General features: G+C 34.7%; 4 protein-coding genes, 4 non-coding genes and 2 pseudogenes across 8 annotated transcripts; 8 read left to right on the forward strand and 2 right to left on the reverse strand.

Moving 5' to 3' along the window:
• Positions 1-8324: 8324 nt before the first annotated feature.
• Positions 8325-9089, forward strand: LOC133859608 (uncharacterized). The gene has a single exon (XM_062295063.1). It carries the CDS (start codon positions 8325-8327, stop codon positions 9087-9089), a length of 765 nt encoding a protein of 254 aa, XP_062151047.1.
• A 2287-nt stretch (positions 9090-11376) lies between these two features.
• Positions 11377-11892, forward strand: LOC133859615 (uncharacterized mitochondrial protein AtMg00810-like). Its single transcript, XM_062295080.1, has one exon. It carries the CDS (start codon positions 11377-11379, stop codon positions 11890-11892), a length of 516 nt encoding a protein of 171 aa, XP_062151064.1.
• A 1533-nt stretch (positions 11893-13425) lies between these two features.
• LOC133860709 (senescence-specific cysteine protease SAG39-like) lies at positions 13426-15033 on the reverse strand. Its single transcript, XM_062296288.1, is given in 3 exon segments — positions 13426-13790; positions 13792-14150; positions 14725-15033. Coding segments are annotated over 3 exon segments (900 nt in total). The 5' UTR covers positions 15032-15033; the 3' UTR covers positions 13426-13556.
• Positions 15034-21611: 6578 nt separating this feature from the next.
• LOC133859617 (uncharacterized) lies at positions 21612-22365 on the forward strand (annotated as a pseudogene).
• A 54-nt stretch (positions 22366-22419) lies between these two features.
• LOC133859621 (uncharacterized) lies at positions 22420-24010 on the forward strand (annotated as a pseudogene).
• A 5411-nt stretch (positions 24011-29421) lies between these two features.
• LOC133860708 (senescence-specific cysteine protease SAG39-like) lies at positions 29422-31280 on the reverse strand. The gene is made up of 2 exons (XM_062296287.1): positions 30784-31280; positions 29422-30213 (listed from the first exon to the last, which is right to left on the reverse strand). Exons 1-2 carry the CDS (start codon positions 31220-31222, stop codon positions 29621-29623), a joined length of 1032 nt encoding a protein of 343 aa, XP_062152271.1. The 5' UTR covers positions 31223-31280; the 3' UTR covers positions 29422-29620.
• Positions 31281-39423: 8143 nt separating this feature from the next.
• LOC133862137 (small nucleolar RNA Z157/R69/R10) lies at positions 39424-39521 on the forward strand. Its single transcript, XR_009899158.1, has one exon. It is a non-coding gene; the product is annotated as a small nucleolar RNA Z157/R69/R10 (small nucleolar RNA).
• A 277-nt stretch (positions 39522-39798) lies between these two features.
• Positions 39799-39887, forward strand: LOC133862139 (small nucleolar RNA R11/Z151). Its single transcript, XR_009899160.1, has one exon. It is a non-coding gene; the product is annotated as a small nucleolar RNA R11/Z151 (small nucleolar RNA).
• A 64-nt stretch (positions 39888-39951) lies between these two features.
• LOC133862140 (small nucleolar RNA Z152/R70/R12) lies at positions 39952-40062 on the forward strand. The gene has a single exon (XR_009899161.1). It is a non-coding gene; the product is annotated as a small nucleolar RNA Z152/R70/R12 (small nucleolar RNA).
• Positions 40063-40205: 143 nt separating this feature from the next.
• Positions 40206-40329, forward strand: LOC133862146 (small nucleolar RNA snoR80). Its single transcript, XR_009899167.1, has one exon. It is a non-coding gene; the product is annotated as a small nucleolar RNA snoR80 (small nucleolar RNA).
• Positions 40330-72089: the final 31760 nt, after the last annotated feature.

Below are 72089 nucleotides of genomic sequence, written 5' to 3' on the forward strand. Positions count from 1 at the left end.
GTGCTTCGTTTTGGATCGACTTGGAACGTCTTGTAGTCACCATCGCAGATTTGTTTTTCGTAAGAACGATTAACGTTCCCACAGACGGCGCCAAACTGTTGATACAGTTTCTGGTATGGTGACGTGTCGCCTGGTGATTTGCTACTGGATCCTGATCAACTACTCCAATCCTGCAAAAATAACAAACAACTCGTCGGGGGTGCCGACTACGCCCACTCCGATGCCTAAGTCAGTTCAAATCAATTTTCTGAAGAATATCTCAATCTCAAGAACTCAGAGAATGCGTGATTTCATACCTGGTGTAGTGGTCTTTATTTATAGGCTGGGCTCGTGGTCTCACCAGACTTGCAACCCTACTAGAATTCTTGACACCTAGTTGGATTAGGAGTTTGAATCCTAGCTTAGTTGAATCTTATCTTCAGAGAATTTGAATGAGATTGTAGAATCCGCAGTTTGATTGCGCTTGTATCTCTTTAAATTTGATTTCAGATAAATAACTACCTTATCCCATTAATCATGGAATTGCGGTTTTTTCCCTGATCTTATGGAATTCTATCCTTATCGTATTCTGAGACATCCGCGGCAAACTTTCAACTAAACTCCGAGGTGATGATATCCGAGATATGTTCGCTCCGCCTTGGAGATCTCGGGATATCGCCGCACCATAACAGGGTTGTGAAAGGCCGAGACGTTATTATACCGACTTGATGTCACCTCCGAGGCGATGTTACTACGAGACCCAAATACCCGAGATATGTTCGCTCCATTCAGACTAGGAGATCTCGGGATGTTCTATATACCGTAACCTGGAGTGTTAAGACCGAGACGTCGTTATGCCTCCGAGATGTATTTGCACCGAGACGTCGTTATACCTCCGAGATATATTTATACCTAGGAAATCTTTTCTTTGCTGGCCGGAATAAATGTCCGAGGCATAACTCCGAGATGTTTCTGAATCCACGTGTCTCTAGGGTTAATTTTATCCCTAACAAAAAGTAAAGTTAATTTTTTATTTATTTTTATTTTTTAACTTTTTTGATCTATAATGAGGCTTTTCTTTTTTAAATGCTTTTTTAGGATTTTTCTATAAACAAAATCTCTATTTCCTAACGCCATTAGAGAAGAAAATGAAGCAGTGGGTTTTATTTTTATTTTTTTAGGTTTTATTTTTAAAACTTATTTTTTAGATTTTAACTTTGAATAAAATCACAAATATATATATATATATATATATAGGGGTAATTACCTTTTTCCCCCATGAACAACCAAAAAATGCGCAATGCCCCCATGAACTACCAACTCGACCAAAATAGAGCATTCAACTACCAAAGACAACCATTTTTCCCCCTTCCGTCAGTCAAAGGGGTTAAAATAAACAGTCAACGGGTCATGTGCCGTTTTATATGGGGGCATGTTGAAAGATGATGGTAGTTCATGGGGGAAAAGAGGAAGATGGTGGTAGTTCATAGGGGGAAAAGAGGAAGAAAATGAGGGTAAAACGGCGTGTGACTGACGGAAGGGGGGAAAGTGGTTATCTTTGGTAGTTGAATGCTTTATTTTGGTCGAGTTGGTAGTTCATGGGAGCATCGCGCATTTTTTGGTAGTTCATGGGGGGAAAAGGTAATTACCCCATATATATATATATATTTTTTTTAAAAAAAATGTTGACTTGGCATTAACAGTTTATAGTAAACTTAGATGTCAAACTCACGGAATGATTTATTGCAAATAATCGAAAACTCAAGCATCTAATTTTCAAAATTAAAATGTGAGAGAGCGAATTCAAATCACGCGTTTATTCAAGGATTTATCATACATTTACCCTTAACTTTTTGTACGCAATTTATTTATTTATTTTTTTGTATATTTGAAAAAGATGAGTGATGCTTCACGCCACTTCTTGGACCAAGAGGCTTAGGTTTATTTTTTCCTATTAGTTTAAGTTTTTGAGATAAGTGGTGATTTAACATGGTATCAGAACGAAGATCCTGAGTTCAAACATTATCTTCATCATTCACCTCATTTCAATTAAAATTTCCATGTATTATAAAAATATTGAGTTCCATGTTGGATAGATATGATGTTACAAAAGTAAATATATGGCTAATATAACACGGTTCAAACTCATAGGCTTCAAGAAAATTAGAACAAAAATAGGAAGGTCAATTGCGATCAATGATCATCATCATTGAATTGAAGCCTTCCTAAATACCCAAAGTAGGGTTATGTTAGCTTAATTAGTTAAATTACAAGGCCATTCACAACCCTTCTTCATTGCTTGGTTGGCAATGACATGCCCTCGCTGGGAAGGCAAGTCACATGGGGACATGTTGGCATGGTGGTTGTTTATGCAAATACTCCAGAGCTAGCTAGCATCTAAGGGTCCTCATTCCCCACCCTACTGATGAGTGCAAAATATTGTATAATTGGACCCCTTAATTTATATTTGTTAAACCCTTAGTTTTGTTATATTCTAATACTTTTAGTATATTCTAATACTTTTAGTGTTTTGCAGATCTTTGAAAAATAATGTCAAGTCATTTTTGTGGAATTGACATAAAGATGCAAGGAAGGTCCAAATCAATTTTATCTCTAGACTTGTGGAGACCAAATCAAGCACATATCTCCCTCCATAATGGGCAGCAACTCTACACGTTATTGGCAAAAAGGTTTTGGAAGAAAATCCTTCAAATTCCAAGATTTTAATGAAGTGGCAAAATCCTTTATTTATGGAAAGAATCCAGATTGAGCATGTCACTTTATTTTCATCATAACTTTCATCTCAAGAATCTGATTGCATTGAATTTGGTGGCGTTGGACAGATAATGAAAAATGCAACAAATAAGTTAGAAATATGTTTTTCCTATTTCGGACTTTTACTATGCCCAAATTGCCCCGCAATAAAAGAGCGCAAATCTGTGCGAATATGGAGTCTTTTTCCTACTTGGATTGGAATTTCAAAGGATGTGTATGAGTAGGAGACCATATCATGCAGATTTTCTTTCCAAAGCAGATGCCTTTCATGCACAAGTTGATTTTCTTTCCATATACTCCTGGTGATGGACGTGTGGAGCACAAATCAGATTGACATGTCATGATTTCTTTCCATAATTTTTACCAAGACACATGGATTCAAGATCTGATTTATTTCCATCCTTAGGTTGCTGTGCAATTAATGCAAGATGTGATTCTTTCCTTAGCTAGACCATCAAGAAAGTACCAAAAAGACTTTGCAAGCTCTTTAAATACCATGCTTAAGAACAATGTTTTCACACCATTTAGCATGAAGTTATAAATTTGACAACTTGTGTATGATTCTTTACAAAATGCTGATTTCAAGATCTATCACTCTCACAATATAGTCATCCCTACATGTTAAGACCAAGATATTCGTTCAATATCTTGACAAAGATTCATACATCATTTTGTAGGAATGGTATTTGTAGCACTGATACTAGTCATTATCTACAATATTTGGATCTTGTTAATTTGGTTATCATTGACTACCAATAGCCTTAACTACCTGCATGTTCATGCCGAGAAATGTAGTGATGCCTTATCTTTTGTTTGGAAGTGCATTAAGAAATGTTAGCTTTTTCTCGATATTTGAAATTGCATTAAGAAATTTAAAAAATAAAATTCAAAGTATATTTTTTGTTTTTTTGTTTGAACTTTTTAGATTCATAACAATGCTTTTTCTAAAATGCTCTTTTAGGATGCTCGAGAAATGTAGTGATGGCTTATCTTTTGTTTGGAAGTGCATTAAGAAATGTTGTACATTTTCCCTCGCTGTTTGAAATTGCATTAAGTAATTTAAAAAGTAAAGTTAATTTTTTTTTTTTATTTTTATTTTTTAACTTTTTTGATCTATAATGAGGCTTTTCTTTTTCTTTTTCTTTTTTAAATGCTTTTTTAGGATTTTTCTATAAACAAAATCTCTATTTCCTAACGCCATTAGAGAGGAAAATGAAGCAGTGGGTTTTATTTTTATTTTTTTAGGTTTTATTTTTAAAACTTATTTTTTAGATTTTAACTTTGAATAAAATCACAAATACATACATATATGTATATATATATATATATATATGTATATATATATATGTATATATATATATATGTATATATATATATATGTATATATATATACATATATATATATATATATGTATATATATATATATGTATATATATATATATGTATATATATATATATGTATATATATATATGTATATATATATATATATATATATATATATATATATACATATATATATATATTTTTTTTTTAAAAAAATGTTGACTTGGCTTTAACAGTTTATAGTAAACTTAGATGTCAAACTCACGAAATGATTTATTGCAAATAATCGAAAACTCAAGCATCTAATTTTCAAAATTAAAATGTGAGAGAGCGAATTCAAATCACGCGTTTATTCAAGGATTTATCATACATTTACCCTTAACTTTTTGTACGCAATTTATTTATTTATTTTTTTGTATATTTGAAAAAGATGAGTGACACTTCACGCCACTTCTTGGACCAAGAGACTTAGGTCTATTTTTTTCTATTAGTTTAAGTTTTTGAGATAAGTGGTGATTTAACATGGTATCATAACGAAGATCCTGAGTTCAAACATTATCTTCATCATTCACCCCATTTCAATTAAAATTTCCATGTATTATAAAAATATTGAGTTCCATGTTGGATAGATATGATGTTACAAAAGTAAATATATGGCTAATATAACACGGTCCAAACTCTTAGGCTTCAACTTTAGGGTTGACTAATCAACATGAAGGAAAATCAAAATGTTTTCCTATCAAAATCAGAACAAAAATAGGAAGGTCAATTGCGATCAATGATCATCATCATTGAATTGAAGCCTTCCTAATTACCCAAAGTAGGGTTATCTTAGCTTAATTAGTTAAATTACAAGGCCATTCACAACCCTTCTTCATTGCTTGGTTGGCAATGACATGCCCTCGTTGGGAAGGCAAGTCACACGGGGACATGTTGGCATGGTGGTTGTTTATGCAAATACTCCAGAGCTAGCTAGCATCTAAGGGTCCTCATTTCCCATCCTACTGATGAGTGCAAAATATTATATAATTGGGCCCCTTAATTTATATTTGTTAAACCCTTAGTTTTGTTATATTCTAATACTTTTTGTTAGTTTTGGTATTTTAGTGTTTTGCAGGTCTTTGAGAAACAATGTTGTTATTTTTGTGGAATTGACATAAAGATGCAAGGAAGGTCCAAATCAATTTTATCTCTAGACTTGTGGAGACCAAATCAAGCACATTTCTCCCTCCATAATGGGCAGCAACTCTACACGTTATTGGCAAAAAGGTTTTGGAAGAAAATCCTTCAAATTCCAAGATTTTAATGAAGTGGCAAAATCCTTTATTTATGGAAAGAATTCAGATTGAGCACGTCACTTTATTTTCATCATAACTTTCGGCTCAAGAATCGGATTGCATTGAATTTAGTGGTGTTGGAAAGCTAATGAAAAATGCAACAAATAAGTCAGAAATATGTTTTTCCTATTTCTGAATTTTACTATGCCCAAATTGCCCCGAAATAAAAGAGCCCAAATTTGTGCGGATATGGAGTCTTTTTCCTACTTGGATTGGAATTTCAAAAGATGTGTAAGAGTAGGGGACCATATCATGCAGATTTTCTTTCCAAAGCAAATGCCTTTCATGCACAAGTTGATTTTCTTTCCATATACTCCTGGTGATGGACGTGTGGAGAACAAATCAGATTGACATGTCATGATTTCTTTCCATAATTTTTACCAAGACACATGGATTCAAGATCTGATTTATTTTCATCCTTGGACTGCTGTGCAATTAATGCAAGATGTGATTCTTTCCTTAGCTAGACCATCAAGAAAGTACCAAAAAGACTTTGCAAGCTCTTTAAATACCATGCTTTGTTCTTCCGAAAAAGAGGAGAGGAGCGAAGGAGCACAGAAGAGCATAGAGACGCCAAGTTGGAATTTTATTTTCTTTGTTTTTAATTTATGTTTAGTACTTTGATTATGGAATTTATTTTCATAAACATGAGTGCCTAAACCTCTAGCTAGGGTTAGAGGTGAAGCCTAGTATTTTATTATGTGTTCTTGAGACCATGTTGTTTGTTCTTCATAGATGAATGATTAAATTTTGGGGATGATTTTTTATTTGAGAGTAATTTAATGGGACAAGTTTATTTTGGTTCCTAATGATTTTTGTTTATATCAAATGCTTACTTTGTTTGATTTGATATGATTTAAAAATATATGGAATGCTTAATTTATTGTTTCATGTTTTTGAAATCAAATTCTCAATCAACCCATGCTTAATCTATTTTATATATTTTTTTTATGTCTCATGAATATATAATAAAATACTAGGTGGATCCTTGAAACCCTAGTCTTTTCCAATATTATCTTCAAAATCAAATTTATTTATTTTAGTTTTATAGTTTACTTTTTAATTTAAATTATATTCCTCTGCTCCACTTTCGAGTGGAAACCAAAAACAAAAATTCCTATTTTTTTTATTTATTTTTCTTTTCTGCAAAATAGTAAGAATTATTCTCTCGTGTCTAATATATCATTCCTTGTGGATCGACCTCGGACTTACCGTGATTTATTACTTGCGAAAACCTACACTTGGGTTTGCACCCTTTGTGGTCCAACACCTACTTTTTATTTATTATTTTTTTTTTAATTTTTAAATTTAAATTTTTTTTAAGCAAATGCAAACAGGGGAAAAGGAAGCTAATCTAAATAGGGGGATCTTTCCAACCTTCCCAACCCTATTTCATTCATTGCTTGGTTGGCAATGACAGGTTATCATGGGGACATGTTTGTGATTGTTTTGGAGAAATATACTTCATTTACAACACGCCAAAGGCTGAAGCAATGTCAAGCATACTACCGTTAATGATTGTGGGCCATATAATTTCCTAGAAACTGAAATCAAACCTGATAAGCATCTGTTTTTAAATCCTGAAATTCTCATAAACAGCTTCAAATTTATCTTCAAAGCTTAATAAGAAAACTGCCATAGTATCTTTAAACAAGTTGCCTCCCACTTGGGCTTTGGTAGCCGGTTGTATGGACTAAAATTGCAGTCCGGTTTTGTTAGAATAATAATTAAATACTTAAATTTATAGTTTCTTATTAGTTTAAGCTATGATAATTGACGACTAAACATGGAATCAGGGCAAACGTCCTAAATTCTTGTCGCACATATGCGTGCCTGCAAGGGTGGACGTAGGTAGAGGGTGCCGGGGGGGGGGGGGGGGGGGACGAATGTCCCCCCAAATTTTTTTAATAATTTTATTTAGATAGCATTTTGACATGGAAGGTTTGCAATATTTATGTATTCGTCCCCCCTTCATAGGGAACACTGGAACAGACTGAAAGACAGGCTTTTGGGAAGGAAAAAAAACAAAAGACGTCCTATCCTTTTTCATTTTGAACTGAAAACATGGGCGTGGTTTGATTTTTTTCAAGGCAGAGTGTTAAATAGTTAAAATGAAATGTAAGTTCATTACAAGTGAAAGGGTGGGACTTGTAATTTGATTTGGGATTTCACACCTTTTTTTTTTTTTTTTTTTTTTTTTTTTCACACCAAAGGGCGTGGCTATGACATTTATTTTCCAATTTTCCTCTTTTACTTTTCAAATCTTAAACTTTCTATCTAAACCCATCTCACAATCTCTCTAAGTCTCCATCTCAAAGAACCAAACGAGCGAGAAACGGTGTGAGAGAGAGAACGATGAACGACAATTCACCATGAACCTCTTGCACTACGGTTAACTTGTGAGCACATCCCCCACCTTTACGGTTGAACCAGCTCCCCACGCGGCCATGCCCCAACCGGACTTGAATTACACTGATGAAGCTGAAACGTCAATCGTTTGTGCCTCATTCTCTTTGTTAAGATCATAGTACCGTCCCCCCACACAACAAAACCTAGTTTCGCCCCTGCATGCCTGGTGTAAGCACGTTTATGTGTTTGTGTTTGAGTGTGTGTGTGTGTGTGTGTGAGAGAGAGAGAGAGAGAGAGAGAGAGAGAGAGAGAGAGAAGTTTTGCTGCTAATTTTGCAAGTGGATTCTGCATGAAATCAGGGTGATGGCAAACAATAATGCTATCAGAATGAATTTAACATACAAATCATGGGAAACACTCATTCTTCTGACATGACTCTAAAAGTTAAAAGTCCCTTCATATAGAGATAACTTTCCCTAAAACAGTCTAGTCTTAGTTTTTCTTTCCTTTGTGATTCCCACAGACATAGTAATTAAGTAGGCTTCATCTCAGTGACATAATGAAGGTAATCATTGTTACAGGAACACGCAAATTTGTCATAGAAGTGGGTCTCCAAGAGCCAGTTCTTGATATCAAAAGAAAGATAGAACAACTCTTTGGTATCCCTGTGGCTTCACAAACTCTCTCAGTGTCTGGATGGGAGTTGGTGGATGGACTTGACATGGAAGACTATCCAATTGTCACTGAAGGTACAAACATTGACCTCACTATCAAATCCATCCTTATGTTACCTCCATTAAACCATCGTAGAAGAATCCAAATTACTGTGAAATTTTTAGGCAGGCAGTTTAACATGGAGGTAGACACAGCAGAAACTGTGCGTAGCCTAAAAGAGAAAATTCATATAGTGGATGGTACACCCATCAAAAGAATGTCACTTTTCTGTTCTGGGATAGAGTTAGAAGAAGACTTTCGCCATCTAACCGAGTACGGAATGTACGAATTTTCTGAAATAATCGTGTTCCTCAAGACGATGAATCGTCTAAGGGATGAGCCTTCATCAAGTTGGCTGAGTCTAGTGGTGCAAACTTCTTCTAGCTTGCTTAATGCAGCCAGCATTCCTTTGGAAATGAAGGACTCATGCACTGTTAATGACTTGAGGCAGTTGTTATTGAGCAGAAAAATAATTCCCATTGATGATTATTTGTTCATACACAAGCAGAGGATCATGCGTGACAATTGCAGCCTCCGAGGGCATGGTGTTGAAAATGGGGACCCTCTCTATGTGTTTAAAGGGACTATTAGTCGAAGTGGAAATATTTGAGATGTAAACCAGGATAAAGACTAATTAAGGAGTATCAATAATCAAGAATAAAAGATGGAAATAGGTCTTGTATTATATTTTTATTAAATTACAATTAAGTAGGAGATTGAAAGAGAGATAATTAGTAACACAAACAGAATCACAGTGAACCAGAATTCTCTGCAATTAAGAGAAGCCTTTGATAGGTCTATCCGTTCAAGCAAGTGAGCCTCGCACCTTCAGTTGCCTAGGTAGGTAGGCCCTATCGAGGGTCTTTCTCATTTGATGCTCATACAGGCTGTAATTCGGTCAACAAATAGCAGTGAATCCCGATCTAATCCTAGTATTCTATGTTAGGGGAAAAAAATAAAAATAAAGAAAGAAACCGGTCATTTTAACAAGTCTTTTTTAGCTTATATGTTCTTGTAACTAATGGTTCTATTACACTCCACTCTCTTCGTACTGACAAGCCATTGCTATCCATATAATCAAGATTTTTTTTTTATTATTTTAAAAAAAAAAAGAAAAAAAAAAGGAGAAGAAGCAAACAAATTAGGCAATTTCCATTTCCTTCTTCCATTTTTGTTTGGTAAGGGAAGTGGGTCTACCCGGAGAGAGAATCAAGCGGAGTGAAGACGAAATGATGGGAGGACCCATCATCAAGGGGATTGAAAAAGAGGTAAATATGGGACCCATCTTGGACCCCACAATCCATCAGTGAAACCCCATCTCCACCATCAGTCATCAGAGGGCTAAGACGATCCTTGTCAAGGATGAGGATCAGACGGTCAAAAGGGAGCTTTTGCTGGGCCTCGATTTCCCTCTTTAGATCAGCGAGCGTGGCATCATTTCCCACCTGGATGTAGAAGAGAGTTCCTGTCAAGTTCTCCACCACCACCTTCATCTTCAAAGACATGATTGGCTTGATTTGCCTTTGCCCATTTTCCACTCTCAGAGTACTATAAGGAGAAAGAGAGAGCTTTTAGGCTTTAACACGTAGAATTTGAACAACATTTGAATTGTTCACGTATGCTGCATTCTCGCTAGTTAGTTCGCTAGCATGCATGAGAGATGGGGGGGAGTACTGGTTGATAGCGAATGCAAATGAAATATGCGCTTGATTGGCCTTAAAACAATAAGATATATATATATATATATATATATATATATATATTCCTCAAACCACATGCCATAATTTAGTGGCCTGCCAAGATTGACATGTTACTAAAAAGTGACGTGTCAAATTTGACACCTCACTAAATGTTAAGTTGAAATAATTTTTTTGAAAAAAGATATTTGTAATTTAAATTTTTAGTGACGTTTCTAATTTGACATGGCACTAAATTAGTGAGGTGTCAAATTTGACACGTTACTAAATATTAAGTTGATATAAAATTTTTTTTAAACTAATATCTGAAATTTAAATTTTTAGTGACGTTTCAAATTTGACACGTCACTAAATTAGTGAGGTGTCAAATTTGACACGCCTCTAAATTGCGGCGTGTCAATATGACACACCACTAAATTGTGGCGTGTTAATGAGACATGTCACTAATTTAGTGACTGTCAAATGTGACACATCACTAAATCTCCTCAAGAATACACACACCAGTTGCATCCCATTTTTTTCTTTCTTCTTCTTCTTCTTTTTTTTTCCCCCTATTTACTTTCCTTTTCCCCCCATTTTTTCCTCCTCCCCCGCCCCTTTTCTTCTTCTCTTCTAATCCCTTTGCCATTTTGTTATTAATATTGTTAGGTACCTAGAGGTTAAGAGAAGGAAGAAGCGTTTTTGTTTTCAGGTGCATGTACGCATGGCTTCAGAGTTTTTTCTTCTTTTCTTTTCTTCTTCTCTTCTTTGTTAAAATGCTTGATCTATGATTCTTCTAGTAGAATTGTGCCTTTTCTAGTTTATCTCTGTTTAATCTGTTTGGATTCATTGCATATTTTGGTTGATAGTGTTAGAATACTCTGATTTTATGCTTACTTTGATTTGATTCTTTGTATTTATTGTCTTTCCATTATTGTTTGGCCTCCTTCGAATATAAATATGCCCTCTATTGTACAATTTAGACACATAGAAATATACAGAATTTCTCTCCACATTTTTTTTCTTCATGGTATCAGAACCAAAGGTCCTAAGTTCTAACTTTGACTCCGTCATTTACCTCCCATTTTAATTAAATATTCCACATAGTGGGCCATACCTATTAAAATGAAGTCTGAGTCCACACGTGAGTGGAAGTGTTAAAGTATTGATTAAGTGATTAAATTTACTTCTTCCTATCAGCTTAGGATTTTAGGACAAGTGATGGTTTTATGCTTATACTTTCTTGGTCTTGAGGTTACTTCAGGTTCAGATGGATATTATCTCTCTCAGGCTAAATATTCGTCTAACTTGCTTTATAAAGCAGGCTTGACTGATAGCAAAACATGCACTTCTCCACTTGAACCTAATATTCGGCTTCTTATTACTGATGGTGAATCTCTTCTAGATGCTACTCTGTATAGACAACTGGTCGGTAGTCTCATTTATCTCACTGCTAGCCACCCAGACATTTCCTATGCGGTTCACTTGGTTAGCCAGTTTATGAGTGCACCTCGCTCTACTCACTATGCTGCAGTTCTTCATATCTTATGCTATGTCAAGGGGACTTTGTTTCATGGCCTTCACTTTTCTTCGTGCTCATCTCTTGAGCTCCGCTCTTATTCTGATGCTGATTGTGCCAGTGATCCTATCGACCGTTACTCCACCACGGGTTATTGTTTCTTACTTGGCACCTCTCTCATTTCTTGGCGTAGTAATAAGCAGACTGTTGTTGCCTGATCTAGTACTGAGGATGAGTACCGTGCCCTTGCCAATACTACATCTGAACTTTTGTGGTTACGATGGCTTTTGACAGATATGGGTGCTCCTCAGACAACTAGTTCCCCTCTTTATTGTGATAATCAAAGCGCTATCCAGATTGCTCATAATGATGTCTTCCATAAGCGCACCAAGCATTTTGAAATTGATTGTCACTTCATTCGGCACCACTTTCAGCAAGGCACCCTACATCTCCAATCTGTCTCCTCTAACGATCAACTTGCCTATATTTTCACGAAGTTTCATCCCCTGGTCGACTATGTGATTTTGTTTCCAAACTCAAGTTGACTTCATTATCTTGAGTTTGAGGGGGATCTTAGAATACTCTAATTTTATGCTTATTTTGATTTGATTTTTTGTATATATTATCTTTCCATTATTGTTTGGCCTCCTTCGCATATAAATAGGCCCTCTATTGTACAGTTTAGACACATAAAAATATACTGAATTTCTCTCCACAATTTATTTCTTCAGATAGCATGTAAGAATACCATTTCTTTATTTTTAATAAATTTTATCTGCTCCGAACTGCCCTGCTGCTATTGCATCTTTGGGTGGCTTTCAATTTTCGAGCGAAGTGGGTATTGGTGAATTTATGGTTTTTTGATGAATAAAGCTGAAATTTGATTTCTTTGTTTGATTGTATATCTCACGATGGTGCTTGATTGGTGGCAGTGAAGACAAGCCTTTTAGGTGCCGGTAATATGCAAATAAGTGTTGGTAATCCCAAAAATAGGAGCCCACCATCTCTGATCCGGCTTTTTTTTTGTTTTTTTTTTAATATACAATTGATGAAGCTACGAAAAGTAATTGGACTGGATGAACTTTAACAATTTAATAGCTAAGGTCTTTTATTTTTCTAAGAACCTTGAAAAATTTTGAGTTGATCCACCCACTTCAAACTTGTTCTTCAACTTGGTGAGCCTAGACACTTAAAGCATTTACAATGGATTTCTAGTCTTTCTATTTTAGATAATGACTTTCAATAGATTTATTTATTTTTTATTATTATCGACACGTGTCACCATCTTATATACGCTGATGTGGCGAATAACGGAATCTGTTAAATTTTTTTACGGAATTTGACTCCAAAGAGCGATTTGTAAATGAAGCCAACCACAAGAATTTCTAAATTAATTTTGATACTAGAGAGAGCGATTTATAAATTAGGCTAACCATAAGGATCAATGGTGTAATTTTTCCTTAATTAATTAACAAAAGTAGAATGCTTCCTTATTTTGCCTGCTTGCCTCTTAGAAGTTAGTACTCCAATTTGCCCCATTTTCACCATGGAAAATCAGAGGTTGTTCTCATGGTTACTCATGCTAAGAAAAAGGCCAAGAAAGACAAGCATGCTCGACAGATGAAGAAGAAGAAGAAGAATGCATTGCTACTTTACATTGTTTTTTGGTAAGGACTAAGGAGAGTTTCTTGCATTAATTGCTAGTTTCCATTGTTTTTTGGTCATGGATGCAGCTTGGATAATAACATGACTAATATTTTAACATTCTCAATAATATTTCTGGTATAATATATATATATATATTTTACATTCTCAAGCAGACACATGCATATTATATTACATATTAAATGTGACAATTTGTTCTGATTAATTCAAATTCACTTCATGCAGTGGGGTAAGAAGCTTCCATAGCTATGCCACAGAGGCCTTCATTTGCATCAACATCTCTTTGCATCCGTATGTACCCTTCTTCGCCCCATTGTGTGCCCCACGAGTTCTTCACTAGCCAATATTTAGTCCCATCGTCGCTAGTCCCGTACCCAACAGCAGTAACTCCATGGTCCAATTGCGTGCCACAGGCACCGATAAAGACACCCTTTGAATAGAATTGAAAGTCAGACCCCCCCGGCATCAATGGCAACAGAAACCGGCTGGTGAGCGACAGCGTTGAGAAGGGCCTCTTCATTGTTGGCAGGCACATCTTCAAAGCCGTTTATCTCGGCCGCATGGATGACTTGTTTTTTAGTGTTGCAGGTTCCGTCAACACCCTTGTAAGGATAGTTAGCTTCTGAAGCGAGGTCGTGATTATGTTGGATGAATGTGAAGGCGTTGTCCATCAAACCTCCTTCACAGCCTTGGTCCACGCCACTGGTGTCACAGTCAACCAGCTCTTGCTCGGATAAAGAGATTAATTCACCAGTTGTTAGCTTGGTAATACCTTCTGTTGCTGCTACTGCTGAAAATGCCCAGCAACAACCTACAGTGTTTGACAAATAATAATTATATAGAGTTAGATCTAGATCACATTTGTCGATCTAGCTAGTGTAAGATTTTATCTTTTAAATATGGCCTATATCCCACATGTATATATGATTTATTATATTTAATAATAAATAGCAAATACGGTGTACGGTATGGCAATTTAATTGTATTAAATTACCTAATGGAATTAAATCAAATTAATTGGCATTGGCATTAATTTGTAAATTGATATCAAATCAATTTAATTAATTAATTATTTCTTGATGGGAGGAACAATTAGGGTATATACCAATTTTAAAGGTTCCTGACCTAACTTATAAATAAAAAAATATGTGTATTCTATCAGTATGACATTCAGTAGGCATAGGTCGGAAGCTTTGACCTATTATTATTTTGTTTTTTAAAGGTAGTTGAAAATGCTTGAACAAAGATGAATGGAAGTAACACTTAATTCTTTCTTTTATTTTTTGCTGCGTATTTGTTTAGCATAATAAGTTTGTTTATGCTAACAGCTAGTAGCTAGTGTTTGCTAATTAATTAAAAAGAAATATTGATATATATGTACTTACCACATTGTCCTTGGTCCTTGACAGGTGTCACGGCTCCTTTAATTCTCCAGTCCATAGTAGACGGCATTGCGAAGACATTTCCATATTTGAAAGAAGAGGACTTTGTGGAACAAATATGGCCCTTGAATCTATTCCGTGAAGCTTTGACCTCTTCATTTGTGAGATCTGCAAATTGGTTAACACTCAGCTTGTAAGGCTTGTTTGGATTTCCGTTAGAAGATTCAATAAGCGCTACATTTTCCTCGAATATCTTGTAGCGTTTCTGCTTCTCGTTAACGTCCTTATACACACGTCCATGGCTCGCCATCCACTCTGTTAAATCTTAAAGTGTATTTTCTAGAATCCACAGTTATTAATTTTCTTGTTTTGAGTGATGTAGTGAGGAATTAATGTAATTTTAAATGAGGGGGGACTCACTTGCACATGATGGATGACACATGTCATTCTCTCCTTCTTAACCTTTCCACCCTACCATCTTCTACCTTGGTCATCTAACCATCACTACCCTCATTCAACCCATTTCATCTTTCAATACAATCTTATACCTTCCCAAGGAACTTTATTATCATTTCATGTACAAATTCGTTGTTCTTCCTTGGTCACATGAAAAGTCATGCTTATCTTCTCAAGTTAAGTGTAAGAATACTCTAGAACCCTTCCCTAACCCTTATATATACCCTAGGCATGCTTCCAAGTCTCTCATTCCATCCTATCTCACCAAAACCTTCTTCTATCTTGTGCAAGTGTTGTCCAACCCAAGTTTTTTCTATTGTTGTATTATTTCATAAATAAGAAGTACATTTTCCATTTAGTTTTGATCTTTCTTCTACTTTTGGTTGTGAGTCCTTGGGCTAGTGTAACTTTGTTGCACTACTTGAGAATCGGTTGTTCCTAATATTTGGACATCGTATTTCTCTACACACTCCTCATGCCTCCCACGCATTGATGCATCTTGGAGGCTGCGAGCTGCGGCTAATTGAGAAGCCAAAGCTCCCAATGTGACCATCACAACCAAACAAAAGCACTGGCTAACGAACCCCATGGAACTTATATTAATTACTGCTTTCAGCTAATATTTGATTAATTGAATTTAATTACTCCACAGCCGCTCCTAATATCTTTATAGACGCTAGGAGTTTGCATACTAATCTGCATTAATTTCCTCATCACCGTGCCTGATAAAATTTTCTGATTTGGACATGCAGTTTGATGACTCTTATGGTTCTGCATGTTGATTTTGTATTTGGGGCTCTCACATCAAACCAATTTAACCAAACCAAAATGGTCTCACCGTAACGTTTCGCTCATCTACGCAAAACGTACGTTGTCTTTTAGAAGATACAACGTGGTCTAAACGATGTGTGATTCTCCAAAAGCATCACAAAGTTGTTAATTAAAAGAAGCTTCAAAGCACAAGCTAACGTTAATTAGCTACGTAACAAGCTCTTGTCCACTATATATATATATAGGCCTAGCAAATCAGCGGGAGTTACAATATATGGTATGATCCTATTGACAAAAAGATCACAACTTTTAGAATTTTGTAACAAAATTTGTAATACAAATTAAATGCTAGGGATAACTTCAAGGATGCAAAACTTTTAGAGGTACTTGAACTTCAAAATATCTCAATTTAGGGTATTAATTTTTTGAAAAATCTCAATTAGCTAAGAGGTCATCTGTTAGGATTTTCCGTTAAATCCTATCAAAATTTCTAAAATATTCATGTGTTTATTTTTTTAAAAAAAATAAAATAAAATTTTGCAAATATTCAGACATGAGTATTTTTGCAAATACCGTTAAATTCTAACCAACACCTAAATCTTAGCAATTTTTTTCGGGTATTTTAAAAATTTTGACAGGATTTAACGAAAAATTTTAACGGCCGGATGACCTCTAATTGAGACTTTTCGAAAAATGAATATTCTAAATTAAAACATTTACTTTAAAGTCAAATACCTTCTCTCAAAAAAAAAAAAAAAAAAAAAAAAGTTTAAAATCCTTAAGCGAAGTTCTCCATAAATGTTGATTACATGATTGAACCACAAGTTCTGTTTTGTAGTGTCGTCGTTATGTTGGAATTAAGTAGGATCTGGTCTATCTGTAAAGTCCTCGTCAATATCCCAGCTGCAGCCTCCCAAAAATGGTCCACCAATCTGAAATAAAAAGTTTCTATATCCCCAGATTCCCCACGAAATCATTATGTCATCCTGATTCAGGCTAATATATATAATTTATGTTGAACAATTTGTTACTATTGAAGACTTGAAGTAGCATCACGAGCGACCAAACAAAAGCTATGAAATCTGCACAAGAAATGTTAATAGTGTTAAAATATTAATTGAATGATTAAGTTAAAAATTTTAAGCTAAGTAGTAAATTAAAGTATCAAAGCTAAGCAAAAGTTTAAATATTGTTTTCATCATTTACATCTCGTTTTAAATAAATTTTTCCTGTATTAATCTTGCTTATTAAGAGGAAGCTTGAGCCTATACACTCAGAAGAAAAATTGGAATATTAATTAAATCAATTAAGCATTTTCTATCCACTTAAACTTTTGATTGAAGCGGTAATTTAAGAACAAAAAAAATAAAAAATAAAAAATTTTATCATTCATCTTGCATTTCAATTAAATATTTAATATATTGGAGTTTGAACCTATACACGAGAAGGAGAAAGAGAGTGTTAAAATATTAATTAAATAATTAAAACAAGCATTTCTTCCCGGCTTAAACTTTTGAAATAAATAATTAATATTTGACATAAGAAACAACACTAGCACACTTACTTTTCTGTTACGTGGCTTAATATATATATATATATATATATATATATATATATATATATATGTTTACAACTTTTTTTACAACTATAATAACTTTTTTTTTTTTTTTTTGGAAAGTAGCCATTAGATTTCTTTTCCTACATGTGAGTTCTATATATTTAATGGTTAATTTTTTTTTTTAAAAAAAAAAATTGTTATAATTGTATAGAAGTTGTAAACGTATCATATCTCTAAGAGATGGGGCATTAGGTGAATAAGAGAATTATCTCCTTAGTATTTAATTTGTATTTTGTTATCTTTTATCTTTATCTTTATTAGTAAGTGTTTGTGATACAATTTATCATTATTTTTCCTAGTAGTTGTTAAGTGTTAGCAATATGATACACATTTGATAGTAGTTTATCTTTATCACATTTCTTTGTAATCCTACATATAAACTCATTGGTTTGATGAATAAAATAAGAAAGAATTAATTGTCTCAACTTTAGCGGTTATTTAATTTGAGAGATTTATGGTATGTTTGGGTGTTTGAAATCAGAATTCAACTATTATTTAGCGTACAAATTCTGAAGAAAAAAAGATGTTTGGATGATTTATAAAATTTATTGAAATTATGAAAATTGGTGTAGAATAATGATTGAAATCATTATTATTTAATATGAATAATATAATTAATTAATTAATTTTTTGAATAGGGTCATATAAATAATTATCTGATCACGCATCAATTTTAAAAAGAAAAATAAATAAATAAAATTCTGGTCACCATCATATCTCTCTCTCTATGTGCCAACAAACTTGTACTTTTTGAAGAGGAAATGCAAAATTCCAACCCCTTGGACAGAGGAAATTAAAGTTGAGCTGGAGTTATTTTTTATTTTTTAATTTTGGGGTGATTTGGGGTGGAAAAATGGGTTGAATTCAGGTTGTGTTAAATCCTGAGATTGTAGTAAATAAAATTATTTTTTAACTTCCATCCAATCATGCCAATAAAGTTTCTCGAACTACTCTAATTTATAGAAAATGATCATTTCCATTTCAAATGAAATTGAGAGGAATCGGTTGGTGTTAAAGGAGGGACAAAATTGTTTCAATATTAATTTTGAGACAAATTTGCCTCTCATTTTTTGCCTAACTGGCTTCTTTCCATTTCATTTGAAATGGAGAGGATCAGCTTCTTTTTTTAGTCTTTCTACAAAGATTTATAGGATCTTGTATTATTATTATTATTATTATTTTTGAGCTCATTATTTTGAGCCTTTTTTATTTTGAGCCTTTTTTTTATTTTTTTATTTTATATATATATATTTTTTGTATTGTATTTTTGTTTTGAGTTTCTTGTTTGGGCTTACAGTTTTTCGACTTTACCCCCCAAAGTTTAATCTAATTTGCAATTTGGTCTCATGAATGAAGAAGCGGCAAGATTTCTGGTGCTCGAGAAATGTAGGGATGGCTTATCTTCTGTTTGGAAGTGCGTTAAGAAATGTACACTTTCCCTCACTATTTGAAATTGGATTAAGTAATTTAAAAAGTAAAGTTAATTTTTGATTTATTTTTATTTTTTGAATTCTTTGATCTATAATGAGGCTTTTCTTTTTCTTTCTTTTTTTTTTAAAATGCTTTTTTAGGATTTTTCTATAAACAATATCTCTATTTCCTAACGCCATTAGAGAAGAAGATGAAGCAGTGGGTTTTATTTTTATTTTTTTAGGTTTTATTTTTAAAACGTATTTTTTTTATTTTAACTTTGAATAAAATCACAAAAATATATATATATATATTTTTTTTTGTTTTAAAAAAAAAATGTTGACTTGGCATTAACAGTTCATAGTAAACTTGGATGACAAACTCACGGAATGATTTATTGCAAATAATCGAAAACCCAAGCATCTAATTTTCAAAATTAAAATGTGAGGGAGCGAATTCACATCACACGTTTATTTAAGGATTTATCATACATTTACCCTTAACTTTTTGTATGCAATTTATTTATTTTTTTATTTTTTTATATATTTGAAAAAGATGAGTGACGCTTCACGCCACTTCTTGGACCAAGAGGCTTAGGTTTATTTTTTCCTATTAGTTTAAGTTTTTGAGATAAGTGATGATTTAACATATGACTAATATAACACAGTCCAAACTCATAGGGTTCAACTTAAAACTCATAGGCTTCAACTTTAGGGTTGACTAATCAACATGAAGGAAAATCTAAATGTTTTCCTATCAAATCAGAACAAAAATAGGAAGGTCAATTGCGATCAATGATCATCATCATTGAATTGAAGCCTTCCTAATTACCCAAAGTAGGGTTATCTTAGCTTAATTAGTTAAATTACAAGGCCATTCACAACCCTTCTTCATTGCTTGGTTGGCAATGACATGCCCTCGTTGGGAAGGCAAGTCACATGGGGACATGTTGGCATGGTGGTTATTTATGCAAATACTCCAGAGCTAGCTAGCATCTAAGGGTGTCCTCATTCCCCACCCTACTTTTTATTTATTGATTTTTTTTTAATTTTCTTTTTTTAATTTTTTAAGCAAACGCAAACAAGGGAAGAGGAAGCTAATCTAAACAGGGGGATCTTTCCAACCTTCCCAACCCTATTTCATTGCTTGGTTGGCAATGACATGTTATCATGGGGACATGTTTGTGATTGTTTTGGAGAAATATACTTCATTTACAACACGCCAAAGGCTGAAGCAATGTCAAGCATACCACCGTTAATGATTGTGGGCCATATAATTGCCTACAAACTGAAATCAAACCTGATAAGCATCTGTTTTTAAATCCTGAAATTCCCATAAACAGCTCCAAATTTATCTTCAAAGCTTAATAAGACAACTGCCATAGTATCTTTAAACAAGTTGCCTCCCACTTGGCCACTTGGGCTTTGGTAGCCGGTTGTATGGACTAAAATTGCAGTCCAGTTTTGTTAGAATAATAATTAAATAATTAAATTTATAGTTTCTTATTAGTTTAAGCTGTGACATTTGACGACTTAAATCAGGGCAAACGTCCTAAATTCTTGTCGCACATATGCGTGCCTGCAGGGGTGGACGTAGGTAGAGGGTATTCGTCCCCCCAGTTTTTTTTTAATAATTTTATTTAGATAGCATTTTGACATGGAAGGTTTGCAATATTTATGTATTCGGCCCCCTTCACAGGAAACATTGGAACAGACTGAAAGGCAGGCTTTTGGAAATGAAAAAAACAAAAGATGTCGTATCCTTTTTCATTTTGAACTGAAAACATGGGCGTGGTTTGATTTTTTTCAAGGCAAAGAGTATTAAATAGTTAAAATGAAATGTAAGTTTATTACAAGTGAAAGGGTGGGACTTGTAATTTGATTTGATTTGGGATTTCACACCTTTTTTTTATTTTTTTTTATTATTATTTTTTTTTTACTTATTTTTTTTTTCACACTGACCAAGAAGGAGCAAAGCAGTGAATTAATGGCTATGACATTTATTTTCCAATTTTCCTCTTTTACTTTTCAAATCTTAAACTTTCTATCTAAACCCATCTCAAAGAACCAAACGAGCAAGAAACGGTGTGAGAGAGAGAACGATGAACGACGATTCACCATGAACCTCTCGCACTGCAGTTAACTTGCGAGCACATCCCCCGCCTTTGCGGTTGAACCAGTTCCCCACACGACATGCCCCAACCGGACTTGAATTACGCTGATGAAGACGAAACGTCAAACGTTTGTGCCTCATTCTCTTTGTGAAGATCATAGTACCGTCCCCCCACACAACAAAACCTAGTTTCGCCCCTGCGTGCCTGGTGTAAGCACTATATGTGTTTGTGTTTGTGTGTGTGTGTGTGTGTGTGTGTGAGAGAGAGAGAGAGAGAAGTTTTGCTGCTAATTTTGCAAGTGGATTCTGCATGAAATCAGGGTGAGGGCAAACAATAATGCTATCAGAATGAATTTAACATACAAATCATGGGAAACACTTAATCTTCTGACATGACTCTAAAAGTTAAAAATCCCTTCATATAGAGATAACTTTCCCTAAAACAGTAGTCTAGTCTTAGTTCTTCTTTTCTTTGTGATTCCCACAGACATAGTAATTAAGTAGGCTTCATCTCAGTGACACAATGAAGGTAATCATTGTTACAGGAACACGCAAATTTGTCATAGAAGTGGGTCTCCAAGAGCGAGTTCTTGATATCAAAAGAAAGATAGAACAACTCTTTGGTATCCATGTGGCTTCACAAACTCTCTCAGTGTCTGGATGGGAGTTGGTGGATAGACTTGACATGGAAGACTATCCAATTGTCACTGAAGGTACAAACATTGACCTCACTATCAAATCCATCCTTATGTTACCTCCATTAAACCATTGTAGAAGAATCCAAATTACTGTGAAATTTTCAGGCAGGCAGTTTAACATGGAGGTAGACACAGCAGAAACTGTGCGTAGCCTAAAAGAGAAAATTCATATAGTGGATGGTAAGAATGTCACTTTTCTGTTTTGAGATAGAGTTAGAAGAAGACTTTCGCCATCTAACTGAGTACGGAATGTGCGAATTTTCTGAAATAATCGTGTTCCTCAAGACGATGAATCGTCTAAGGGATGAGCCTTAATCAAGTTTACTGAGTCTAGTGGTGCAAACTTCTTCTAGCTTGCTTAATGCAGCCAGCATTCCTTTGGAAATGAAGGACTCATGCACTGTTAATGACTTGAGGCAGTTGTTATTGAGCAGAAAAATACTTCCCATTGATGATTATTTGTTCATACACAAGCAGAGGATCATGCGTGACAATTGCAGCCTCCGAGGGCATGGTGTTGAAAATGGGGACCCTCTCTATGTGTTTAAAGGGACTATTAGTCGAAGTGGAAATATTTGAGATGTAAACCAGGATAAAGACTAATTAAGGAGTATCAATAATCAAGAATTAAAGATGGAAATAGGTCTTGTATTATATTTTTATTAAATTACAATTAAGTAGGAGATTGAAAGAGAGATAATTAGTAACACAAACTGAATCATAGTGAACCGGAATTCTCTGCAATTAAGAGAAGCCTTTGATAGGTCTATCCGTTCAAGCAAGTGAGCCTCGCACCTTCAGTTGCCTAGGTAGGTAGGCCCTATCGAGGGTCTTTCTCATTTGATGCTCGTACAGGCTGCAATTCGGTCAACAAATAGCAGCGAATCCCAATCCAATCCTAGTATTCTATGTTAGGGAAAACAAATAAAAATAAAGAAAGAAACCGGTCATTTTAACTAGTCTTTTTAGCTTATATGTTCTTGTAACTAATGGTTCTGTTACACTCCACTCTCTTCGTACTGACAAGCCATTGTTATCCATATAATCAAGATTTTTTTTTAATTAAAAAAAAAAGAAAAAAAAAAGGAGAAGCAGCAAACAAATTAGGCAATTTCCATTTCCTTCTTCCATTTTTGTTTGGCAAGGGAAGTGGGTCTACCCGGAGAGAGAATCAGGCGAAGTGAAGACGAAATGATGGGAGGACCCATCATCAAGGGGATTGAAAAGAAGTAAATAACTATTATATTTTGATTCAACAGTAATTTTAAAAGCCCGTGAACTTTGAGAAAATAAAAAATTGTAAAAGAATAAACACCTTCCTTTATAGCATTTTTCTAAAGTAAACCCTGGCTTTAATTTGTTAACTTATATATGTATAGCAGAGTCACATGTGGAGGAGCTCCGGGCCTTAAGAACAACGTTTTCACGCCATTTAGCATGAATGAAGTCATAAATTTGACAATTTGTGTATGATTCTTTACAAAATGCTGATTCCAAGATCTATCACTCTCTCAATTAACCATTTTAAATTAATCATTGTTAAATTTATTTTAAAAAAAGATAATCAAGAATTTACTTTATTAAATTAATCATTAATTTAACAATGATTAATTTAAAAGAAAGATAGAACAATGATTAATTTAATGAGCCAGTTCTTGATATGAAAAGAAAGATAGAACAACTCTTTGGTATCCCTGTGGCTTCACAAACTCTCTCAGTGTCTGGATGGGAGTTGGTGGATGGACTTAACATGGAAGACTATCCAATTGTCATTGAATGTACAAAAATTGACCTCACTATCAAATCCATGCTTATGTTACCTCCATTAAACCATTGTAGAAGAATCCAAATTACTGTGAAATGTTCAGGCAGGCAGTTTAACATGGAGGTAGACACAGCAGAAACTGTGTGTAGCCTAAAAGAGAAAATTCATATAGTTGATGGTACACCCATCAAAAGAATGTCACTTTTCTGTTTTGGGATAGAGTTAGAAGAAGACTTTCGCCATCTAACCTAGTACGGAATACGCGAATTTTCTGAAATAATCGTGTTCCTCAAGACGATGAATCTTCTAAGGGATGAGCCTCCATCAAGTTGGCTGAGTCTAGTGGTGCAAACTTCTTCTAGCTTGCTTAATGCAGCCAGCTATGTTTTTATTAAATTACAATCAAGAATTAAAGATGGAAATAGGTCTTGTATTATATTTTTATTAAATTACCATTAAGAAAGAGATTGAAAAAAGAAATCATAGTGAACCAGAATTTTCTGCAATTGACAGAGGCCTCTAATAGGTCTACTCATTCGAGCAAGTGAGCCTCGCACCTTAAGTTGCTTGGGTAGGTAGGCTCTATTGAGGGTCTCTCTCATTTGATTCTCATACAGGCTGCAATTCGGTCAACAAATAGCAGCGAATCCCGTTCCAATCCTAGTATTCTATGTTAGGGAAAAAATAAATAAATAAAGGAAGAAACCGGTCATTGTAACTAGTCTTTTCAGCTTATATGTTCTTGTAACTAATGGTTCTGTTACACTCCACTCTCTTCGTACTGACAAGCCATTGTTATCTATATAATCAAGATTAAAAAAAATAAAAATGGAGAAGAAGCAAACAAATTAGGCAATTTCCATTTCCTTGTTCCATTTTGTTTGGCAAGGGAGGTGGGTCTATCCCAAGAGAGAATCAGGGGAAGTGAAGACGAAATGATGGGAGGACCCATCATCGAGGGGATTGAAAAAGAGGTAAATATGGGACCCATCTTGGACCCCACAATCCATCAGTGAAACCCCATCTCCACCATCAGTCATCAGAGGGCTAAGACAATCCTTGTCAAGGATGAGGATCAAACGGTCATAAGGGAGCTTCTGCTGGGCCTCGATTTCCCTCTTTAGATCAGCGAGCGTGGCATCATTTCCCACTTGGATGTAGAACAGAGTTCCTGTCAAGTTCTCCACCACCACCTTCATCTTCAAAGACATGATTGGTTTAATTTGCCTTTGCCCATTTTCCACTCTCAGAGTACTATAAGGAGAAAGAGAGAGCTTTTAGGCTTTAACACGTAGAATTTGAACAATTTTGAAAAAGTTCACGTATGCTGCATTCTTGCTAGTTAGTTCGCTAGCATGCATGAGAGATGGGGGGGAGTACTGGTTGATAGCGCATGCAAATGAAATATGTGCTTGATTGGCCTTAAAACAATAAGATATATATATATATATATATATATATATATATATATATATATATATATATATTCTTTAATATTTTCTTATTTGCTTGTCTATTTTCCTCAAACCTCTCATGTCAGCGCTGAGAAAAAGGATCTGGACCCCTACTCACTACAAAGAACTCTGCAATTAGTGACGTGTTAACAGTAATGTATTTTTTGACATGTCACTAATTTGAGACGTGTTAAAAAGTAACACCTCACTAAAATAATTAGTAGCGTGTTAAATCTGACACGCCACTAGATTTGTGACACATCTTATTGACAAGTCACAATTTAGTAATGTGTCATTGACACGCCACAATTTAGTGGCCTGCCAAGATTAACATGTCACTAAGTAATGACATGTCAAATTTGACATCTCATTAAATGTTAAGTCGATATAATTTTAAAATAAAAAAGATATTTGAAATTTAAATTTTTAATGATGTTTCAAATTTGACACGTCACTAAATATTAAGTCGATATAAATTTTTTAAAACTAATATTTGAAATTTAAATTTTTAGTGACGTTTCAAATTTGACACGTCACTAAATATTAAGTCGATATAAATTTTTTAAAACTAATATTTGAAATTTAAATTTTTAGTGACGTTTCAAATTTGACACGTCACTAAATTAGTGAGGTGTCAAATTTGACAAGCCTCTAAATTGCGACATGTTAATATGACACTTCACTATATTGTGGTGTGTTAATGAGACACGTCACTAAATCTCCTCGGCATTATGCCCACCAACTGCCTCCCATTTCTTTCTTTCTTTTCTTTTCCCCCCTTTTTACTTTCCTTTTGCCTTCATTTTTTCTTCCTCCCCCACCCCTTTAATTCTTCTCTTTTTCTCTTCATCTCTTCTAATCCCTTTGCCATTTTGTTTTTAATATTGTTAGGTACCTAGAGGTTAAGAGAAGGAAGCAGGGTTTTCGTTTTCAGGTGCACGTACGCATGGCTTCAGAGTTTTTTCTTCTCTTCTTTGTTAAAATGCTTGATCTATGATTCTTCCAGCACAATTGTGCTTGTTCTAGTTTATCTCTGTTTAATGTGTTTGGGTTCATCGCAAATTTTGGTTGAAAATGTTAGAATACTATGATTTTATGCTTATTCTGATTTGATTCTTTATATTTATTGTCTTTCCATTATTGTTTGGCCTCCTTCGCATATAAATAGGCCCTCTATTGTACAGTTTAGACACATAGAAATATACAAAATTTCTCTCCACAATTTCTTTCTTCATGGTGTCAGAGTCAAAGGTCCTAAGTTCGAACCTTGACTCCATCATTTACCTCTTATTTCAATTAAATATTCTACGTGTTTGACAACACCTATTAAAAGGAAGTTTCAGCCCACAAGTGAGGGGGAGTATTAAAGTATTGATTAAGTGATTAAATTTACCTCTTCCTATCAGCTTAAGCTTTTAGGACAAGTAGTGATTTTATGCTTATACTTTCTTGGTCTTGAGGTCACTTTTCCTAGAGACTCTGCTTCTTTTCTGAACATGTTCTCGTCCAGTGCCCCATCTGGGAGTCTCCTAATTGAGAGCACCATTCCATCACTGTAGCTGGCCTTGAAGACAACCCATACTGTGTCCTGCTCAGCACGTTCTCTTCATCGAACTGCCTAGTTGCCTCAATTGTCTCCGCCAGTGTGATTTTGTTGTTGATCATTACAAGCTTCGGACCCCCATTATCTGTGCTATTTCCACGGCCTCCACTTGCTCATGCACTTGTTCGTCCTGGACTCCTTTTCTTCTCCCCAGACGCTCTTTCCTTGAGCCTCTTGCGCCACCTCAAGAAGCTGAAAATGTAGAAACAACAACACAATGCTAGTAGGCAAGCCCCACAAGCTGTAGTGTTCTTTATTTTCTAAGTAGCTTTTCTGATAATGAACGAAAGGAAATGGTGGAAAGAATTGATAAAATGGAAGAATGGAGAATGGAAATGGATAATACGTTTGTTATTGAAGAAGAAGACGTTAGGTTACGTTGATTCGAGCCCAACCCAAGCTCCCAAAAGAAATGGATACTACTAACTGCATACCAGAATTATAGCTAACAGAACAACACGTGTACTTACACGTTTAAGCCTAACTCAAATACTAGTGCACTAAACACTCATCAATCCATGTGCGCACTATCAGTTTACTCTAGTTGCTTCTAGTGCTTTCCTGCATCTTCCTTCATTTCCTTCTTCTAGCCTCTTCTCCGCACCACCACTCAAATCTTCAACTAAATCAACCGTCCAAAAGTGATCATTACTCAAGCAGCCACAACAATCAACAGAATCAGCCTTTTCCTCCTATTCTTCTCCACCATACTATTACAATTTCGATTCAATGGCTTCCCACATAGGTATTGATTACCCGAAAATGCCGATGGATTGTTAAACCTAGAATGTATTTACAATAGCTGATATGTCGTATTTTTTTTCTTGTGGTTGTAAACAAGTGTGACGAAAAAATAAGAAATCTACTTGCCCATGACATACGCTGCTGCTTTTCACGTTCATGCAAAGCCCTATAGAAAGGTGAATCTAAATTTAACAAGATTTAGAGTAGTCTTTCACATTTTGAGACCTTTGCACTTTGCACCCTACTACTCTGTTCACCTCTGTTTTCATGCTTAAAAACAGAGCTTCATTCCCTATGATCCCTCATGTTGTTTTCTATTTCCCTTGTGTTGCATGCAATTCTCAAGGCTTGCCACAACTGTTTCTTACATAGAATAGGTGGCATTTTGCGCTCTTGCCACCGCAACATAGGTGGGCCTTGTTTGTTTGCGGTTGTGTCCACCTCTCCCTATGCCACTTCGACACCAGCAGGTACCACCAAAATTTGTTTATATGTAAGGCTACTTATAACAAAGCAAGCCACAAGAAAGAAGAGAGAAAAGAAAGAAAACCGAGATGACTTGGAAGTCTCACTTCCAAAGCCATGTAAGCTTTGTGACTTCTTTTCTTACTGCATGTCCTCCTTTTTTTTTTTTAGTCTTCCACCACACCAAAATGAACTCTAATTAATCATATCATCATATTTATCTTCTTTTTGGGTAGAGCTATCTTTGAAAGATAAAAGAGCTAATGTTTTACATTTCAAATGGTACGTACATTATGGTATGTATGGAAAATAGTTCTGGCCAGAGCATTGGTTGCTCTTGATACATACTATCCAACTAGAACACCTGGCCATAAACACTATAACATGAGTGTTCTTCAGCAGCATGCAGCTTTTTTTTGACTTTGACGACAATGGGATCGTTTATCCCTAGGAGACTTATACTGGTAAATCTCATCTACCGTCTTGCTTCAAGAGATTACCTTCGTAATTTATATCTCATACATTACACATTGAACTAAGAATTTGCAAATGAAAACAATGGTCAAGTTTTAATGTCAGCAGAAGCTGAAGCACCAACGACAGCGATCTGAATTTAACGGCTATCATGTCCAAGCAAGGCTCCAAGCATACCTAATGAGCTCCATTTGAAGAGCAGTGCCTTGTTTGGTTCGCCAATGGGAAGTAGCACCAAACCCAGTGGTGACACCATACCTATCAGTCTTGAGGCCATGTTGTCCATGACCTAGTGGCTGCTGGCCTTCACGCTGACCCCGGATGACTCTAAAGCTCTCCACCCTCCTTCGGCACAGTCCACACAGTCGGCACACTCTGAAGCTCTCCACGATCGTGAACACTAGAAAAAAACCAAAGTAAAACATGCCCAAATCGCATAGGTTATTACCGAATGGCATTATCGTAATAACTATATTTATTTTGTCTATTTATTTCAATAATTTGCTGTCTTGTTTCGAAGGGCATGATGAGAATTTCAGCGTTAGGAAGATGGGTATTTTTGAGTTTTTGAGCTAAAAAAGTCATGTGTTGTGCACATGACTCGATTTTCATCTATTTAGACGGCACAAAGTGACGGATGGGGCCAAAAAATAAGCAAATGGTAGTTTGAGGAGTCGGACTGCAAGCACTGGTAGTTCGGGGGGCCATCCGGAGAACGGGTGGTAGTTTGGGGGGCTTTTTTTGTATTTAACCCAAAAGCTTAAAAATCTAAGTTACAATCGAAGATTATCATTTAGTTACAGTTGAAGTCTGTTAAAGTGTGGTTAAGTGATTAAATTTATCTCTTCCTATAAACTTAAATTTTTGGGACAAATAATTATTTAACATGATATCAGAGGTAAGGTCTAATTAGTCAATAAACCAACTCTTGATTATATGTGTTCAAGATAAAGAGAGATTGAAACCTGAGAAATCAGAAGTTGTTCTCATGGTAAGGAAAAGGCCAAGAAACTGCTCAACCAGACGAAGAGGAAGAGAAGAAGAATGTATTGCTACTTTCCGTCGTTTTTTGGCAAGGAGAGTTTCTTGCATTGCTATTTTCCATTATTTTTTGGTCATGGACGCAGATCTGATATTAACATGACTAATATTTTTACTTTCTCAATAATATTTCTGGTATAAATGAGAAATACACAGGTACCTGTCACGATTATATAAATTAATCAAGACTAAGAACGTTGGAGGAAGATGAGAATTAAACAAGCAGACACATGCGTATTATATTACATAGTAAATGTGACAATTTGTTCTGATTAATTCAGATTCACTTTATGCAGTGGGGTAAGAGGCTTTCATAGCTATGCCACAGAGGCCTTCCTTTGCATCAACATCTCTTTGCATCCGTATGTACCCTTCTTCGCCCCATTGTGTGCCCCACGAGTTCTTCACCAGCCAATATTTAGTCCCATCGTCGCTAGTCCCGTACCCAACAGCAGTAACTCCATGGTCCAATTGCGTGCCACAGGCACCGATAAAGACACCCTTTGAATAGAATTGAAAGTCATACCCCCCGGCATCAATGGCAACAGAAACCGGCTGGTGAGCAACAGCGTTGAGAAGGGCCTCTTCATTGTTGGCAGGCACATCTTCAAAGCCGTTTATCTCAGCCGCATGGATGGCTTGTTTTTTAGTGTTGCAGGTTCCGTCAACACCCTTGTAAGGATAGTTAGCTTCTGATGCGAGGCCGTGATTATGTTGGATGAATGTGAAGGCGTTGTCCATCAAACCTCCTTCACAGCCTTGGTCCACGCCACTGGTGTCACAGTCAACCAGCTCTTGCTCGGATAAAGAGATTAATTTACCAGTTGTTAGCTTGGTAATACCTTCCGTCGCTGCTACTGCTGAAAATGACCAGCAACAACCTACAGTGTTTGACAAATAATAATTATATAGAGTTAAATCATCTAGATCACATTTTGTCCATCTAGCTAGTGTAAGATTTTGTCTTCTAATATGGCCTATATGCCAACATGTATATATGATTTATTATATTTAATAATAGATAGCATATAATATGATAATTTAATTGTATTAAATTACCTAATGGAATCAAATCAAATTAATTGGCATCGGCATTACTTTGTAAATTGATATCAAATCAATTTAATTAATTAATTATTTCTTGATGAGATGAACAATTACAATGTATACCAATTTTGAAGGTCCTTGACCTAACCTATAAATAAATAGCATGCATACTCCATCAGTATGACATTCAGTAAGCATTGGTCAAAAAATACATCTTATTATTTTGTTTTTCAAAAGTAGTTGGAAACACTTGAACAAAGATGGCTAAAAGTAACTCTAAACCTTTCTTTTATTTCGATGCGTATTTATTTAGCATAATAAGTTTGTTTACGCTAACAGCTAGTAACTAGTGTTTGCTAATTAATTAAAAAGAAATATTGATATATATATATATATACACTTACCGCATTGTCCTTGGTCCTTGACAGGTGTCACGGCTCCTTTCATTCTCCAGTCCATTGTAGACGGAACTGCGGAGACATTTCCATATTTGAAAGAAGAGGACTTTGTGGAACAAATATGGCCCTTGAATCTATTCCGGGAGGCTTTGAACTCTTCATTCGTGAGATCTGCAAATTGGTTAACACTCAGCTTGTAAGGTTTGTTTGGATCTCTGTTAGAAGATTCAATAAGCGCCACATTTTCCTCGAATATCTTGTAGCGTTCCTGCTTCTCATTAATGTCCTTATACACACGTCCATAGCTCGCCATCCACTCCTCGTGCCTCTCACGCATTGATGCATCTTGGAGGCTGCGAGCCGCAGCTAATTGAGAAGCCAAAGCTCCCAATGTGACCATCACAACCAAACAAAAGCACTGGCTAACGAACCCCATGGAACTCATATTAATCACTGCTTTCAGCTAATATTTGATAAATTGAAGGAATGAGTGGCACACCAACTCCACAGCTGCCCCTAAGATCTTTATAGAGGCTAGGAATTTGCATACTAATCTGCATTAATTTCCTCATCACCGTGCCTGATAAAATTTTCTGATTTGGACCCATAAAATATATAATACTTTCAGTTTGATGACTCTTATGGTTCTGCATGTTGATTTTGTATTTGGGGCTCTCACATCAAACCAATTTAACCAAACCAAGATGGTCTCACCGTAACGTTTCACTCATCTACGCAAAACGTACGTTGTCTTTTAGAAGATACAACGTACGTACGTAGTCTAAACGATGTGTGATTCTCCAAAAGCATCACAAAGTTGTTAATTAAAAGAAGCTTCAAAGCACAAGTTAACGGTAACTAGCTACATAACAATGCTCTTGTCCTCTCTCTCTCTCTCTCTAGTCTCTCTCTATATATAATGATTAGGCGTAGCAAATCAGCGGCAGTTACAATGGTATATATGATCATATTGACAAAAAGACCACAACTTAGAATTTTGTAACAAATTAATTTGTAATACAAAATAAATGTCAGGGATAACATCAATGGTACCGAACTTTCACCTTTTGTGAGAGAATGTACTTGAACTTAAAAATATTTCAATTTAGGATATTTATTTTTTGAAAAGTCTCAATTAGCTAAGGGGTCATTCATTAGGATTTACCGTTAAATCCTATAAAAATTCTTAAAATACCACTGTATTTGTTTTTCTTAAAAAAATTATAAAATTTTTAAAGATTTAGGCATGAATATTTTTGTAAATATGTACCGTCATTAAATTCTAACGAACTCCTAAATATTAGCAATTTTTTTTCGGGTATTTCGAAAAGTTTGATAGGATTTAACGAAAAATTCTAACGGATAACCTTTAATTGAAACTTTCCAAAAAATAAATTTCTTAAATTTAAATATTTTCTTTAAAAAAATATATATATATATTCAGCACCCTCAAATGAAGTTGTCTCTAATCGTTAAATCACAGCTCCGTTTTCTAGTGTCGTCGTTATGTTGGAAGTAGGATCTGGTCTATCTGTATAGTCCTCGACACAATCAACACTCTCCCATCTCGTCATCCCCAGCTGCAGCCTCCCAAAATGGTCCACCAATCTGAAATAAAAGTTTCTATATATATATATATATATATATATATATATATATATATATCCCCAGATTCCCCACTAAATCATTATGTCATCTTGATTCAGGCTAATATATATAATTTATGTTGAACAATTTGTTACTATTGAAGTAGCATCACGAGCTACCAAACAAAAGAGCTATCATATCTACACAATAAATGTTAATAGTGTTAAAATATTAATTAAATGATTAAATTAAAACTTTTAAGATAAGTAGTAAATTAAAGTATCAAAACAAAAATTTAAATATTGTTTTCATCATTGATCACATTTCATTTGAATTAAATATTTCATATATTGATCTTGTGTTGGAGAAATAATCAGCTCCAAAGACACCTGGGCCTAAGGTAGTATCGGGGGCTGAGCCCATCGGGTTGACCCGGCCAGATTAGACTTAAGTACAAGACCATCCATTATTTCCAAAAAGTCGCATATTCCAAATATATCAAGATAGACTTCTATCCCATCAAATATGGGATAAGGTACCTAATAGAATGACATTAGCTAAAGAGAGTGTCATATCCAGTTTGGACTCTACTACCCAATTTGAATTCTATGAAGATAAAATTAAAGACTATGTGATCTAGGATTCGGACTCCTAATTAGATTATGCTTCAAGCACTCCAGTAGTTTCATAATTGTGAACTGTGAGTCTATAAATAAGACTACTACGTCAGGTATTTTTCACAGGCAGATTTTCTAATCTCTGAGATTATTGATACTCTCCAGAAAATAAATAGTTTGAACTGACTTAGGCATCGGAGTGGGGGTATGGTCGGCACCCCCACGAGCCGACGAGCCGTTTATTATTTTGCAGATTACGAGGAGAGCGAAGATCAAGGAAGACAACGAATCACAAGGCAACACGTCACCGTACCGGAAATTATACCAACACTTATTAAGAAAAAATTTGAGCCTATACACCCAGAAGAAAATTGGAATATCAATTAAATCAATTAAGCATTTTCTATCATTCACCTCGTATTTCAATTAAATATTTTACATATTGGAGTTTGAGCTTACACAGGAGAAGGCAAGAAAGAGTGTTAAAATATTAATTAAATAATTAAATCAAACATTTCCTCTCGGCTTAAACTTTTGAAATAAATAATTAATATTTGACATAAGAAACAACACTAACACACTTACTTTTCAATTGCCAGATTTTACAGCACCAATAAGTTCAAATCCTTCTATTATTTAGTTCAAGAATATTGCACCTCTCTGAGCTTGATTTTCTGTTACGTGGCTTTATATATATATATATATATATATATATATATATATATATACATACGGTTACAACTTTTATATAACTCTTTTACAACTCTAACAATTTTTTTTTTTAAAAAAAAAAAAAAGAGACTAGCCATTAGATCTATTATCCTACATGTGGGTCCTACATATCCAATGGTTGATTTAAAAATAAAATAAAATAAAATTGTTGGAGACTTGGAATTATATAACAGTTATAAAATGTATCAAATCTCTAAGAGATGAAGCATTAGGTGAATAAGAGAATTATCTCCTTAGTATATAATTTGTATTTTGTTATCTTTTAACATTATCTTTATTAGTAAGTGTTTGTTATACGATTTATCATTATCTTTACTAGTAGTTGTTAAGTGTTAGTGATAGTTAATCATTTAAGAGTAATTTATCTTTATCACATTTTTTTGTAATCCTACATGGATCCGGCTTCCATGCGGTAGTTTAAACTACCGCAAGGGTGCTATAGTGAAAAACAGTACCGTTTTACACAAAACTGTATTGTTTTCCACTTAAAAAAAATTTGCAAAACTTAAACTTAATAAGAAAAAAATTATTAAAACTTAAAAATTATAAAAATAATAATAATATTTAAAAACAAAAAATATAAAAACCTAAAAAAATGAAAAGGGTGGCTGGCGTTGCCCAAGGGGGTGGCTGGCTTTGGGGGTGGTTCGGCCACCCCCAAAAGGCCAAAAAAAAAAAAGGTTAGGGTTTTGGGGGGTGGCCGGACCACCCCCAAAGGCCTTGAGCCACCCCATATCGACCGTATGGGGAGGTTGAAACCACTCTCAAGCCCTTGGGGGTGGTCCAACCACTTCCAAAAGGTCAAAAAACAAAAAACAAAAAAAGGTTTGGGTTTTGGGGGTGGCCGGACCACCCTTAAAGGCATGGGGGTGGTTTCAACCACCCCATACGGCTGATCAGAGGGTGGTCGAGCCACCCCCAAGGCCTTTTGGAGGTGGTCCGGCCACCCTCCAAAACCCTAACTTTTTTTTTGGGGGGGGGGGGGTGGCCGGACCACCCCCAAAGCCGACTGGGGTGGACAATCCCCCCTAGATCGGCTAAGGGGGTGGCTGGAGCCACCCCCTTCGTCAATAATGGGGTGGCCGGCCACCCCTTTTTTTTTTTAGGTTTTTATATTTTTGGTTTTTAATTATTATTATTTTTATAATTTTTAAGTTTTAATAAATTTTTTTATTATTAAGTTTAAGTTTTGCAAATTTTTTTTTAAGTATCGTTTTCCACTACAGCACCCATGACTACCGAATGGAAGCCGGATCCATCCTACATATAAACTCATTGGTTTGATGAATAAAGTAAGCAAGAATTAATTGTCTCAACTTTAGCGATTGTTTAATTTGAGAGGTTTATGGTACGTTTGGGTGTTTGAAATCAAAATTCAACTATTATTTAGTGCACAAATTCTGAGGCAAAAACAGATGTTTGGATGATTGATAGATTTTATTGAGAAGTTATGAAGTTAGTGTGGAATAATCATTGAAATAATTATTATTTAATATAAATATTTTTTTTTAATAGGGTCATATCAATCATTATCTGATCACGCGTCAATTTCAAAAAGAAAAAAAAAAATCGAATAACCATTAGGGGTGTGCACAGGGCGGGGCGGGGCGGTTTTCCGCCCTTTTTGGCCCCGCCCCGCACCCTTGCGAGTTGGCCAAATTAGACCCGTGAACCGCATGTTATAAGTGGAATCCGTGTGATGCGGGTATAGGCGGGGCGGGGGGGGGGGGGGGGGGGGGGGGCGCGGGTTTGCGAGGGGGGCGCGCGGGTGCCAACCACTGCCATGTCCCTATCGGAGTGCAAAGCTGACAACGAAAATTTTATTGGCACATGACTCGGAGCCGAAACATACCGGCTTGAAGAAAGAAGTTCTGGAACAAGGGGTAATCTTCGTTGGCGTTGAAGAAAGAAGATAAAGAGGTGAAGTTTAGTCGTCAGCGCATTGTGAAGAGAGGAGAAAAAGGGAGGCTATGGCGGGCTGGCACTATGCAGCGTAGAAGAAAAGAAGAAGATGAAGAAAAATGGGAAGGGTTTTTTACTTTTTTTTTTGGAGTTGCATTTTTGTCATTTGCTAGCCTTTAATGATCACCCACGTGGGTTGCAGCCTGCCAGCCTTTACTTATTTTCACCCTTTAAATTTTAATGATTTATGATTTATCAAAGCAACCCTTTATTATCAAATAGCCAAACACAACGTTTGGAATTTTTAAGTTGTTCACAACTGTAACTTGCTGTCAAACACTTTGAAAAATAATCTCTTTCTATCTGCCAAGTGGCTTCTACTTCTAGTCTTCTAGATTTTTCCAGCCCACCCCATTTATTGTTTAATTTTACCCCTCAAAATTAAGCCTCAATAATCAATATTTTACCCATTTACTACTTTGTCTCTTTCTTTTCCTTTCAAAGTTTCAGCCTTAAGGTTTCAGTGTGTTTCACGTTTCAAACTTTCAAACTTTCAAGTTTCATCTCTTCTTTTCCTTTCATCTTCTTTTGATCTTTTCGCAAATCTCAGCTGTCATCCAGGCCCGTCCTCCTCCAATCCTCAGAGCCAAAGAATCCAAAGCTAGTATTACTAATGAAGATGAAGAAAGGGTGATTCGTGAGGGACAACCAGAGTTGCCGCCTCTTCGAACAAGGGGTTTAGGGTTCTTTTTTTTTTACGTGTTTTATGTTTATAAGGTGTGGGACATGGCGGGGCAGGGCAGGGATCTGGTGATGGAAAAATCCTAAACCCGCGCCCCGCACGGTTTGGCAAAAATCCAAACCGTGCCCGCAAATATCAACCTAAAAACCGTTAGGGGCGGGGCGGTTCATGCGGGTTGGTGCGGTTTTGCACGGTTTTGCCCACCCCTAATAACCATCATCTCTCTCTCTCTCTCTCTCTCTCTCTCTCTTGACAAATTTGTACTTTTTGAAGAGGAAATGCAAAAATCCAAAGCCTTGAACAAAGGAAATTAAAGTTGAGCTGGAGTTATTTTTTATGTTTTTATTTTTGTTGGGGTGACTTTGAGTGAAAAAAGGGGTTAAATTGAGGTTGTATTAAACTCAAACGGAAAAGGATCCTCTCCATTTGAAATGAAGAGGAACTAGTTTGTGTTAAAGGAGAGGCAAAATTGTCTCAATATTAATTTTGAGACAATTTTGCTTCTCACTTTTTGCCTAACCGGCTCTTTTCCATTTCTTTTGAAATGGAGAAGATCTTGTATTATTTTTTTTTGGGCTCATTTTTTCTTGGAAAAAGTACATATAACATCCTTAAACTACCACCTCATTGTCAATGTACCCCTCAAATTACCAATTGTGTCAATATGCCTCCTTAAACTACTAAAAAATGTCAATGTCCCCCCTAATGACAAAAATACCCTTCATAAAATTATTAAAATAAAATAAAAAACTAAAAAACATTATTAAAAAATATAAAATAACAAAAATTTACACAAAAAAATATACTTTTCAGTTATTTTTTCGTTTGCTTTTCTTTTAAAAAAAATTATTCTTTTTCATTTTTTAATTTTATAAAAAACTTGTTTTTCTTTTTTCTTTTTCGTTTGTTTTTTTTTAAAAAAAATGTTTTTATAATTTTCAGTTATTTTTTCGTTTGCTTCTTTTTTTAAAAAAAAAAAAAAAAACTTTCTTTTTTGTTCTTTTTTTTTTTTAGAAAAATAATTTTTTTAGTTTTTTATTATTATTTTTTTAAAACAATTTAGTTTTAGTTTTTTTTTTTTTTTGAATTTATAAGGACATTTTTGTCTTATTCAAATAAATTTATGGTCATTTTTGTCTTTTTGTTGGTCTTAGGAGGAGACATTGACATTTTTTGGTAGTTTGAGGGGGGATATTGACACAATTGGTAATTTTGGGGGTAGATTGACAATTGAATGGTAGTTTGAGGGGGATATGTGTATTTCTTCCTTTTTTTTATTTTTTTTTATACGTATTTTTCGTATTGTATTTTTGTTTTGAGTTTCTTGTCTGGGCTTACAGTTTTTCAACTTTTTATTCTTTGTAACCCTTTTCCAATTTGCTTAGGAATTAAAAAATAAAAAATAAAAATAAAACATTACTTCAACACAAAAACTTTCAGTTTGTGTATTTTAACCAAATTATATTATGCAAATAATGCAATTACTAGCTCTTATTACAACTATTTATAAGGTGAAGTTCATATTAAAATGTCTTTTTCTTTTGGATTTTTTTTTTACATGGTCATAGTCTAAAACTTTACAAAATGGTGGCATTTTCCTTGTATTCACTCCAACCTTAAAGAATTGAAATTTACTACTCGTACCAGGCTTGAGTGGGCTCCGTTTGTTAATCCTAAACTTAATTAGGCCCAATATTATAAGCTCGTACATTTAAGCCCGAAACATTGGGTCAAGTTACATACTAAGCCCACACCGTAAGATGAGGTTGTAACGTTATTAGTTTTTCCCAAGAAAAAAAATAAAGAAAAAAAGATGAACACATTAATCAGCCCAAGCCGACAAAAATCTTGTGGTGAGACATGTTGGGGATGGCTCACATTAATCCTTGATCAATAGTCCATGGTTTTTCTACGTAAATTTGGCAGATATTATGTGAGTGCTCTCTAAGGGTGCGTTTGGCATTACGATATCGGAGACAAAATGTAAGATTTTAAATCAAATTGTAAAATATGAATTGTTTGGAATTACGTTTTTTAAAAATTGTGATTTGAAAATAAAGAAAAAAAAAATTGTGTTTTCAAATCGTAAGCAATAGGATGTTTTTTTTTTAACGTATAATTTTAAAAGCTAAATTATGGTTTAAAGGCCAAACGCTTAAAATCGTTATTTTCAAATTTTACTTTTTGAAATTGCAAACCCCGAAGGACCCTGAGTAATTATTAATTATTTGTTTGATTTTTATTTTTTAAGAATTTATTCACATATAGACAATCGTTTGGGCAATAAAGACGAGGGATAATTGTACCATTGGTCTCTAAAGTTGGCCTAAATTACAAATCACTCACTGTGGTACAAAAAGTTCATGGAGGGTCCTTGTAGCAAACTATGATTACAAATCACTCTCTAAATCTATTTTCCGTTACGAAGTTAACATAATATGTTAGTTTGTCACGTCATATCAATAGTGAGACAACCTCTAAATATCATTTATATTGTAATCCACTAACGGACTCTATTAATTTGGTGGACGGAAAATGGGTTTAGAGAATGTTTTGTAATTATAATTTACCACAAGGGCTTTTCATGAACTTTTTAAATCATAGAAAGTGATTTGTAATTTAGACCAATTCAAAATATTAGTGGTGCAATTATCCCTAAAGACAAAGACCCTCTTGCCCTTAGTATATTCACATTTTTACATGGCAATGTGATTACTTGGGCTAAAATGGGCTGGGTTTGGTAGCGTTCACAACCCTTTAATTTCTAGGTCCAGCCCATATACATTGGAGCCTCATATCAATCTCCAATCAGGCTCAGCCGCCTTTAGCTACGAACCACAGTCAAAAACCCAACACGGCAACCCTAACCCAAAACACTTTCTGAAACCCTAATTTCCACACCAACCAAACGACTGCCACTCCCTATAAATACGACACAAAGATGCACACTCATCGTCATCTTTCTTCTTGCTCTGCCTCTTTAACATCTCCATCTCATTGTTCCTAGGATTTTCTTAGTTCTGGGTCTCTGTTTCTCTCGCTTTGTTTGTTTATTTTCTCCAAATGGAGAGTGCGGTGATGATGCTAATTGTGGACTAGAGTTTCTGATCTGGGTTTTACACCCTGAATCTGATTGACAAACCCTTGGCTGTCTGAGCACTTATTCTTCACAATCACTCTAATTCCCTTTTCAGCTTTTTGGTTGATTGTTCTTCTTAGGCCAAGAATATCTAGGGTTTTGAACTATTGATTGCATCAAAATTTGGGGTTTTTTTTTGGGAAAGCATTTTTTTTCTTCTTCTATTTCTCTCTTGCAATGGATTTAGAGGAATGAAAAAGGCTTTTTCCAACATACCAATCTTCCTTTTTCTCTTCTATAAGCTTCTAAATATCTGTTGGATAATTTTGTTATTGTCAGGTTGGTGTATGAGTTAAATTTGGGGGCTTATGATGATAATTTTTTAATTATCTTAGCGGATTTCAGTGAGATTTCAATGTCAATGATCTGATTGTTACACACACTGAAGCCCTAAATTTTCAATTTCAATATTCTTTTTTATTTATTGTTAATTGTTAAAAATTTTGAGGGACATTTATGCTATGATGAGATTAAAACACTTGGATGTGTTCTGGGCAGTGGACGAAACCCTACAAGGTCTCGCCGTGAGCCTATTTAATAAACGACTTCTCCTTCCACTGAGCACTTGGTCCCCAATCAATTCACACTCTTTATCTTCTCTTTTTTTTGCTTTATTTGTTTTGAAATTAGGTAATAATTTGGATTTAAATTGTATAGAACTTCCCACTTTGATGCTCAATATGACAGATGAGTTCAGCTTGCGCCCATTACCAATTCTGGGGGATAAATAGTTCCTCTCGGTGTAATGGCTTGGGCGCTATATTTATCAGTGTGGCTATCCTGATGAATGGCTATTTCAATGCCATTTAATCCCGGAAACACCACATATATTTTTTACTTAGGAATAATTAGTCATGCCAATCTTAAAAAGAGTAATTAATTGTCTTTTTATTCAATTTTATATGTACTTTTGTGTTTGAGAATTCTTTTTATTTTAGTAGAGATTGTGATTTTTATTTTAGAAGAGATTGAAATGATGATAGACTAGTAATGTGCTAAAATTTGGTAGACATTTGCTCCATTGAAAGCTATTTGTCTAGCCAATATGTATCACAATTGGGAAAAGAAATCCTGTAGTGGTGTAAAACAATCCTGCAACGCTTAAGGTTGACATTGGAGGTTCTAAGATGTAATCAACTGTATGCTATAAAGATTAAGTGTAGATTTGATTGCTGTGAAATTGATTAATTGGGACATGATTTCAGAGGAATGAGTGAAGTAATGTTCTAAGAAGTTAAAAGCAATGGTGGTGGAATGGCCTTGAGGGGGTTTCTAGGATTCACTAGTTATTACAGGAAATTAGTAACTGGTTATGGCAAGATTGCAGCTTCCTTGACTCGGTTGTTGAAGAAGAATTCATTCCTTTAGGAGGAAGTAGAAGCAGCTTTTGAAGAGCTAAAGAAGGAAATTACAAATCCACCAGTCCTAATACTACAAGATTTTTCTCAACCATTCATCACTGAGTGTGATGGTTCAGGAAAATGTATTGGTGTAGTTCTAATGCAAAATCAGAAACCAATTGCTTTTTTCAGCTATAAGCACTAAAGGGAAGATTTCTATTGATGTCTACATATGATTTACTAGTAGAATACAAAAGGAGACCAGATAATAAAGTAGCATATGCACTTTCAATAAGAAGTAAACAGGAGGAATGAGAGATTACAGAGAGTAATATCTTACCTCACTTTGGAGTGGTTGACAGAATTGAAGAACAGCTACCTTATTGACCCTCGTATGCAAGAATTGCTTGAGAGAGTTTGAGAAGGTGATGTCCTGAACACAAAAACAAAAATGCCTGAGCATTAACAAGCTGCTTTCAGACCAGGGGTCTAAACTACCAACGAGTCATTACTTGCTATAACTATGTCATCAACGTATGGGCATGTTTGGCAAGTTACACAAACAATGCAGAATCGTGCATTCTAACTCTTTTTTTTTTTTTTTTTTCCAAATTTTTACATTTCTCAAATACAATCAACTTAAAAACATTCTAACTTTTTTCATTTTTTATATTACATCAATAATTTTTTATTATTATTTAAATAAAAAAATTTACTACATTTTTTCACTTTTGTAAACAAATTTATTTCAATATCACATCTATCACTTTTTACTAATTCAAAAAAAAATTTCCCACTGTTCTGATATGTGCCCTCACTTGCCAAACATACCAACTACCTAGGCAATAAAACATGATTCTTCCAGCCTTGTGAATATTGAGTACTCCACCTTTGATTGGACAAAACAATGATCAATGAAGGTGATGGAGAATTTGGAAAACCACTTACGAGATGCTTGTTTCATACTTTCAGTCCATATTGAGATTTGGTGAGCTTGGAAACCTTAGACTCCCCTTGCTATGGAACATCAGATGCAAGTTCATATATACTTTTTTGTCTAAGTCACCATGAAGAAAAACGTTATTGACATCCAGTTGATGTAAGTGCCAACTCTTGGTAGCAAATAGCAAAGAAGACAACGAACTGTAGTTAGCTTTGCCACAGGGAAAAAGGTCTCTATGGACCGAAACAATAGATCTGATGCGGAATAGCTTCTGGGTGTTCAAGGTTTACCGAACTGAATGTAGACAGTCATTTGCAATTTGAACGTGCTCGATCTGTACTTCAATTTCAGATCAATGCTCTGCTTTCGATGTTCGATCTGTATTCTATAGCGTTACTTAATTGAATTGCCGAAGATAGCACAGCAAATAAGTTGATTGTTCTTCAAACGACTCCTTTATGAACCTACAAATTGCATTAGTGTCTGATCTTGGCAGTCTTAGTACAAAACAATCTTTCAGGTGAAACATATGGAATCTGTTATAGGGCATAGAAATTAGAAATGATCTTCCTTACTGATTCATGAGCTATGATTCACGGGGTATGTTTTGCTGTCCTCCAACCATCGATTTTTAATAAATAAATAATTTTTAATAAAAAAGTAATCTATAATGTCACATTATAGATTACTTTTTTTTTTTTATTATTATTAAAAATCAGTTTTTTATTAAAAAATGACGGTTAGGGGACGGCAAAACGTCCCCCATCCATCATTTTCCCTGATTCAACGTCTATCTAAATTCCAATAGTGGCTTAAATTGTTATTTGAAACTGATTGATTAGTTTTCTTGAACATCATTTTGCCAAGGGGTGGCTTCAACCTCTTTTGAATTTATAAAAGCATTTTTGTCTTATTGTAAAAATTTTAAGGTAACTTTTGTCGTTTTCTTGATCTTAAGGAACATTAATAATTGTTGGTAATTTGGGGATAAAAACTCAACTAATATATATATATTGGGGGGCATGGACAATAGGATAGTAGTTTAAGTGTTGAGGCGGTAAGTGTATTTTTCTTAAATTTATTTATTTATTTTTGTAGTTAACAAAAATTGTTTTCTTTAAATTCAAATAGATCATTCCGTTTATATTTCTTCAATTGTTCTAATTGATATGCTATCATGTGTGTATAAGTCACGTTAGAGTTGCCAAATTAATACTACGTACGTATCCAAATTGTCAGGTCAGATTTGTGAACAAATTTTAGAAATACAAAAAAAAAAAAAAAAAAAAAAAAAAAAAAAAGAAAGAAAGAAAGAAAGAGAAAAAAGAAAGAAAGAATATGGTAACAATTCTTTTAAAGTTTTTGTTTTTAGTTTGTTTTATTTATGTATTAATTAAATAGGATGAAAACTAAATTCTCACGGACATCATTGAGATTAAAGCCCTAATTATGAAATTTCAATATTTTTCTCTTGGGATTTGATTCTTGTACAACACCAATACAACAACTGTACAACAATCCCTCACATGAGGGTGGACCCCAGTATGTAGGACTCACCCTCATGTGAGGGATTGTTGTACAGTTGTTGTATTGGTGTTGTAAATCTAACATTTTCCTTTTCTCTTTCTTTTTTTTTTTTTTTTTTTGGTTGTTGTTTTGTAATTGTGTAATTGTTCATGGACATGGGTGCTATGATGAGATTCACAGTTGGATGTCTTTTGGGGGCAGTGGACCGTGAACTCAAAATTTCTTGCTTCGCTATTTTATGTTTTATTTAATACTCTTTATCTTTATCTTTCTTTTTTTTTCTTTTTTCTTTTTTTTCTCTCATTTGTTTTTAAATTTATGATAATTTGAATGAAAATTGTATTGGGCTTACCTATACGGACCACAATAAAGCTTAGAGCAACTTCCTTGCAAAATTTGAGGTCAATTTGGACTATGATATACGCGTGTATGGTTCAGCTTGCACCACATAGGGATGCATAAGATAAAAAGTAATGTTGGATACCATATTTTTATTTAACAACTAGAGATGGAGGGACGAGAGAGCTAATAATAGCTCCGACCCTCCCTCTCTTTAGAGTTTTTTTCTTCTAATTATAGTATATAAATAGTTAATTTCATATATTTGGGCAAAAATAATCAAGTTTGGCTCCTGCTAAAAAAAAAAAAAAAAGAGGCTACGCCCCAAGCCTTATTATAATAAAAATCATTTTATACCTAAACTTTAAATAACCCAAATCTATTATAAGCAACCACTCAAATATGTTATTAAAAAAAATTATGCATAAGCAAGAGCCTTCAAAAGTAATGTAAAACAATTTTTAATGTGATAAGGGCATCAAAGCAGGCTTACTCTTCTCGTTTTTACCGCAAATGTAGAATAAGCATTTTCAATCATGAATATTGTCAAACTAGGCTTCGCAACAAAATTGAAAATGAATTTCTGATTGATTCTTTGATTTTGTATATCGTAAAAAAAATTGCTATGAAATTTAGTAATTGAAACATAAATGATTTTCGAGATCTAAAAATCATCGGATTACATTTAGGTGCATGTTTGAGTTGAAATTGAAATATATTATCAAAATTATTTTTTTTCCTTTTTTTTTTTTATTTTTTTTTTGTTAACACTTGATGGATAATAATTTGGGTTCTCAGTCGGTTCCTGTTCACTTAACATTAATCTTTAATCTTATTATATTTTATACTCAGGCTTTGACTTTTATTTTAATAATTTCTCATTCATACTTTAGCCCTTTCTGATAAAAATTTAACCATTATCAAGGCAAGAAAATATTCTTCTTTATGCTTACCCAATGCACGGAGCAACGGAAATATCAAAGTTCTTCTTGTATTAAGTTTTAAGAGAAAGAAATCAAGAATGAATGAACTAAAAGCATTTAAAACCTGCATGCCTACTAGGTTAATTATCACAATTTGAAAGTTGAAGACAATAACTTGGTATTACCACATTTCGCGCTTCGATACTAATTCTAGTGATAAAAGGCATCCATCAATTGGCTCCATTCACATAATTAGTAGTTCTAAAAATGATAAGGCCATCATAATTAAAGAAAAAAAAAAAGAATTATAATGAAAAAAGTGATCTATGATACTATGTTACATATCGACTTGATCCATAAAGAGTGAGTTTAATTTCTTCTTGCTCTTCTTCAATGTCATTGAATAAATAAACTCCAAGCTCTCTGTCCATGGATTTGGAATCTCCTACAACCAACAAGGATTACAAATATGGGTTATGTAAAGAAAAGAGTATATTTTATTTCTTTCTTTCTTTCTTTCTTTTTTTTTTTTTTTTTTTTTTTCACGATTTTCTTACAAAACAAATAGCCTGCAAACACAACCAAGCACTACTAGAAAATTGAAAAATAAATGATCTGACTCATTCAAAAATCAATTAAAAGGACACCGTGTAATGCAAGATCAGCGCTTACTTGCATTGCCGAAGAGTCAAAGACTTCGCTGAACTCGAAGATGATGATGTGACGAACCAATTTCCTTTAGGACAATCCATGACACCAAAATCCTTATACTTCTCTTCGCATATGAAAATCCTTTCCCAAAAGATATTGTCAAAAAATTCAATTAAAAAATTGAAAAGACAAAAATTTCTCTCTAGTTTTCTTTTCAATGTGACACTAAATAACGTACATAAGTTTTGAATCTTAATGAAGCAGTAAAGCTACCTACTAAGGTTGTAACACTTAATCTGCACCACGTGTTCTTTTTATTCGTTTCACTTTTTAATGGGTCGCAACAAGGTCCACTTTTATTTCGGGTGGTTCCTAGGCCCATAGTAGTCCTTGCTCTCGTATATTGTTTCACATTGTAGGCAGCCAAACAAGATATTCCCTAACAAGAAAAGACCATATTCGCTAATTAAAGATCAAAGAGAGATAAACAGTAAGAGTGTACAGCAAGGCGGTTATTAACCGGTAACCGCTAATAATCGCTAACCGGAGAAACCAAAAAACTGAAAATAACCACAATAGGATAACCGGATACCCGGTTGCGGTTACCAGTTATAACATTTTAAAAAATCGGTTAATAACCGGATAAACGGTAATATATATATATATATATATATATATATATATATATATATATATAAACAAAAAGACAAGAAACGATCAGATCTAAATGAAAAGATCTAATCGTTCAAAATCAAACAAAAAAAAACAACAACAGTGATCTTCCCATAACTATACGATCATATACCGTTGATTCCGATCTTGATCTTCCCTGGAATTCAACCAAAATCAAACCAGAAAAAACAACAACAGTGAGAATCTCAGAGATCATAAAAATCTATTTAGCAAAGTACAACACAAAATAATAATAATAAAAAAAAAATTTAAAATAAAAAATCACTGTTAATTTACCCGTGAGTTCTAGAGAGTGTGAGAGATTGCAGTGATTGAACAAAGAAAGAGAGAGAGGGTGGTATTTAGTATTTAGTATTTTGCATTGAATATGGAATGGCCAAATATTGGATTAAAAAAAAAATTAAAAAATTCAACAATATATGAAAACCGGTTATGTAAAAATAGCAACCGGTTATTGAAATGGGAATAACCGGGTACCCCGATTACAATTGCGGTTATGACCAAATAATTGCAACTGTAACCGGTTGTACACCCCTAGTAAAAAGTAAGGTGCCATGAAAAAACTCGAGTACTTTACTATATTAACCATAAAATTGCTCATTTTCGGATCTTGATTATGATGATTAGTTTTTTTGTTTTGTTTTTTTTTTTTTTTTTTTTTTTTTTTTTTTTTTTTTTCTTTTCTAAATACGGGTAATAAAAACCCTAAGTCAACTAGTAAAAGTCCTCCAAGGAAGTTCTAAACACATTAAGGCGATGATAGTATTATAATTTCAGCATGAAAGTAATAGATATGTTTGAAATCAATGTATAAAGGGTAAAGGTAAAAGAATATATAATTAGGGATTTTTCGTAAGTTACATTTCTTAACAAAAACCTTGTCGGGTCTGAGTTACCAAACAAGCCAACAACGGAAAGGAATATCATATAGAGATTAGACAACCTTGAGATAGAGGCAACAAGAGAGATAGAGAAGAGATCAATGCCTTAGTTCTTGTTTAGAAGGTTCGCTCGTGTGTTCCACGTGCAAGATCTAGATCGTTGCTTTATTTTTGTTTAATTTCCTCCAATATTTTATTTTCTTAAAAGTCTATATGAACGCTCAACATGCTCTTGGGATAAGAGTCTCTTTTAGGCCTATTATTATGACAATATTCATGCTATTATTGTTAGACAATATTCATGCTATTAAGCATGTTACATGCTGCTCATACAAATTTGGTGGATGCTGTATTTTCTCAACTGTATTTATAACCGTATAAGACTAGGTGACAATTCACGGCATTTTCATTCAACTTTTTTTTTATTATTATTCTTTATTCTTTGGTGAATGGTGACCCTATAACTGTATTAATATATTTATATTTTATTTTGAATTTAACTGCATTAATATATTGTAATTGATAAAAGGACTCCATCTAATATTATATATTTTTTTTTTTATGTTGAATCAAATTGGTTTAATTTTAAGGGATAATTGCACCATTAGTCCTTGAGATTAGCCTAAATTACAAATTACTCCATGTGGTACAAAAATTTCATGGAGGGTCCTTGTAGTAAACTATAATTACGAATTACTCACTGAACCCGTTTTTCGTCCACCAAGTTAATAGATTCTGTTAGTTTGACATGTCATACCCAATAGGAAATCGATACGTGTCCATTACAATAAAAAAATATAAATATATTAAAAAGAGAGAGTTTAAGAGAGGGAGTTTGTAACACCCAGTCCCATATTGAGAATATGAGTAGCCCACATAAAGTGGGTGGTATATAAAAATAATCATGAGTGCTAAGTCCCACATTGCCTAGTTATTAGGTGAAACTGAGCTTTATAAAGAATTCTAAGAAAACTCCAATTTAACTAGTCTTTTTTGGGTGATAGCGCAGATGTGACTTGCACTTTTTCCTAGGTCGTTACATCATTAGATGTAATAAAATAAAATATTGACCATGAAATAATAGCTCATCTCCATTTTGCTTGAAATAGAGATGATCATATTCCAATTAAATTGGCAAGTAAGATTTTTTAGGCTCTCATACCATGTTAAATCACTAATTATTTTAAGGGAAATGATGAAAACACTCACAATGCACAACACCAAGGTACATTGGGGTAGAACCCACACATTGGGTCCCACCCCAATGTGCCTTGGTGTTGTGTCATTGTTGTGCACAAAGAGTGCAATGATCACTCCCCTTATTTTAAAAGCTTAAACGAATAGAATATGTTAAATATAATAATTTAACTAATAGCACCATATCTAAAAGTAGAGAAACTATCAAATTATTAACTGAGTTTTAGGGTGCGTTTGGCAATTGGCATTGCGATTTCATAGATAAAAAGTGTGATTTAAACAAAATCTCAAAAAATTAATCGTTTGGAATTGCGATTTGATAGATAAAAAGTGTAATATTTAAACAAAATCTCAAAAAATTAATCGTTTGGAATTATGATTTGAAAACGCAGAAAATCTTCTTTTTTTTTCTTTCTTTTTTCAAATTCCAGGTAAAGAGTTCTTTTTTGAAAACACATAATTTTAAAGACTGAATTACAATTTTGGGAAACGCTTACACTACAATTTTTTTTCCTGACGGCATTTATTAAATTTTAGTGACATGTCAATTGTGGTATGACTCCCACGTGAAGAATCTGCTCGTCACTATTGGGGATTTAGTGACTTGCCAAATATTGGCACTCACAAATTAGTGATGTGACAGTTTTTCAAAATTACGTTTTCAAATCGTACATTTTAAAATGGCTATTTTTAAATCACACTTTTAAAATCGCAAATCCAAATAGATCCTTACTCCACTTTCAAATTGTTATTTTTTTTGTTTGTAATTAATTTAATGTGTTTTCTTTAATACTACCAAATTGTCATGTCGGATTTGTGAACAAATTTTAGAAATACCAAAAAAAAAAAAAAAAAATCTTGTCACAATTCTTTTAAATTTTTTTGTTTTGAATTTGTTTTGTAATTATGTATCTGTATGTCTTGTGGACGAGTTTAAAAAGGGCTTATTATGATAACTAAATTATCACGGACTTCATTGAGATTTCAATGTTAATGATCTTATTGCTACACACATCAAAGCCCTAATTATGAAATTTCAATATTTTTCTCATCTAGTGGTTTGATCTTGACCACAAGATGCTTTTAAGGTAAATCAAACGATTGGATTTATTGGACCGTTAGTAAAGTTAACAATAAGATCAAATTAAGTTTAATCTAACGGCTGAGATTAAATTATCATTACTAATAATTACGATCTAACGATTATAATTAAATAATCTCACGGTCAAGATTAAGTGTGACAAGATTTTCCAATTAGTAGAAGAGCCGTTACTTAATTTGTACTACTAATTTAGAGGATGGAGATTGTGGTTCTTATTTGTGGTATATTCTAAGTGACAAAATTAGTAGTACGATCAAACTAATAATTACGATCTAATTGGATTCATGATTTGTGGTATATTCTACATGAAAATAGTTATTGTTGTCCCTCCTAACGGAACCTCAGTTATCCATCAACGTGGTATTAGAGCAAACACAGAAAATTTCCAAATTTATCGTTTATTTGACCGTTTGGAGCACATCAATTTTTGAAATTAGACCACCTTCTCGCATGTTAATATAATGGCTATATGTTTATGAGTTTTACTTATTAGACAGTATTTTAAATGAAAAAAAAAAAAAAAAAAAAAAATTGGGTTAGAGAAAAATTTTCAAGGTCAATTTATTATATTAATATTTGTCCTTAACAATTCTTACATATATTTTCAATGATGGACGTGAGAAAAATCATGTTAAAAATATATGTCAAATCACATATATTTTAGTCACTTGCAGTTAGCCACGTGTATGGGGGTCATACACATAGCTAACTGTTAGCTACGTGCATTTAGCTACATGGGTTACATGCAGTGAATTCGATTGTTACTAAATGCAATTTTAGCCACGTGTCCTTTTATATATGTAGCTATTTAGCCACGTGACGTTTAGCCACGTGCCATCCCAAGTGGCTAAATGCAATTTTATTTTCTAAAAAAAATAGGCAATTATAGCCACGTGACTAAAATTTTGGTTCTTTTTTTTTTTAAAAAAAAAAATAATAATAATAAAAAAAAAACAAAAAAAAAAACAGAACATAAATTTATGTTCTATTTTTCTTTTTTCTTCTCCCAATCCGGTGTACATCCAGGCCGGTCTTTTTTCTTCTCCCAATCCAGCGTACATCCAGGTCGAGACCAACAATCACCCAGTCGCCGGATTCGAACCCATCAAACAAAAAATACAAAAACCCAAAATTGGAAAAAATTCAATAAACCAAAACAACAACAATCCGGTCGCCAAAAAAAAAAACCCAATTCGCTGGCCATTAAACCTAAACAACAAAAACCCAGTCGCCCACTCAACCACTCGCCGGAAATCATCAAACCAAAACAACAAAAACCCAAAATCAGATTCAAAATCCGGCCAGCGAGCGTGAGTCGGCCGGATCTCCTCCATCTCTAAGAGTCGGTCGATCTCAATCTCTACCTCTCCGGCCGTGATCCTCCGACCTCCAGCTTCGTCGTCGACCACGGATCTATCTCAAGTCGCTCCAGCTCTCCGATCGGTCTCCCTCTTCCATCTCCCTTTGTGCGGAAAAAAAAAAAAAAAAAAAAAAGGAGAAAAAGGAACGGCGAGCGTGAGTCGACCGGATCTCCTCCATCTCTGAGAGTTGGTCGACCACAAGCTCTACCTCTCGGGCCGTGACCCTCCGGACTCCAGGTCCGTCGTCAACCACGGATCTATCTCAGAATCTCTCTCTCCAGCTCTCTCGGTTTCCCTCTTCCATCTCCCTCTCTGTGACTCTGTGTGAAGAAAAAGGAGAAGAAGGAACGGCGAGCATGGGAAAAAGGGAAAGAAGGAAGAAAATATAACAAAATGAAAAAAGAATAGTTAAAAAAGGGGGCGGGGGAACTGATAAAAAAAAAGGGGAAAAATTGAAAGAAAAAAAAGTAAGAATGAGAGAGATAAAGATGAGGGAAATTAGAAATGGGTTGGAGGGAAGTTTTAGCAATTAATGATAGATTAGCCACATGGCCAATTGGCCACGTGCATATAAGCCACATGGCTAAAATTTTATATATATATATATATATATATAAGCCACATGGCTAAAATTTTAAATATAAATAAAAAAAATTTAATAAAATTGGCCACGTGCACATAAGCTACATGGCTAAAATTTTAAACTTTAAAAAAATTTGGAAAAAAAAAATCAATCAGAAAAAAAATTATAGCCACTTGGCTAATTAGTGACTTGGTAAAAATTCAAGTAGCTAATTACCTACACAAGTCATTTAACCATGTGTTATATTATCCACATGGCTAAATCGCCATGTGGCTATAGTATTAGATACCGTAGCCACGTGGCTAAAAGCAATGTTTTTTGTAGTGACAGTACTCGCTAAGCTCCTAAAAATGGTGTCGCCCACAAGTTTCTGAGCCACGATTACTATATAAGTCAGAAGAAATGGCTGATATAAGCACAAGGAAGACTGCAACAACATTTGAAGATGAAGAGCACGACAATGGCCAAGTTTTATTGTCTTGCACTCGTCCTTGTCTTAGCCTTTGGCCTAAGTAGCTCCGTCAGGGTGCCACGTACGAGAAAGCAATATGTGAAGTTCATCGACAACCTTAACAACAAAGTGCTTAACGTCAACCCGTACATCGATCTCAACCTTCACATTCTTCTGCCCAAGGAAGAGTTCGAGTTTAACTACAATGTAACGCGCTCCATGGCTTTCAGCTGCGATCTGCGACATGGGTTTACCAGCTCCGTTTATTGTCCTAAATAAGCTAAAGAGTCAATCAAAAGTTTGAATGCACATTATGCAAACGAAAAGAACATGTGCACCCCACTTTTTCAGTACACTCTACCCCGCTTTAATAATGCATGATCCACCGGTTACACATTTAGTCACATACACAGGTAAACATCTTCATACAATCAAGTTTCAAATTTATTATTGAATTTATGAAACCCAAAAATCTTATGGTAGATTTAAAATTGATGTATAGGAGATATATTTATATCATTTCTTAAAAATGGGATTAACGTTCCACAACAGCGAAAAGCTATTGAGTAGAGATAATCCCATAAAATAGGTTTGTTACTCATCGGCGCGGGATTTAATAAAGGGTTGATTAATGTTACAAAAATAATTTTTATTGGAACAAATACTTTTGATTTAAATTAATGAAGGTGTAATAAAGTATTATGGCTCAAAGTGGTCAAGAAAATTCTAGTTAAAGAAATGTCTCTTGATTTTAATCTTGATTATAGTCACGAGTTAATTTTTTCAAAAAACTTATAAAGTTACTTCTAGTTTGATAATTAATAGATTCTAAAATGTATTTGTTTTAAACAAAGAGATGCTTAAAAAATGATGAATTTTGGAAGCATTTGGCGGCTTTAACTTTCTTTTTTTTTTTTTTTTTTTTTTTTTTTTTTGACTTTTAGCCTAGGTAATGCCTCTTGGCTAAGGTCATGAACTTTTCCAAGAGTTACTGCATAAGCATTTGACAACTTTATGCAAGATTTATATACGTAACTATTTTTAAGGATTAAATACGAAAAAGCTTCACAAACTATCATCATTTTTCTAGATAGTCTCCCGAACTACTAGTACTTGCAATCCGGCTCTCTAAACTACCAATTGCTTTTTTTTGCCTCCTTTGTCAATTTATACCGTCTAAGTGGATGGAAACTGTGTGCACGTAACTCTTTTAACCCAAAAGCCCGAAAATACCTCTCTCCTTACCCTTTGAAATTCCAAAACTGTCCTTGGAAATAATAACTGAGAAATGCGGAATAACTAAGACAAAAAATGGACATAAATTACAATTATGCCATTCGGTAAAAATGAGGCCAGCTGGGTCATCCTTCCCGACGGCACCACCTACCGCTCCTCCTCACCCCATGTATCTTCGCTTATTTTTTTCTTCTTTTTTCCTCCCATTTTCTCGCTAACCAAACAGAGTTTATATGTTTTTACTTTTCATTTTTTGTTTCAAGGGCTCGGGTAATGGTTGTTGTCCGGTTTGTGGGTTGTGGAGAGCGAGCATCAAAAGCAACGCCAAGCAGCACGGTTGTGGTGGGCGGCGACGGTGGAGGAGGAGGAGAGTATTGAATCGAGCACAACTGCTGATTCAGGGTCTCAACTGCAACGTTTCCGGTCACTGTAACTTTGTGTTGCTGTGAATCAAAGGCTGTGGTAAAAACACTTGCAAAATACAAAAAGACAGTACAACAAAGGCTATGTACAAAAGGGGTTTTGGACTTACATTACACGAGAGAAGAAGACATAGGAAGCTAGCGCAGAACATGAAAACAGAGCATGCTATGTTTTAGAACATGAAACAGAGGTGAACAGAGTTCATAGTTTTTTGTAGCCAGCTACAGTTTTCATTCTTTACTCTTAATATGTTTGATATTGACTGTGGTTTAGGATGTGCATCATCATTTTTAAGCTCAGCCATCATTGCATCAATCATTTCTTCTACAGACGCCGGTAATATTGGTGTGGATGTTGTTGAAGATGATGAAATCAGCAATAGAATTTTTTTCTCCCAAGTTCAAGTTTCTCTGGTTTTTTTCGTCGGTCTCCACGACTGGAACTTGATGGGCATGAGCATCAGCTTGAACATGATGATGGAAGTTTCTGATGTTAGAAATAATTAAATAACAATTATTTCTTTAACCTAACATGCGCAGCGGAAAACGAATAAACAGGATTCAGGCTTACCTCTAGCCATATTTGCTCAAGCTTTTCCACGATCCATCTGAAGAACAAGAAAAGAATTATTTGAGGGATCTTCTAACCTATGCCTATTGCTTGATGGTTGTACTGATGGTGTACACAGGCACTCTATTTATAGGCTAGGTTAGGGACCCTCAAAATGGTAAACACCGTATTTGTTTCCTTCCATCAAGGAAACAATATCGTTAATTGATTTTAAAATCAATTAACCGATTCCATATTTACGGTAATCTAAATTAATAGAAATAACCATAATACCGATTCCATATTTACGGTAATCTAAATTAATGGAAATATCCATAATGCCGTATATGTTTATTGAAAAAATAATAAACATAGTAAATACCGTAAATGTGCTATAAAGGCCACAACCAAAAAGGAATAATATATTACATTCTCCCACTTGGACTTTATAACACATGACCATATGGTATTAGGTTCTTTAGTTTTGGCCAATCTTTTATGGAATCCTCCAACTCAGTTAAGAAATGTTTCACACGAATCATGGCGGTAAAACCATTATAAAATTAGGTCGTCCCTTCCATGTATCACGATGTAAAACACTCCTTACATGAGTACCTTATGGATAATCAAGCTTTATGAATGAACTTCCTATAAGTCATTCGGGTCCAACTTTATTTATCCTCATGGATAAAATAACAAATGTGCACAAAAAATCTTTATTACAATAACTTTATGTCTATAGACCAAAAAAGAGACAAACCAAGCGAAAATGAATTAATGAGTCTCATATATTCCGCATGACTTTATTCTTTCTTTACCGGTAAACTTTAAGTCATGGGATCCGCAATCATTAATTCAGTACTTATATGCTCAATAGACCATTTATGTCTCTTAATGTTATCTCTCGTACTGAGATACTTAATGTCGATTTACTTCTGCTTCTACTCTTTATTCTTATAAAAGAAGATTATAGTAGAATTACCGCAGAGTATCTTTATGGTCTAACTGTAAAATCGACAAGATTGAGACTTTCAACAAATGTCTCAACCATCATGCCTGTGTACCAAATTCATAGCACGCTAGACTTTTAGCTTTCTTGGTAGACGTAGCAACTATAGTCTGCAAACTGCATCTCTAGGATCTATCCTTCAATAAAAAGATATATACCTTAGAGTAGACTTTCTACTATCTACACAATCAGCAAACTCAAATCTAAACAACTAACCACCTTCAAATGGAAAGTGTATCCTTAGGTTAAGTTGTTCTTCTTGGTTCCTTGCATATACCGCAAGGCTTTATTTGCAGCACTTTATTGACTCAATATGCTTATTGTCAGTCATATGGTTATGTATAATGCAGACGCTTAAAACTTTTCATCTGCCCTTATTCCAATACCTTTTGGGACATTAATCTGTATTTAATTAGTCCCTCTTAATTGCTACTGAAGGTGCAAATCCTTCATTCTAAATTTTTTCCAAAACTTTTTTCAATGTAGGCCTTCCGAGACAATGTTAATATTCTTTATGTCTCTGTGAATCTCTATGTCAAAAGACATAAGAGGTTTCACCCAAATCCTTCATTTCAAAGTTTTGTGAACTTTATGTAGCAAACCTAAATCACCACTTGCAAATATAGGACTAGAAAGATTACTGTACTCCCACTAACCTTAAGGTATATATACTAATCAACAAGGTTTTCTATAAACAATAACCTTGTAAAAAGTATCTTACCATTGAGAGATCTATCACAGCCCATAAATAGAATTCTTTAATTTGCAAGCTTTTCTGACTGTTATTTATAAAACCTTTTGATAGTTTCATGTAAACCTCGTCTTTAAGATCCCTATTTAGAAAAGTTGTTTTTCGCATCCACTTGATGTAGCTCTAGATCAAAAATAAGCTATTAATGCTATGATCATCTTGATGAACCATCCTTAGACACTGGAGAGAATGTTTTACGATAATCAATGCCTTCCTTATGAGTAAAACCATTGGCTACGAGTCTAGCTCGACCCTTCAGCCATGGACTTAACTCTCACTTCATGGCACTGAATCTCAATGTGGAGTTTTCTCCACTCATAGCATGTGAAAACAAATTTGGATCATCTTTATGTCCAATGTTAATATCAGACTCTGGGAGATATACAACATGATCACTAAGAATTGTTGATCTCCTTATTCTATAGGATTTTCTTAATTCTACTTCCTCTGCATTTTTGCAATGGGAGAATAGACTTTTGAACCTGTCCTGTATGAGTTGGTTGTTCTAGAAATGATTGTGGCTCAGGATAATCAATCTGATTTTCCCTGAATACAATCAATCATCCTCTATGAGGAGGAGATTTGGCCAACTCTAGTGCTTCCTCAAATTCCAATTTATGTGAATGAGCACTCCCACTAGGTTCCGTATCCTCTAGAAATTTTACAATCAACAACTCTAGGCTTTTATGAAGGATAATAAAACATTAAAACCCTTTAAAGTTTACTAGATAGCTTATAAAAGATCCGCTGATTGTCCTAGAATCTAATTTCCTTAGGCGAGGATTATAAATCCTCTCTTTAGCAAGGCAACCCCATATGTGTAAATAATTTAAACTAAGCTTCCATCTATTTCATACTTTAAAAAGGTGTCTTATGGACAACCTTAGATGGAATACTGTTTAACATATACACAATGGTCTTCAAAGCTTTACTCTATAAGGGTAATAGCAGATTAGTATTACTAATCATTTCCCCTTTTGTGTGTACCTACCTTAATACTCTATGCCTATATTAGATCTTATGATCTTCATATTGTTTCTCTTCTTCTTCCTTATAATATTGAAAGCATTCAATACCCCAGCTTTAATATTTAGAAGATAGAGATACATAAACTTTATATGGTCATCACTAAAAGAGATAAAAAAATATCTCTGACCATTTAGGCAATGAGTATGAAAAGGTCAACATCTTTCAATGTACATGATCTCAAGAATCTCAAACTTTAGGGACTTAAGCTAATCTATAATATCCTTCATTCCCATAATGGGATTATAAGCACTTCAGAAACTGTAAAAGGTTTGTCTTTAAAGCTTTTTCTATTAGGGTGCTGGCCAAGTTTTGTTTGAACTTACTAAATGTTCATAAACAACCTTTATAAAACTTTGGCTCTAAAACATTCAGGAATAAATCCCTGATGACTTTAGTGACATGAGATTTCATGAACATCTAACTTAAGTGATTAAATCACTCCCACCGTTCATGCTTAATAATCTCACGTGGCGTACTTAATTCCGCGGGAGTAGGTGGTTTGTCCACACGGAGTACCAAAATTTTTAACACCCCAAATGAAAAAGCATATCAATCATTTTTCCAGTCAGAAAAATATTATCATAATGTATTGGAATATAAAACCACCAAAAGGTAGAGTAACAGGAATAGCTACAATAACCCAAAATTAAAATAAATACTTTAATGCTATGAAGTAACTTTATTTTAAATTAGCCAATGCCAATTTAAATAGTAAATTTCAACCTACCTTTGGGCAAAGGTTGCATCACGTATGAAATTTACTCTTTATTGATAAGACTAATAAATTTAAATATTAATAAATAAAATTCTTCGTACCTTTGGGCAACCGAAAGAAATTTTACTTTTAATACTAAATTTGTTATCTCATTCTAATTAAGTCATAAAAATAAAAACTTCCCTTTGGGGATAGGTAATTAAATTTATGAGTTAATTACAATACGATGTTAATTTTTCTATATGAAGTTCATGTGTACGATCCTTATGCAATTATTACAAAATTAGGATGCTTTGGCTCTCCCAAAATCATAATAATCACGCTGTAATTCATGAACATCTAATAAATCTTTATGAGGTTCATGCGTGTGATCCTGATGTAATTATCATACAAAAATGAGATGCTTTGGCTCTCCCATAATTATTATGATAATTACGTGTGTGTAATCTTGATGCAATTGTCATTCAAAATTGGGATGCTGTGGCTCTCCCAAAATTATCATGATAATTGCTACTTCATTAACATCTAACAACTTTATAGATGCCCCCTTAATGGCCTTAGGAATATAACAAACCAATACTTAAATGGGGTAAACAGCATTTTCCAAGGTGCAAGCAGATGAGCTCCCAGGAAAGTGAGGGGGGTCACACCGGACACACTTAAATCCCAAGACTTTCCTTACCAGAACTTTCCCCGACATTGCATTCTTAGATATTACTGTAAACACACCAGTATATATGGTATTGTTAATTATTCTTAGGTCTAGGCATCAAACAATTTATATTTAAACAATATAAATTTAAAATATATATTCCTCAATTCATGTATTAAATAAACAATAATTTTAATACATAGTACTGTAAATAATAAAGGGAATAAAACTTTAATATGAGGACATAATAAAACACATGGCCTAATGGTTTAGTAAGTGGCCAAGGCTCTTTACACCTGGTGAACCCAGGTTCTAAACACCATAAGGCCTAAATTCCCCTTTTAAAAAGAACTTGATGGGTTACTGAAAAGGGTTGCTGTATTGGGCTGACCCAATTGGGTTAACCCACTTAATTTGGGTTGGGTATCTGTATTGGGCTACTATATTGGGTTGGGCTTTTGGGTCACAAGACTCCAAATGGGCTACTGTATTTGGCAATTAGGTCAACCCACTTAATCGGGTCAGGCCTCTGGGTCTATGTATAGTGCTGGCCCAAACTAGGTCAGCCCACTTAAATGGCCCAAAACTGCATGGGTTTTTAAAAAAACCCTACCCGAAAATATATCAAACCCAAAAATTTTAATGGGTCGAAACCCTACCCAGTCACCAACCAACCCGACCAGTAATGTTCCAGATGGGTTGAAAACCCTAAAAATGGAACCCTAGCCGCCACCCCTTTATGAAAATACCCATATCAAGATTACAACAACTCAAAATTAGGCAGTATATCACAATACACAGAATAGTGATAAAACAAAAAATAGTTATATCAAATTTATGGGTTTTCACAAACAGTACGTGAACAACAAATATTCACAAAATAATCGCTAATGCGTTTCTATCATGTCACAAAAGACGAAATATTGCTCAAACAATATTGACAAACAGAAGTGAACAATACCAAATAGAATATACTTGATTCAATATTGATAACCAATAAAAAATACTTGATTCAATATTGATAACGCATAGTAAAATTATATGCTGAGCAAAATAGCACAGAGGCTGGCTCTGATACCACATGTTAGAAATAATCAACATATTATTTAATCTAACATGCGCAGCGGAAAACAAATAAACAGGATTCAGGCTTACCTCTAGCCATATTTGCTCAAGCTTTTCCACGATCCATCTGAAGAACAAGAAAAGAATTATTTGAGGGATCTTCTAACCTATGCCTATTGCTTGATGGCTGTACTGATGGTGTACACAGGCACTCTATTTATAGGCTAGGTTAGGGACCCTCAAAATGGTAAACACCGTATTTGTTTCCTTCCATCAAGGAAACAATATCGTTAATTGATTTTAAAATCAATTAACCGATTCCATATTTACGGTAATCTAAATTAATAGAAATAACCATAATACCGATTCCATATTTACGGTAATCTAAATTAATGGAAATATCCATAATGCCGTATATGTTTATTGAAAAAATAATAAACATAGTAAATACCGTAAATGTGCTATAAAAGCCACAACCAAAAAGGAATAATATATTACATCTGACTGAATATTTCATTTTATCCAAGTCTTTGTTTATTATTCGACATAGGACGTACTCATCAAACTGCATGCATGTAATTGCAAGACACCTAAAAATACAAATTAAAAACAGAGAAAGACAAATAATTAATAAATCTAATCCAATACGTTGTTTACATATATATTTATATATACTTACATCTTCAGCATGTGAATAGTCTCGTAGAGAAAACTCATTCATGATACAGTGTCCTTTACCGACAACACCTTTGGCTTTGTTCTTCTTATATTGGAAGACAAAAGAGATCAAAGGAGATAAAGGAGATCAAAACCGTCCCACTAAGCATCAGAAAATACTCGTACATTCTTTAAGCAAGTCAGAAAAGGGATAATACGTGATTCTTTGAAATTTTGTAGCTTCATTCTTTTTGTTTCTGAAGATGCTGTATGAAAGAAATTGATGGAAATATGGTATAAAGAAATGATGTAACTAAAAGTCTTATAAATATACAAGAGCCCACACGTTCAAAGGTGTGGAAGCAAAAACAAGTGTTGTGAAATTATTTGTCTCTTTAAAACATGATCATACCCTGTTATCAATGTATGAGAGGTACCGTAATTTTATGTTTCCGTTGTACTATATTTCTAACACTGGCATCAAAGTCGAGTTAGTTCTTCTGTATTTATTTTTCTTTAAAATAGTGGTTCTTGTATTTGCAAGCCCTGCATCTGTTTTTGGGTTGTGATCCTTGTGTACCACTGCACCGCACAACCCCACACACTGCTTTTCTGGGAGATGCTCAAAGAGACGAACGACCTCATTCTGGGAATATTGCTTGAAGCTATTAACCAATGTTTCAAGGATCGCTTGTGGGCGAAAGAGTAAGATTTGACACCAGTAGGGTGGAGAGCTTCAGGCATGAGGTTACGACGAAAGAGATGCCAAGTTAGGCCATAGGGATCCGCCAATATCTTTGCGTTTGTTACTGAGAACATAACTAACAGAGACGATTGGGGGGACGGTTTGCAAAGACGGCGCTGTTTTTAACAAGCACTTGGTGGGCAACGGCCATCGTGTGTTGGGTAAAGGGGTGGCGGCGATGGGTGAAAGAATTTTTTTTTTTTTTTCAAGTCAAATTATTGGGCTGACAGGTAGCCGGGGTAGGGTTTGCAACCCATTTGGACCGGCTCAAATTCTTATTTTAAAGAGAGAAGGGCATCTTCGGGTTGAGAGAGAAGGGCACATGGAGCTTGAAAGAGAAGGGCATTTTCGGGCTTTTGGGATAAAAGAGTCACGTGCGCACGTGACTCAGTTTCTATCCACTTAAACGGCATAAACTGACAATGGGGGCAAAAAAAAAAGTAATTGGTAGTTTTGGGGGGGCCGAACTACAAGCATTGGTAGTTCGATGAGTCATCTGGAAAATGTGTGGTAGTTTGAGGAGCTTTTTTGTATTTAACCCTATTTTTAATCACGAGACATGTATTAATTTGCATGAATTGGTAAGAAAGTGATCAGTAATATTTAATCAGCTAGAGGATATATGGATTTTAATACCCGTTCAAAATATAAGTATAAAAGTTAGTATCAAAATAGTCAAATTAATATCCTTTTAAACTATAACCCATTTTCAATGTCTTTCTAAAACTTTAAAAAGTTACAATCGACTTTCCAAACTACCAAGCCTTTTCACTAATTAGCCCCCTCCGTCGGAATTTTTTATTAAATTCAAGGGAAAATGAGTTATGTGCAATAGACGTAACGCAAAATTTATATTATACCCCTAATCAAATATTCAAAAATAGGGATAAATATATTTTAGCCCCCCCAAACTACCACCCTTTCTCCGGATGGCTCCCCAAACTACCAATGCTTAGATTCTGGCCCCCCAAACTATCACTTTCTGATTTTTTGGCCTCATCCGTCCATTTATACCGTCAATTTTAAACAGAAATCTGAAAATATCCCTCATACACTTTGAAATTCTCACGGTTAAGGGAGGGGTATTTTCAGGTTTTTGGCTAATTTATGTTAGAATTGACAAAATAAATAGACGGATGGGGCCAAAAAATCAGAAAGTGGTAGTTTGGGGGTCTAAAATCTAAGCATTGGTAGTTTTGGGGGCCATTCGGAGAAGAGTCCTTCTACACATGAGTCTCTCATCCTCCCTTCATCCCCCTTTGATAATAAAAAAATTGATTTTTTTTAAAAAGTTATCTCTGATATCACATCAGAGACAACTTTTTCCTTAAAATCAATTTTTTTAAGGAAAAGAGGGTGATGAAGGGAGGATGAGAGACTCATCTTTAGCATTTCCCTTCGGAGAAAGGGTGGTAGTTTGGAGGGCTAAAATATATTTAACCCTCAAAAATATAAATATGCCCTAAAAAAAAGAACAAAAAAATAATGAAAAAAAAGGGGTAATTACATTTTCCCCCCATCAACTACCAGCCATTGTCAACATGTCCCCATGAACTGACACCTCGACCAAAAGAGAGCATCCAACTACCAACTTTACATACTTTGCCCCTCTCCATCAGGGAATCCTGTTAACTTGGATGGAATATTTCATTTTTTAGCGTTAATTTTGGTTTAAAGACCAAAATGCCCTCCAACAGTAATTAATAAAAAAAATATTAAAATTAATATGTTTAAAAAAGTTGAGGGCATTTATGTCATTTTTAAATTTGAGTTAGGGTATTTCAGTCCTTTTACGAATTAAACTGACGGAATTGGGCAAAGTATGTAAAATTGGTAGTTGAATGCTCTCTTTTGGTCGAGGTGTCAGTTCATGGGGCCATGTTAACAATGGCTGATAGTTGATGGGAGAAAAATGTAATTACCCCAAAAGAAAACCTTGCTGAACATGCAGGAGACTCAAGACCAAGCTTGGTTGTGGGTCTCTGGCTGTGGAGACCCCCACCTCTCTCTTTCTCTTTCTGCCTATTATTATGACAATATTCATGCTATTAAGCATGTAACGTGCTACTCATACAAATTTGGTGGACGCTGAATTTTCTTAACTGTATTGATATTTATAACTGTATCTAGGTGACAAATCACGAGAGTTTCATTCATTTTTTCATTCTTTATTCGTTGGTGAATGGTGACCCTATAACTGTATTAATTTTTTTTTTTAATTTAAATGCATTAATATTTTATAGTTGATAAAATTAGGACTACATCTAATATTATATATATATATATATATATATATATATATATATATATATATATATATATATATATATATATATATATATATATTGTTGAATCAAATTGGTTTAATTTTAAATGTTCACTACTCGATCTTCACCATTGTGAAGAGCTATGTGCATGCATGCATGTATACGTACGCTGTGTCAATCCCAAGCATCTTGAATTTTACTCTTCTCCATGTATCATCATCTAATATTATTAGATGATGATAGGGGTGAAAAGGCAGTTACGGCTAGTGATTTTTGGCCAAAACCGCTAACCGCAACCGCCAATCGTTTAGCAAATCAAAAACAAAACAGGGGTTGCTGGCCATGGAGTAGAACAAAATATATATAAAGCAAGTGATGATAGGCATACTTTCAGATGAATCAAGAGTATGAGTCTTCGGATCTCCATGTTTCTCTACCGTAGGACTTCGAAGCTGATAGCTTTGAGAATTGATGACAGTTGAGATGAGAGAATCATAGGCGGCACGAGAGAGAGAGAGAGAGAGAGAGAGAGAGAGAGAGAGAGAGAGAGAGAGAGAGAGAGAGAGAGAGAAGCCGGCGAGAGGTTGAGGCCGGTTAAGATGAGAGAATCGGAGGACGGAGATGAGAGAATCGAGAGGTGGCGGGCGGGCTAGCAGCATGGAGGAGAGCTAGGGAGATGAGAGAAAATGGAGATGAGAAGAAAATGAGATGGGTCTAGGGTTTTTTTTTTTTTTTTTTTGTTTATTTCTTTAGGTCTAGGTTAAATTTAAACATCCAAAAACGAAACAACATCGTTTTATATATATATATATATAAAAAAAAAAAAAAAAATTTTAAAAAAAATATATATATATATATATATATATATATATAGATTAAAGGTAGTTAGCGGTTATAACCGCTAATCACCTTTGTAAAAACGTTAACCGCTCCCGTAGGATGGTTTGCGGTTAGCAGATGGTTATTAGAGGATGATTATTTCACCCTTATCATCTATATATGCTATCGACCATCACATTTAATTATGGGCACCATAATTTTCTTTGTTTTGACAATCTACAAATTAATGATAACTTAGGTTGTTTATTTATGAAGCTTTGAAAATGTATAATGTAAGATTTTATCGATTTTCTATATATGGCCTATATGCCACTTGTATATATGATTTATTATATTTAATAATAAATTATATATACGGTGTACGGTATGATAATTTAATTCTATTAAATTACTTAATAGAATCAAATCAAATAAAACCACCTTTTCTTTGATGGAAGAGCCTTAGTGTCAAAGAGGAGTTCAAAAGTTTGTTCATGTAGTATTTGTTTATTTGTAGGCGCGCAGCACCAAGCCAAAATCTTTGATTTTGCATCTTAGTGTGTAGGATGTTTTTATGCCTCTATTCACTGTACTCGCCTTCGGGCTTTTATCGATATATGGTAGCACTTGTTCAAAAAAAAAGAAAAGAATCAAATCAAATTAATATTTGATTCCAGAATAAATGGTAGCTAGGTGCAATTCCAGAATCAGTTTTCTTCTTCTACGTGTACATTCAGTAGATGGTGAAATTGGAAAAATTTTCTTGTCTGGAACGCAGCGCGCGTTCACAAATTCCGTTTTTAATATTTAAAATCAGTTCTGAGTATAACACAGTAATTAGCAATCAAAAATATATTTGGCGGCCACACAGTAGTCATCACGCAGATCTGGCGACCATGCAAAGCTAGTCTGACAACGTAACCATGTATCTGTCACCATATATGTAGCTTCGGCAGTCATCCTTTGATCGCCACACACGAATCCGAGTGACCATACAGTGATCGACATGTGGGCCTTGTGGCCACAAACCAGTTGCCACGTGGATCCAAAAACCACTCGGATCCGACAGCCACACCACTGCTGACATGGGTTCCTTATTAGTTTTTAAAACTAGTTTTCAGGTTAGTTAATAAGTTTTTTTAAAAAAATAATAATAAAAATAAAAATTCATCCAATGGTAAAATAAAAAAATTTTTAAAAAAATATTTCCAAATGTTCTTATTTTTAGTCTTACAGGAAAATATTAAGAATCAATGAACTAAATAAAAGCATTAGAAAAGCCTGCATCCCCACGACTGGTGGGTTATGATGATAATTTAAGTATTTTAGCAGATTTCAGTGACCTGCATCACATTAATGTCAATAATCTGATCGTTACACAAAATGAGGCCATAATAGTGGAATTTCAATGTTTTTCTTATTTTGGTTCTTTTTGTTATTTTGTAATTTGAAACATGGAAGTATGATGAGATTAAACACTTGGATGTGTTTTGAGGGCAGGGCATTGACGATCGACTTCTCCTTCCACTGAGCATTTGGTACCCCCAATTCATTGCTATCTCATATTCTATAGTTACAATATCTGCTTTTAATTTGTTTTGAAATTAGCTAGATAATAATATGGATGGAAATTGTATTAGAACTTTCCCAACTGGATATTCCTCAATAAAATGAGAGGTTTTGTGAAATTTGAAGTCATTTTGTGTTGGTTTATTTTAATTGACTACATTCTCGTTGACAAAAAGGCTTCCATAACAGGGACTTTCATTTCAAGGACTTTCGTAACAGGGACACTGTAATTCTAAAAGATTTGTTGCAAAACATTAATTCCAATATGGAAAGAACTGAACAAAAAAGTATTTGCACAGAATAATCACTAAAAAGGCAATATTCTGAAGATCTCAAGATTCTGGAGACTTTACAGCACAGAAAGTCAGTTTTTCCTACAGCCCGTTCGGATACCCAAATGCCAAAGTCCGGATGCCTAGCTCAAAAACTTAGAGTCCTATGAAGGTTCGAACGGCTCAGTGAAGGCGAGCCACAGAGAGCATCCGTCTGCAAAAAGTCCGGACGGCTCAACAGACGCGAGCCATAAAGAGCACTCGTCTAAAAGGAGGTCCGAACGCCAATGCGATGACTGCGAACGAATGAAGTATTTTATGCAACCGTCCAAATGCTAGGTTCCCAAGTTCGGATTCGCTTCAGCGATTTCATGAATCACAGAGAAGGTGTTTAGGCAAATATTGTTAGATGTGCTAAATCTCTTAGAGTTTTTATTTAGTGTTGTATTGTTCAACTGTTTGAAGTCTAACTTAAAGAGGAGCTCTAAGTTAAAGGGATCCATTGAAGAACTCTTCAAACAGGAGGCCTGAATGAGAGGCATTCATGTATAGGTACGTGTTGGAGTTCAAGGTACGACTACTGCAAAAAGGTTTGTGAGTACTGTTATCTTGTAACTAGTTATTTCTTCTGAATAGTTGATTTCCTGTGTGATTTTTCTCATTGATACAAAGAGTTTCCACTTTGTAACTAAAATATCTGTGTCTATTGCTTTTCTGCTTTTTATATTTTGGTTGCATGTTTTACGGTTGATTACATACACTAGGAGTCATTATTATTTTTCAATTGGTACCAGAGCGGGTTCACTTGTTTTTTGAATTTATTTCCCAAGTGTTTTCTGTGACTCCTACTATGTCTCTGAATCTTAATTATGTCCATACTTTTGATGTCACTAATTATGGTTATTGGGAAGCACGAATGATATTTTTTCTAAAATCTATAGACGTTTGGTGATGAGTGCCAAATATTGTGTATTTGGACCCCTTGATTTGCACTAGTTAGACCTTTAACCTTGTTATTTTTCTAATGTTTTGGTTAGTGTTTGTGTTTTCTGTTTCTGTAGGACAATAAGAGAGGAATGGCAAATTTCATAAGAAGATAACTAGAAATTCGGAGACCCTGACAAGTCGATCGATCGAACTTAAAATTCGATCGATCGAATATTTGCCCGAAGTCGATCGATTGAAATAAAAGTCGATCGATCGAATTTTCCCAGAAACTGCTTTTGCAGAGCGCGTCAGAACGCCCAATCAGAAGCCAAAAAGCAGTCCTCCCTCTGATTTCCGCTACAGAACACGCTGGTTTCGTGTTTGGGGTTGTCTCTAGCTGCAGAAGAACCCTAGATGAGGGTAGAGGAGTCATTTCTTGCCATGGCTTGCTTCTATAAAAGCCATAACCATCCCCTTGTTGAGAGAGTAGGAGAGGAAAGAATAGAGCAGAAACTCTGTAGTTAGTTTTAATTTCGTGCTTATTGTAGTGTAATTCAGTAGTTTATTTTCAGAATACTTTCTCTTTGTAGAGCTTTTCTTTCATTTCCATGGTTGTTCATCATTTTCTTGTGGTGTTCTTAGTCATGGAAGGCTAGTAACCTCAACTAGGGTTGAGGATGAAACCTTTCCATTGATGACACTCACAACCTTGCTGTACCACTTGCACATTTAATGATATATCATGTTAGTTGTTCAAGTTCCATTCATTTAAAGCTTTATCTTTTGCAATGAATGTGGTTAGTGGTGGATAAAGGACATTTTATGTGTTTCAACCGACTAATACATTGTTTTATCGGTTTGAATGATGATATCCATTGTGATTGAATGATACATTGGATGTTTTGATTTCAATCGGTACTCTTTGTGATTTGTCAATGTGTTGGATTCATTTAATGGTTCTTGGGTTTATGGTTAAGAAACTTGAATAACACCCTAAGCTTAATGTTCTTTGGGTGTTCAAGTGGAAACCAAGAGTGTGAGTTGTAGGATTTGGTTTGGTGGATTCCTTAACCTTAGTTCCTTTTATTTTACATATTTCATTACATCTCTTTCATTTAGTCTTTTGTTCTTGAATCAAGTCTCAAACCTTTGGAACTAGGTTAAAATGAGGTTGATTAAGCAAGATACCAATATTTGACCATTTCCCTGTGGGATCGACCTCGCACTTGCATAACATTATATTGCAAAACGATTCGTACACTTGCGAGTACTATTTAAAACACACATCATTTGGCACAAAGTTGAGTCTTGATGGATCCCAAAATAAGCACCAACTGCTGAATGGACTATCATTCAAACTCATTCGCGTATTTCGAATGACAAGGCCTTAAATGCCATATGCCAAGCACTTTAAACATCTGAATTCTCACGAATCTTACATTGTGAAATTGCAATGGATACATGGAAAATACTGGAAACCACATATCAAGGCACACAAATTGCTAAATCTGCCAAATGTAAAATGTTGGTTTCCCAATTTGAAGGAATTAAGATACTAAAAGATGAATCTTTTATTGAGTTTTACGCCAAGATTAGTGATTTGAGAAACTCTATGATAAATCTTGGGAAGAAAGTTTCTGATGTAAAACTCATCAAAAAGATTCTTAGATCCTTGCCTGAAAGGTTCCGTATTAAGGTAACCACTATTGAACAAAGCAATGATCTTGATGAAATGAAAGTAAAAGAGCTTGTAGGTTCTCTTCTAACTTATGAGTTGACCTTGCCTCTTGTCAAAAAGAACAAATCCATTACTCTCAAAGTTGCCAAAGGGAAGAGCAAAATTTCTTCTGATGATGATGATGGATTGGTTATGCTTGCCAGGAAATTCAGTAAATTGATGAAATCTAAAAGATTCAAAAAATTTATTGATAATTTTCATGGTAACCCCAAAAGTGTTGAACAATTTGATACTAACGAAAAGGATCCTCGAGGTCCTAGATGTTTTGAATGTTCAGGTTTTGGGCACATCCGAGCAGATTGTGGAAACCTCAAGCAGGCGAAAGAAAATGCTATCAATGCCACTCTTAGTGATGATTCAGAGAATGAAGAGACTCCATGTAAGGATCCTAACTTCTTAGCTTTTACTGCTTCACATAATGATCCTGATGAGTCTTTATCATATTATTTTGAGAGTAATGATTATGAAAATCTTAAGGAGGTTTACAAAAAGCTCTAAATAAAATTCATAAAATTAAGAGAGGTAAACCAACAAAATGTTCAGAGGCTAGCTCTTTATGAGACAAAGAGAAGTAGGCAAATTGAGAGAATCGAAAGCCTAGAAGATGAATTAGTTGAATCACAGTTATGTCTAGAAAAATTTTATGATGAAAAATTGATTCACATGTTAAAGGCGCAAAAATATTCATCTGATAAATCTGGGTTGGGTTTTGATAAAATTGTTGTTTCTAACATTGCTTCTTCTTCTAAGACTGTCTTTGTGATGCCTGAAGTTGCAGAGCCTCAAAATGCTTGTGAGGACAAAGGTAATGCACTTGTTATTTCTTGTGAGAATGCTAACATTAAACCTGCAATGCCTATCATGAAGCATTCCAAATCAAGAAGCCCGCCTACAGGGGCGGACCCACATGTATGCTGGGGGGAAGAATGTCCCCCCAAAAGTTTTAAAATTCCCTTTAAAATTTGTAAATTTATAAATTTGTCCTCCTAAAATATTTTTTTTGTCCCCCCTAAATTTTTTTTATATGTTTTGACTCTTTTATTTTGAAAAGCCAAAAATATCCTTGATTTGTACCGTTGGCTTCTAACCAAAATCCAAACTTAGTTTCCTTTTTTTGTACTGCGACTGTCTAAGCTCACAAGTCACAAATCACAAGCCTGTGAAGCCTGCACCAGCACGTCTGCAGACTGCAATCAAGGACAACCTCCTACACGGCTGCACGTCTCCCGACTCTCCCCTGCCCATCTGCTGCCTACACCAAGACTCCAAGACTGAGAGTTCTAAGAGACTAATAGTAAGAGTGATATTCTAGTCTTTCCAGAGAGAAATCAAGAAAACAGGCGAGTCAGGCGACGATGACGAGTTGTCCCCAAGAGGTGTATTGGAAATCCCTGTTCTGGGTACACCGGACTCGGACCATAGTGGGAGCAGGCTGAGCAGCAACTTCAGCTCGCTGTCACGTCCTGTGTCTCTCCGCCCCAAAAACCGATGGTGACTCCTCGAGTCCTCAACTCCGAGAGAGCCACGGTGGGTCGCAGTGGAAGTCAGTGATCGAGGCCTTGAAGAAGAAATCAAGAAGGACTAGAGGAGGTTCTCGACCATCCCGTGACTCTTGTCGTTGGGTGTGAGGTTGAGGCGCTGAGCCATGAGGTTTCGAAGAACTCGAAGAAGAATATGAGGTGGAAGTTGGCTCGGATTCGGAGCGCCGAGGAAGGGATTGAATCGATTGATTACGGTGGGGTTTCGATGCCCAAGCCCGACAAGCCGTCGTGGAGGAACTTTGACTATGCCGAGCTTGTGGCTGCCAGCCTGCCACAATTCCACACTGCCACGGATAATTTCAAACTTGCAGTCCTGGTAAGAATAAACATCTTCGGATCTTCCTCTGTTTTTTTGTTTCTTTTCTTATTTTTGTGTATTTAAACTTAAACGTATTCTGAGTTGAAAGGATTATTCCTCTTGTTCTTGTAGTTAACAAGTTACTTAGTTATCAAATATCAACCATGCCCTGTGATTGCCAACTTTAAGTCCTTAAGGTTATGTTTTTTTCTTTTTTTTCTTTTTTTTATTGATGGAAACCAAAATCAGTGAAGGAGAATAGTGAGTGTGTGACCGTATATCACTTCATGTTGATGAGTTGATCTCTTGAGGCTTGAGGACTCCTAGTCTCCTGCTGTGATTCTCTACAACTACAAGATATTTGGATTCCAATTTCCAAGTTGAAGTCGATAACCTGAGTCCTGATAAAAGGTTAGTAAATAGTAGGTTACTATAATACTATTCCTCTGATGGGTCTGATTGAAATGCCTATAGGCTATAAAATGTTCTTGGATTTTGATGCTGAATCCTGATTAGTGGAATAGAGGTTAAAAATTGATCAAAAGTTTTGTGGAATTTAATCTAATGGAAAGATTTTGTTGTTGTGTAGGTGTAGGCTGTGTAGCCTGTGTTGAGATTGCTGAACAAGAGAAAGAGTCTACCCTCGAAGGTACTCTTTTTCTTTGACCCTATAAATTGTGCTTAGTTTATTTTATTAGTAGTTTATATTATTGTGTGTTTGTGATATCGTGAAAATTTGAAATTATAATTTTGAATCGAATTGGTACTTTGATGTAAAAAAAAAATCGAATCTAATTCGAATCGAATTGAAAAGTTATCTTTTCTATGACATGTAACTTCTGTATAAAGTAATGACTTACAATTTAATATATAATTAAATTTAAGGCTTTTATATTTTTTATTTTACATAAACACATACAAACACACACATAGAGAAAAACTACATGTATTTATGTACGTATGTAGTTATGTATTTATATAAGTTCGTCCGGTCGTCCCCCCTTATTAAAAATCCTGGTTCCGCCCCTACCCGCCTACCTGCCATCATTGTGGCATCACTGGTCACATCATACCACACTATCCTCAAAACCACTCTCAGAAGCCTCAAATCAAGAAGCAAGAGCCAAAGAAAGATAAATTTGGCTTTAAACCTTCCAAGGCTCATCATACTCCTTGGAAAAAACAGCAATACCTCCAAAGGGTTTCTCCCTCATGCTGTCACTGTGACAATATTGGCCACAACAAGGCCAATTGTTTCAAGTTGAAGCCTCGTATGCCCAAGGACAATTAGCTCCATGAAGGGCTTGTCAGCATGATGAGAATGTCCTAACCAAATTGGACAAAACTCATAACCTTGTCCCAAATGTAAGAAAGGTATTAGTAAGGAAGGATGAGACAATTCACCCATTGAGGGGGAGTAGACTCACCTAGTGGTAGGTGAGTACTTGGCATGACGAGGATCATGTTTCCTATCCTAGTGCATGTCTGAATCTATGCATTGCATCTTACATTCATTGACATATTGCTTTGATCACGCTTTGCATCTTTATTTGGAACTTTATCCTCATCATTCTCTAACTTTCTTTAGAGAATTTTTTGCAGGTTTTTATAAGGATAACAGAAAAGGCATGTCGGGCGACAGCTTTCTGGTAGTACCAAACCTCTCCATGAGGACAGGTTTGTTTTCTATACATGCTAGATTTAGGCTTTGATATCTTAGTCTTCTTCTCTGAAAAGCATGTGGTTTGTTATTTTTTTTTTTTTCTGTTTAAGTGTGTTTTATTTTTCAACGTAAAAAAAAAGGGGGAGATGCAGTACAAAAGTTTTTTTTCTTTTCTTTTTCTTTTGTTTAACTTTTCAAATATCTTATGTGCTTGTAACTGATATCTCATCCATTATGCAATAATGAAATATGCTTAGTTGAGATTTGTATTCTGATATCTGCTGAGTTTCTCTGTTGCATCTTAAAGCTAGATAGTTTATTCCTCTCATGCAATGAATCTGCATGTGCACTATCCAAAGCTTCCTTAAGGTAAATTCATTTATCTCTAGTTTTTTACACTGAAAATTTTGTTAAGAGATAAATTTTTGCCTAGATAGTCAAATTGACCAACTCGCTAGTTGAACTAAAAACCTAAAAATTTTGGCATTCTTTCTAGGTTACAAGACTAAGTATAAAAAGCAAATAATTTCTCAGAAAATATGGATATCAAAAAGATCCACTACTAAATGTGTTATTAAACTGTTCTTGCACTTGTCCCTATAGAAAGAGTCAGTGATCAAATCATTGCGGAAAAAGACGATCACTAACAGACTAAGTTAAAGAAAAAGTATTGTGAC

This window comes from Alnus glutinosa, chromosome 2 (assembly GCF_958979055.1).
Source record: "Alnus glutinosa chromosome 2, dhAlnGlut1.1, whole genome shotgun sequence".
Taxonomy (NCBI): domain Eukaryota; kingdom Viridiplantae; phylum Streptophyta; class Magnoliopsida; order Fagales; family Betulaceae; genus Alnus; species Alnus glutinosa.

Bases quoted from the DNA above. Each gene is read 5' to 3' on its own strand.
- LOC133859615 (XM_062295080.1), top strand. From the start codon at position 11,377: ATGGTTTTATGCTTATACTTTCTTGGTCTTGAGGTTACTTCAGGTTCA.
- LOC133860708 (XM_062296287.1), bottom strand. From the start codon at position 31,222: ATGAGTTCCATGGGGTTCGTTAGCCAGTGCTTTTGTTTGGTTGTGATG. The intron at 30,214-30,783 runs GTAAGTGTATAT...CAAACACTGTAG, and splicing joins CAAGGACCAAGGACAATGCG to GTTGTTGCTGGTCATTTTCA.
- LOC133859608 (XM_062295063.1), top strand. From the start codon at position 8,325: ATGAAGGTAATCATTGTTACAGGAACACGCAAATTTGTCATAGAAGTG.